The sequence below is a fragment of the Bos grunniens genome, chromosome X (genome assembly GCF_055505025.1).
Source record: "Bos grunniens cultivar Pamir isolate PY7600 chromosome X, Bosgru_T2T1.0, whole genome shotgun sequence".
In the NCBI taxonomy this organism is placed as follows: domain Eukaryota; kingdom Metazoa; phylum Chordata; class Mammalia; order Artiodactyla; family Bovidae; genus Bos; species Bos grunniens.
Genome location: NC_141194.1, coordinates 120,290,983 through 120,363,071, shown reverse-complemented (window position 1 = coordinate 120,363,071; position 72,089 = coordinate 120,290,983).

Genomic DNA, 72,089 nt, shown 5'->3' with positions numbered 1-72,089 from the left:
AAACTCATTCCCACCTGAGAATGGACAGAGGAGCCTGTTGGGCTACAGTCCATGGGGTTGCAAAGAATCAGGCATGACTGAGCAACTAAGCACAGCACAGCACAACCTGAGTTTATAAAAATAAACTGTTGAAGATGGCATCACAAGTAGTAACAAATTTTGGTACAATGAGAATCAAGATTAGAATCCAGTGTTGAAAAGTCTCCTCTATATGCCTGATGTGTTGCAGTACTTGATGGGAAACCATGTGTGAAAAGATACAATTAAAGAAGAGACATTCTACATACAGTTTCCCAGGATGTAGAAAAATTACTATTTGTCATATGCAAAATTATTTCAGAATTATTTACACAATCCTTCTCTGCCCAAACAGGTCAGGCAGCACAATCCAGGAGTAGTTGGTACTTGACCAGTGCCAGGGTAGCTGGCAGGGCTTAAACATGGAGCATCCATAGCCCTTGGGTTTGGTGTAGGAAAGAAGGAAGAAAGAAATGGGTAAGTGGAGAGAGTAGTAAGTGCAAATGAGTAAATTGTTGATTGGGTACATACCTCTTCCAATGTAAATGCACCTCTTCCTGATGCCCATCACTGAGTTTTGAGGAGCCCCAGTTTTCAGCCTACTTAAATGTAATTATGGATAAAGTTGGCTTGGGGAAACATTAAGAAAAGCTCTTTTATCTACGCTTGCTATGTTTCCTTTAAAATAAATTTCAATTGGGGAAGAATATAAAGAAAATTACTAAATAAATACAATATTTATGAATAATGGATAATTAGAAGATAGCAAATATAACTGAAAGTGAAAGTCGCTCAGTTGTGTCTGACTCTTTGTGACCCCATGGACTATACAGTCCATGGAATTCTCCAGGCCAGAATATTGGAGTGGGTAGCCTTTCCCTTCTCCAGGGGATCTTCCCAACCCAGGGATTGAACCCAGGTTTCCCGCATTGCAGGTGGATTCTTTACCAGCTTAGCCACAAAGGAAGCCCAAATATAACTGAAGGGATTGTTAAAAGTATTGTTGTCAATTTTTTCCCATTTGGCATCTGAGCACAAAAGTCAGACTTGCATTATGCTCTTACAATTTTCCCTCACAGGTGTTTCACCTAACACATTTTTTGCATGTCTAATCCTGCTTTGAATTTTGATTCTCAGAGGACATAAACTAATCTTCAGACATCAAATACAAATATATAAATATGTAAAAACTGAAAGGATAGAAATATATGTATATATATATATATCATATAAACTTAATTATAAGAAAACTCAAGTGCCTATAGTAATAACGGAGAAATAGACTTCAGGATGATAAAAGCTATTATAGATTAAAAGGGATAGTTCTTGGTGATAAAAGTATTGATTCTTTAAATGGCATAACATTCAAATTCTTATGGACATCAAAATCGTTTAAGTTAAAACAGACAGAACTTAGAAACTGACCAATCCATATTAGTAGTTGCAGATGTCACAACTTCTACTTCACTAATTGATAGAAAGACACAAAATCTGTAAATATATAGAAGACTAAAAGTGCACCATCAACAAACTTAGCCTAATTAACATATACAGAACTCTCCACCACCAACAAAGGGCTTACCTAATGGCTCAGATAATAAAGAATTTTCCTGCAATGCAGGAGACCACAGTTCAATCCCTGGGTCCTGAGAAACCTGTATGCAGGTCAAGAAGCAACAGTTAGAACTGAACATGGAACAATGGAGTGGTTAAAAATTGGGAAACAACTATGTTAGGGCTGTATATTGCCACCTGCTTATTTAGCTTCTATGCAAAGTACATCATGTGAAATGCTGGGCTGGATGAATCACAGGCTGGAATCAAGATTATGGGGAGAAATATCAATGACCTCAGATATGCAGATGACAACACCCTACTGGCAGAAAGCAAAGAGGAACTAAAGAGCCTCTTGATGAAGGTGAGAGGAGAGTGAAAAAGCTGGCTTAAAACTCAACATGCAAAACACTAAGATCATGGCATCCAGTCCCATCACTTCTTGGCACACAGATAGGAAAACAATGGAAACAGTGACAAAGTTTATTTTCTTGGGTTCCAACATCACTGCACAGTGACTATGCAGTGACTGCAGCTATGAAATTGAAAGACACTTGCTCCTTGGAAGAAAAGCTATGACAAACTTGGTGAATTAAAAAGCAGAAACAACACTTTGCCAACAAAGGTCTGTATAGTCAAAGCTGTGGTTTTTCCAGTAGTCAAGTATGGATGTGAGAGTTGTACCATAAAGAAGGGTGAGCACTGAGAACTGATGCTTTTGAACTGTGGTGCTGAAGAAGACTCTTGAGAGTCTCTTGGACAACAAGGAGATCAAACCAGTCAGTCCTAAAGGAAATCAACCCTGAATTATTATTGGAAGGACTGATGCTGAAGCTGAAGCTCCAATATTTTGGCCACCTGATGTGAAGGGCTGACTCATTGGGAAAGACCCTGATGCTGGGAAAGATTGAGGGCAGGAGGAGAATCAGATGGTTGGATGGCATCATGGACTCAATGGACATGAGTTTGAGCAAACTCTAGGTGATAGTGAAAGACAGGGAAGCCTGGTGTGCTGCAGTCCATGGTGTCATACAGAGTCGGACATGACTGAATAACTGAACAACCACTACCACCATCAACAACAAGGCTTCCTAGATGGCTCAGTGGTAAAGAATCCGCCTGCCAAAACAGGAGATGCAGGAGACGTGGATTCAATCCCTGGGTTGGGAAGATCCCTTGTAGTAGGAAATGGCAACCCACTGAAATATTCTTGCTTGGAAAACTTCATGGACAAAAGAGCCTGGCAGTCTGCAGTCCATGGGATTGCAAAGAGTTGGACATGACTGAGCAACCGACCATGTATGCACTACCAAAAAATAAGAATATACATTTGTTTAAAAAGCACACTGCAACTTTAAATTAGATAAGCCATAAATAAGACTCAGTACATTTTAAAGGAATAATGTCATAGACCATGTGTTGTATGAAAAGAGTAAGATTGCATTAAAAAATGAGTAAGAAAAAGATATCTGGAAAACCCTCAAATATTTGGAAATTAAATCTGACCACAAAGAAAACTCTGGCTACCCTGGTCGATTTTACCAAATATTTAAGAAATAAACAGTGCCAATCCAACACAAGCTCTTACGGTAAGTGAAAAAGGAGGGATCACTTCTTAACTAATTTCTGTGGCCAGCATTACCTGAATACCAAATCTCTACAAAAACATTGCCAAAGAAAACTAGACAAGTATCCCCCATGAACATAGATGCAAAAACCTTCACAAAATTTTAGCAAATGTAGTTCTGTGATAATAAAAAACAGATTAATTGATGACTAAGTAGGATTTGTCCCAAGAGTTTAAGATTGTTTTTGTATTTGAAAATTATTTGGTATAATTCACCATGTGAATAAGCAAAAATGATCATCTCAACAGATGCACCCCCCTACATCTGACAAAATTTAACATCCATCCATGTTTAAAATTCACAATAAATAAGGAATGGAAATATAATATGACTAAGAAAATCTATAAAAATTTTACAGATAATAGCATACTCAATGGTAGAAGGGTGAATGCTTTCCCTTTAAAATAGATAGCGTATTAAGGCAAGAAAAAAATGGCATATGTATTGGTAAAAACATGTAAAATTGTCTTTATTTGCAGGTAATATGATCATTGTGTAGAAAAATGAAAATATTAGTTAACAGTAGCATCAAAAATATGAACTACTTGGAGATATATTTAACAATATGTCTATAACTGTACACTAAAAAACCCACAAAACATGGCTAAGACAAAGTAAAGAATATCTAAATACAAGAAGCTGTGTAACAGGTTCATGGTTTGAAAGTTGAAAAGTCCACTATTTCCTAATTGATCTATAGAGTCAATGCAATCTCTGTTGAAATTCCAGAAGACACTTTGAAGAAATTGACAGACTGTTTATTAAATTTGTATGACAATTGAAAGAACCTGGAGTAGCCATAATTTTGAAAAATGAGAACAAAATTGGAACATTTACATAGCTTGATTATAACACTGATCATCAGTACAGAGAAATATTTGTACAAATATAGATCTGTATTGTTACATAGATCAGTGGAACAGAATGAAGTACATAAGGCGACCCAATCTTTTTTTTTTTGAGAAAGATGGCAAGATAGTCTTTTCAAGAAGCAGTGCTAGAAAAATTGACTATATGCAAAAAGAGAAAAAGAGAATTTAAAGCCATTATTAATCATTTCCACTAGTGGAATGTATCATGTATTTTGAGTTAATTTTTACATATCATCATCTATGGAAAATCAACACCCAGCATCATTAATGATGAAAGACTGAATACTTTCTCTTTAAGATTGGAGACAAATTAAGTATATCATCTCTTACCATATTCAATCACATTTTATTGGCTATTCTTGCCAATGAATAAGGTAAGAAATGTCATTCAAATAGGCAAAGAAGAGGTACAATTCCCTTTATTTGAAGATTACATGTTCATGTACAAAGAAAATTCCAACAAATCCAGAAAAACATTAGAAATAATAATCAAATTTAGCAAGGCTGCAGTATCCAAAGTCAATATAAAAATTCACTTGCTTTTGTATATGCTAGCAATGAAAAATTAGAAAAGGAAATGAAAAATTATTACCTATGATAGCATTAAATATATGAAGCATTTAGAAATGAATTTACAAAAATGTATGTAAGAATTGTGTGCTTACAAATATAACACATACCTGAAAGAAATAAAAGTAGACCTAAAAAAAGGAGAGATAGGCTATGCTCATAGATTAAAAGACTGAATATTATTGAGATGTTCATTCTCCCAAATTGATTAAACGCAATTACAACCAAAATGACAAAAGGCTTATTTTGTAGAAATGACAAGCTGATACTAAAAGTTTTATTGAAAATGAAAAAGACTTGGTATAGTAAAAATTTTTTTGAAAAAGAGGAGCTAAGTGTGAAGACAGATAATACTGAAATGTTGCTGCTATGAGCCATGAACGACGCCGGGATTCTTGGCGTCTGGAGAAGAGGAATTCGATCTGGGGCCAGTGATGAGGTTTGATTGCTCAGAGCTTTTGTGTAATAAAGTGTTATTAAAGTGTAAAAGACACAGAGAAAGCTTCTGACATAGACATCAGAGGGGGCACTCTGCCCCCTTGCTAGCTTTTAGCAAGGAGTTATATACCTATTATATAACTATGGTTCCCTTGTGGCTCAGCTGGTTAAGGAGTCTGCCTGCAATGTAGGAAACCCAAGTTTGATCCCTGGGTTGGGAAGATCCCCTGGAGAAGGAAATGGCAACACACTCCAGTATTCTTACCTGGAAAATCCCATGGACAGAGGAGCCTGGCAGGCTATAGTTCATGGGATCACAAAGAGTCAGAAACGACTAAGTGACTTCACTTCTTCTGTATACCTATTAGTAAGCTGCTTATTAGAGAAAGGAAATATCTCAAAACAGAGAGTGGCACCAGGCCCCTCACCCAAAACATGCTTTTTGAGATAGCTTTGGCACAAAGTGAGTCATCCTGGGCCATAAAACAATTGACATGAATCTTGAAGAAAGGCAGATTCTAAGGTAAATACATAGTTCATTAACATAGCTTAAGAAAAACATTTCCATAAAAAAAACCGCATTGGTTAGCTCAAAGTTTGAGAAAAACTAAGTTCAGGTGGAAAAAGGTGTTGTCATGGCAACACAGAGTTTTAAAAGGAACCTCCTTTTAATTTTATACAGAATAGGAAAAAAAATTCTGACACTTGCAGCTTATTTCCTCCGCTTGGGGATCCCTAGCCTTCCTGCCTGTTACCCTCTCAATACTTGAGTTCAAGAGACATTGTGATATTTATGCTAGGAGAGATATATAGATAAATCGAAATGAAACAAGAGTCAAGATATGATCATTAATTTTTGACAAAAATACCAAAGTGACTCAATGGGAGGAAAGGATCGCTCTTTTCTCAAATGTCACTGAAACAACATGATATGAATATGGAAAAAAATAGACCTCACCTCTTCACTCACTGTATAGAATTTAACTCAATATATCATACACTTGAATGTAGAACTTAGACTCTGAAACTTCTAGAGTATCTTGGGATATTAAATATTTTTATGTTACACAATGAAGAACTTAAAAAAAATTCATAAATTGTGCTTCACCTAATTTAAAAAATTGCTGTTAAACATATTAACAATAAAAATATTGTTAAGAAAATTAAAATATGAGATTCAGAGAGAAAATTTCTTACTAATAATCTCTGCTAAAGAATTTGTGTCTAGAATATACACAGAAAAATTACAATAATGAGACAAACAACCCAATCAGTCAGTCAATCAGTTCCTCAGTCCTGTCTTTGTGAACCCATGGACTTTGTGACCCCATACAACCCAATAAAATTGTGCTGGACACTTCACAAAAGTTGATAGGTGAATGGCCTTCAAGTACTTGAAAATACGGTAAAACAATTAGTTACCAGAGAAGTACAAAATGAAGCCATAATGAGATAACACTATATACTTGCATAAAGACTAACAGTATCAACTATTGGCAAATATGGTCAGCAGTGGAAACTCTCATACATTGCTTGTGGGAATTTAAAATGTAACAACTACTTTGGAAGACAGTATAATAATTTCTTTAAAGCTAAACTTTAACTTATACTCTGAGCCAGTAAGTTCACTCTTAGATATTTACCCAATGAGAAATGAAAATACATGCCTTCACAAAGGACTGGCATACAAACATTCATAGCAGCTGTGAATAGGAGCCCCAAACTGGAAACAGGGCAAATATTCAACAGCAGATAACAGATGAACAAATTCAAATATATTTTACAATGAAAGAATACTCAGCAATAAAAATGAATAAACAACTGATACATGCACAAACATGGATGAATCTTCAAAACATTACTCTGAGCAAAAGAAGCCAGAAACAGAACACTTACTGCAAGATCCCATTTTATATGAAATTCTTGAACAAACAAAAAGGGATCATTTTGATACAAAGTAGATCAGTGCTTGCCTGGAACTAGGTCCGGTGTGCCTGTAAAAGTGAGGGTCATGTGAAAGCTCAAGCTTCAGTGGTTTCACAGTATATCTGCCACTGATAGTGGATAATAAATAAAATTTTAAAAGACAAAAAAACAGCAGCAAAGTGTTGGCTAAGTAGGCACAGTTATACCAGGGCCTGAGTTTCCCTTTTTCAGAAAGTTAGTAGTTCTCCTTGAATTCATTATTCTTTTTAAAAATAATTTATTTAATTGGAGGATAATTGCTTTACAATATTGTGATGGTTTTTGCCATACATCAACATGAATCGGCCATGGATATACATGTGTCCCCGCTATCCTGAACCACCCCCCACAACCTCCCTCCCCACCCCATTATTTTATTCTTGAGCAGCTGTCTGCCCTGCTAGTGACCTCATTCCCCATCTTGTGTAATACATGATAAGAATGCAAGAAATAATTGTTGAATGAATGACTTTGCTGATCATTTCTGATACAACACTTATTTATTCTCCTCAATCAAATAAGTAGGAAAGTATAAAGAAATCACCACTCTGCAAAAGCAAATCAAAGCCAGAAACATTTGTGGAAAACTGTGTTGGACAAAAAAAAAAAATTATTAAAGCCAATTAATTTCATTGGATATATGGCCATAAAATCCATTCCAACTCCAACCAAAATGTAAGAAAAAAAGATGAAAATATAAGAAAAAAAGATGGTTAGTGCTAACCCATATCCACAGAGAAATAACCTCAGAAATTATATCTCCTTCTAATGAGAGATGGTGCTTCTTGTTCCACTTAAGCTGGCATCTAGAAGATGCTAATTGATAACATGTGAGTGTCACAGACTGGTAAGTTTCACCGACCAAGGAAAATATTCATGATGGCTCACTGTCACAAGAGACCATCCTGTGGGCAGAACTCTTTTGTGTGAATAGATAGAAAAGCTGCTGTATGACTTAAATGACTTATTTTCAGTTGGTTTAGGCAGCAGTATTTTGATATTTGAGTGATACTCCCTTATCCATCCTCAAGGAAATACCCAGTGCAGGATATGTGTGTAAAGGACAGAGATATAGCTATAAGTTCAGTGATCCAGATAAATGAAAGTTAAAATGCTCTTGGAAAATGGAAAGGACTTCCAATACTGACCAAAATAGAGTAAGACCATTGTAGCCTACTCTCCCATTGATTATAGCTAAAAATTGTGGAAAGAATACATGAAGGAACTGCCTGAGGACTCTTAAAAGTAAATAACAACAGGAAGATTAGAAAGAGAAGTCAAAACTTGAAGAATGACTAAAATGGTGCTGAATTTCTTGATTTTATTTTTCTCCTTTGTAATGGGTTTTGACCCAAGGCTGGAACATGTCACAGAAGTACACAGTAAAAATGAATACTAAAAAATTTTAAAGAATTTTTCTCTGCCTTAAGGGAAGCCCTAACTGCAAGAGAGCCTGAAGGGGACTAAAACTCAAAGAGAAGCCTAACATTCTGGCCAGAAGAAACAGAAATAAGGGCCCCTGAGAGCCACCAAGTATGGGTGCAATCCTGGAGAGGAGAATGCTAGAGAAAAGGACCTCCTAAATCAGTGTATGAACCAATACATATCTTGGGCTTGCTCCTGAGCAGCACACAGATGAAATAGAAACAACCTCATTTGAGAACTGAACTGTAACATAAATCTCCACCTAAGTTTAACCCCTGAGTGGCACATAACCTGGGGCAGACACAAATGCCATAGCAAAGATTTTGAAACCTGAACTGATACTGTAACCAGTGCTCACAAAAGCTGAGGCACAATTTGTGATTTGAACCTAATCATGTCGATTGGCTCCTAAATCAAATAAACAAAAAATCTACACACTACAGAGGATTTTAACAGGTCACAGAGTCTTACAACATAATATTCACAATGTTCAGGATATGGTCTAAAATTACTCAAAATGCAAATAGCTGGGAAAGTCATACCAATTCTCAAAGAAAAATACAATCACTATGTGACAACATTGAGAAGACACAGGTGTTGGAATGAACAAATATTTTAAAGCAGTTGTTAAAGACATGTTATCTGAGGTAAAGTGAACTCTTTTAGAATTAATGGAAAGATAGAAGTTCTTAGAAGAGAAAGAAACTGAAAAAGAACCCAATGGAAATTTTAGAACCAAAATATAAAGTGCCTGAAGTAAAAACAAAGAAACAAAAAACCTCATTAGTGTACTTAGAAGCAGAGTGAAGATAACAGAGGGAGGATTCAGTTAACTTGGAGAGTGATCAATAGGAATCATTCAATCTGAAGAACAGAATGGGAAAAAAGAGAAATGTGGGACAACCTCATTAGAGGTCGTAGTCATGTGATTAGAGTCTCATAAATATAAGAAAAAGATATTGACACCCAAAATTTTGAAGAAATAATTGCTAATAATTTACCAAATTCTTCAGAGACATAAATTTACACATTCAAGAAACTCAGCAAAGTAAAAGTTAGATGAACTTAAAGAAAACCAAAATTAGATTCATCATAAACAAGGCATTGGAAACCAAAGATCAATCTAAAAAATTCTTGAAAGCAGCTAAATAAAAATGACACATCACCTAAATAGAAACAACAGTTCAAATGACTGAATATTTTCCCTCAGAAACCCTGGTGATCAGAAGACATGAAACATCTTTAAAGTGCTCTAAGAAAAAAAAGAAAATGAAAACTGCCAGGCTAGAATTCCATATCCAGTGAAAATAGTCTTTAGGAATGAGAGCAAATTAAAGACATTCCTAGTTGAAGAAAAATGAAGAGAATTCATTGCTACCAGACCTTCTCTAAAAATATGTTAAATTAAGTTGTTTGGATTAAAGTGGAATGATACAAGGCAAAAATTTGGAACTTCAGGGACGAAGGAAGAACAAAATAAATGGCCACTATCTGCATAAATATAGAAGACTATTTTTGTCCTCTTAAAGTTCTTTAACATGTATATCTCTGTTGAAAGCCAAAAGTATAATATTATCTGGTGAAGTTTTCAGTATATTGTAGGTGCCATATACACGACAACTATAACATGAAGGTAGTACGATAATAAATTCTTGTAGCTCCCTATCACTTAAAAAAACCCTAATATATTCAAAAGGCTGATTAGAATTTAGCTTCAACACTTGGCAACATCAAATAAAAATATTAAAAATATAAGTAATAAGACTAGGATAGATATGGTAATTGGAAATAGGACTGACATTGATAAATTAGTTATTTGTCAGTTTTATAAAAGTATTTACAGCAAGGTATGATTTGGTGGGATAAAAACCTCTGTGTTGATAAGAAGACCTGTACAAAATGCCAGACAGTAATACATATACCATATGAGTATTTCACTGTTCAGGACAAATATGTGAGGGAGGGAAATGATCGTTTATTGACTGTCTCTACAAATCAGGTGCTTCCTACACACTTTCTCACTCAGCTCATCATTCCTATCAGGTGGAACTTATGGTCCCTTTCTTTTGGTGAAAAGAAAAGAAAATTCAAAGAAGTTAGGTAAGTTACCCAATTTTATAAAGATAGGATTTGAACCTGGATTTGGTTTCAATTTCACACTGTCACTTAAAGTATGTACTGTAAATAACTTAGACCTATAGCTGTCCACACAAGTGAAGATAAAACGAAGGGGAAACTAGCCAGGTATTGTTATTTTAGCATTATTTTTATATGTAAGGGATAGATTTTGACAGAGGGGGAACAAGAAGGAAGAAAGAGCAAATAGTTAAAAGTTTAAAAATTTTAATCAGGTATAATTGTTGTTTGGTGCTCCTAGTTTCATGCGTGATTTATAAAAATAAATTCATTTCAGACTTTTTTTTTGCCCACTGATCACATAACTTGGAGAAAATTTTAATTAAAACCAAGATTCAGTTTTTAAAATACTGTTTAAGGCAACTGCACTTACAAGAATATGTTCTTTGTTTCCATAACATTTTTTGCATTTGATACACTATGGTATGGTTGTAGTTTTTCTTTAAACTCACACTCTATTTGACTTATTTTCATTCTATTCTGGCTCTCTCAAGACTCACTCACTTTATTAATTCTTGTTACAAGAGTTGTTAGGTTAAAAATATGCACGTATTTTCCTGAGAGTTTTGTGTTCCTTCCATTTCAACCTCAACTTCACAATGTAAAGTTCAGCATTTTTTTTGGTAGCAGGGACTGAAACCCAGCTATTAGCAAAATTGAAACCTACCAAGCCTACACCTTGATGATAATCAGTAGAAAAAGGCCTGTTTTTCAGGATATTCACATCAACCTCAAAAAGCTAGAAACAAATTTCTAAAAGTTTATCTCACTGTGCACATTTGTCTTCATATACATAAAATATATGTTTTAAAAAGTTAGTCTTATTATAATAGTTTCATCATGGCAAAACTAGAGGGGTAACAGATGGTTTACCTTAGTGTATGAACTGCATTTGTAAAGGACAAGAGGTATATAAATGTTCTGGGAAATTTCCTTTCTTCCCACAAAAGAAAATTATATTTAGAATATTTGAATAAACTAATTTTACAACTGTTGATTTTTTCTAAATAAAAATCAATAATGTATGACCCATATGATTATGAATCAACTTTTATTTCAGATCCTAAATATAGTCCCCCAAAGTCTCCTGGATAAATCTAATTTTAAGATATTTGACTTATTACTGCATTATCATACTGGAGAACCTAATGTCAACTGATATTTTAGCTTTCTTAAAGGATACTTTAAAAACAATTGATCTTGAGATTTTAAGTTCTTGCTATAAATTCTGTTGAACCAATCGTTCCAAGTAAAAGAATTAAGAAAGGTCACTGAATGTATTGATTGCAATGGTCTCAATTTAGTCACACAGAAGGGCTCATTCCTTGCTTAATAGTGTCATCTCAAATGAACGGGCTCAATTCAATTGATTCTGATAGGAAAGAAAAGAAAAAAATTGGTTACTCTTGGTAAATAGATTTTTGTGAAGCAAGTAAATCAGTTTTCATGACTATCAATTCTAACCCAGGAATAGTGAACAAAAAGTTTTATAAAACAAAGTATTCCCCAAATTATGGAAAAATAACTTCCTTATTGCTTTTCCTTTCTTATCTGATATCTTTTTTCACTTTATTTAAGAGTCAAATAAAACATTAGTTATATCAGTTCTGTTGAATGAAAGTCAGCATAAGTATCACAATGGCAAGGAAACTATATTTTACAAACATTATAACTTTTACCATGCTATAGTATAGTTCTTCCCTAAAATAACAGTATGATAGAAAACTAAGAGTAACATATAATTCAAGAAGCTTCTCTTCAACAAAAGACTACTAGGGGAGTATTGGATTATTTGAGTGAATTTGCAGTTTAATGTATCCGATTTTCTTTCCAGGTCTCACTATGTGCATCTTTTGTACTGCAACTGCAATGTCTATATTTTGATCTCATTGAATATCACATGTAAGTTATAGCTTTACCCCCACATGTACTGGGGCTAAGACTGATAAAAATAGATGTCAAATATAGAAATAAACAGCCAATGCAAATGTCCTAGGATGGCAACAAGTTTGGTATATTTGAGAAAAAAAAAAAAATATGCTGTGGCCAAACAACAGCAGGCATGGGGTGGAAGATGAGATAAAAGAGGTTGCCAGAGGCCAGGTCTTACAGTCTTGTAGGGAAGAAGTCTAGATTTTATCTTAAGGTTAATGAAAAGCCATGGGAGCATTTTGCACAGCAGAACGACATAGTCTGACCAACTTCTGAAAGGATTATTTTGTCTCCTGGGTGGCAAATAAGCTGAAAAGGAGAAAGGAGAGGAGCAGGGAGATCAATTCAGAGTACAGGGGACAACCATTGAGGGTGGTTTGAACTAGGTTTGTATTAATAGTGTACCACAGAAAGAAGTGGTTGAATTCTGAACATATTTTACAGTCTATTGGGCTTGTTGATGGATTGGCTATGGGGAATGAGGAAGACAGAAAAGAGGAAGGGTGACTTCTGGTTGTTTGATCCGGGGAGCTGAATGGATGGTACTGTAAAGGAAAAGGCTATGGAAGATCAGGTTGACTGTGGAGCAGCCATAGATCAAATGTTCTGTTTGCAGCATTTTATGTTTGAGGTTTCTATTAAATATCTAAGTAGAGAGGACGATTAGGTAGTCATATGTTAGTACAAAACTGAAAGCAAGGGTCAGTACTTGGGGTACTATGTAGAGTCATAGACCGATTTGAAATTGCTCAGGGAAGAATGTAGGTGGGTAGAAGAATAGTGGAAATATTGCAAATACTCCAGTATTTTTAGCTCATGCAGAGAAGAAGCAAGTAAGATAATCAAAGGTGACTGAGACTGAGTGCCTCGTATTATAGGAAATAAACAGGAGAATGTGTCATCTTGGAAGCAAAGAGAAAGAAAAATGTTTTTAAAAATGAAATAAAACTTCTAAAAGGGGGTTGAAAGATTTAAGGATGAAAAGATACATCTTCTAACAAGTACTGCTTTTTAAGAAAAGGAACAGAGAAATGGGGCTGTAGCTAGAAGATGATGTGCTGTGCTTAGTCGCTCAGTCGTGTCCAACTCTTTGTGACCCCATGGACTGTAGCCCACCATGTTCCTCTGTCCATGGGGATTCTCCAGGCAAGAATAAGGAAGTGGGTTGCCATGTCATCCTCCAGGGGATCTTCCCAACCCAGGGATTGAACACAGGTCTCCCACATTGCAGGCAGATTCTTTACTGTGTGAGCCACCCAGGAAGCCCAGAAGGTGATGCAGGGTAAGAGAAATATTTATTTTTGTTTTTAATGTAAGAGACACTAGATATTTTAAATAATTTTTTTCAATGTTTGATATAGGAGAAAGAAGGGAACAGTCATTGCTGGAGTGATGACCTCAAGAAGGTGAGAAGGGTACAGATGAGGTGGATAAAGATGCCGTGTGGGTGGGGGTTTAGGTTTGGAAAGAGGTCAAAATTTGTGATTTAGCTGCACCAAGAAAATGGATTTAGGGGTATGGAAGATAACTGTAATCATTTCTACAAATTCAAGCATTCCCTGTACTTGACCTTCATGGTTATAACTCCACACTAATCATCCCATTGCTGCCTATACTCCTACACAGTTTATTCTTCATAACCTTCCAAATATGGGTTAATCAAGGAAGGTACTAGGGGAATCAAGTCAGAAAGATGGCTTGTCCTAATTTCACAAAAACGATTCCAAATTATCTGAATTTTATTTTTAGTGTAGAGGCTAAAAAATTGTTTGCTTCAGAGGCATAACTCCCTTAATTCTTGGTGAAGTTGAAGGTAGAATCAATGTTGTTTGATCCTGACCAGTCAAGGGTTTAGTGGACTGTAGAGCTCCAAGACTATTTAGCGAAGCAACCTGGAAGCTTTGTTCACTTCATCACTTTTCTTCTGCAAGAACTCTCTCTCAGGGCTTCCTCCAGTGTTGCTTTACCCTCTTTTGTTACATCCTGAGCAATCTGTCAGTGCCATCTTTTGGAAATAAAGAGGTTTTTTTTTTTTCAAAATTTGGCACCCCACAATATATTCAGTTATTTTCCGTAAGCATACACTACATGCAGAGTACAGTGGAAAGTTTTATTGAGGAGGCAGGGTCTCCAGTCTGTACTTTGGGCATTCATTAGACACCCTGAGGATCGTGACATGACGTATACCAGAAAGCAAGAGCTGTTATTCCAACAGTTCAATCACCAGCTCTGGTCCTACTATCCTCTATTGCCAAAACCAAACAGTTCTTTTTGTGTTTCACATTAACATAGCATTTTCGGAATCCAGAACTCCTAGCGAATACTTAGTTCAGCAACTTTACTATTTATATTAGGTAAACTGAGACCTACATTAACCTAAAGATTTGCCAAAGTTAACCCAGCATGTTAGTGGAACAATCTAGACTCACTGATCCCTTACGCCTCACTCTCTGCACCATGCTACCATGCTGCTTCCCTCTCTCCGGGAATCACTGCAGTGTAGCAACAGTCTTCTCAGACAGACAAAGTGGCTAGATTGACTCCAAACATCACATGTACCGCAAACTGTAAAGCAACTTCCCCAGGGACCATAGCAAAACCTTTTCAAGGTAAAGGAGCAAGAACTATAAGATAATAAGGCAGAGAAAGCAGAAAAGTAATAACAAGAGGAGAAACATAAAGATATAATGTCCTGAGAAAACAGAAGAAAAGAATCTAGCATAAAGAAAAATGAAGAAAAACATCTGGCATGAGGAAAAATAAAGATGCATCTATAAATTGTTTGAAATAGAGGGGCAGAAAGGAAGCTGAGTTATGCAGCACTCTCTGTTAGACTGATGGGGACGAGTCAACCCAGCTGCCCTGACTCTTCCAAAGGCCACTCTATTTTTTGCTGGTGATTCATCTTACCCTGACAGAGATAGGCTTCCTGCCTAGCTGTTCTTTTCCTGGTTGCCTGCTTTGCCTAGATTTGGTATTGCAAAATGACTTTACTGTTGGTATCATCTTTTTGTTTGAGATCTCATGGCCTTAGAACTAAAGATTTCATTCCAAGTATAAAACACTTAAAAGTTTATGGGATGCTTACTCATACTTACCTCTTTGACCCTCACAATAAACTCATGAGACATATACTTAGACCTTCCATGAAGGCTGTGGATAGGTACAGAGGGGCAGGAGACCACGAAGGTTCATAAAGCCAAATATCCTCTGGAAGCACACCAAGTCAAGGAAGACATTCCAGAGGGGACCAGGAGAAAGTCAAGGCCACAAGCCAGGAGAGGCTAAATCACACATCCAAGTACTGAAGTGACAGAGGAGGATCGGGAGGATACAGATGAAGGAAAAAGACACTGGATTAATGAGTAAGGATGAAAAGTGGATGGGGCTATATGATTCAGAAGTTTTGGCATCTATAAATATTAACCATGCTTCAGAATGCTCCAGTCAGACCCACTGACCTTTTGCTATACCTACATACTCTATTAAGCACCCATTTTCTTTAAGTCTTTGACCTTTCTATTCTGCCTGGAATGCTCTCCCAGCCCACTCCCTTTATACAAGCCTTGTCTTACTCCCTCACCTTATGAGATCTCTACTAATATATCACCTTACTAGTGAGGTTCCCCCAAACCTTTCCTATATCACCCAACACACCTTCTCCTTCTCTACTAATTTGTAGTTCTCCACAGCATATACCACCATCTGAGTACAGACATATGTGTAGATATACACATATAGGTCTATCTCTATATCTATCTCTATCTATGAAGGATATGTCTACACACACATACACACACACATAGATTTGTCATCAGCCTATCCCAATTTTAGTATGCTCAAGAGGACAGAAATTTCTGTCTCTCTTTTTTATTCTGTCTCCCCAGCTCTAGGAAAATTGTCTAGCCTGAAGAAAGCACTCAATAAATATTTGTTTGACAAATGAATAATTTCCCCATCTCTGCAGCTAGATTGCAAATGTCTCAAAAGGCAAAAACCATGTCCGTTTTCATCATTATATCTCCAGTGTTTTGCAAGGGACTTGGGACACTGTGAATGCTTACAACGGATTGGTGGAGTAAGAAATGGACAATCTCACATTCCTATGAATCAAGCTGCAGTATAACCTTGAATTCTTTGGCCCACCACAACTGCTTTGTTATTCTGAGGGCGTCCATTCTCCTTGTATGATCATTTTCTGAAAACGAATGTAAAATGAACATGGCTATTCTCTGAGGACTCAGTTTGTTCTGGTTCGTCCGTATCTGCTGAGGTTTTTGCTCTTGATGAGATATTTGTTAATTAGCTTACAAATGGGGAGGAATAATTTCATACATGTGAGCGATATCACATTAAAGTATCTTAAAATATTATTTGAAGCAACACAATTTTTAAATAGAAAGATATTAAATACCTGCTAGGTATAAGACTAGCTAAATGAGTTACCTAATCAAGATTTCACAGATGATTACATAAATGAATACATTCTGTAGTTGAGTTAATTGATTTCCTTTTTTAGAGTATAAAATCTTTAATATACAGATCATGCTTTCAGTGTGTTCTTTATGCAGCCTAACACATTTTGACTGCTCTATAAATAACAATCAAATTAAAACCATGACAGCTCTAGCATTAATACATCCAATACAATTGTGCTTGGGGCTTCCCTCGTGGCACAGTGGTAAAGAATCCACCTGCCAATGCAGGAGACACAGGTTCAAAACCTAGGTCAGGACGATCCCCTGGAGAAATAAATGGCAACCAAGTATTCTTGCCTGGGAAATCCCATAGACAGAGGAGCCTGGTGGGCTACAGTCCATGGAGTCTCAGAGTCAGACAAGACTCGGCAACTGAACAAGAACTACAGTTGTGCTTGCAGGTACCTTTCTCTTTCACTAGTAAGTGCTTGCCAAAGGGTTTGCATAACAAATGCAGTACAAACTTAGTCATTGACATTTTGTCCTTTATCTTACAAAAATATTTAGAAATATTTATAATCTATAAGGGCTTCCCTGTGGCTCAGAGGTTAAAGCTCCTGCCTCGAATGTGGGAGAACAGTGGAAGTAAGATATAGATAAAAACAGTAGCAAAAGTTACTAGAGTTCAGCTCAAAATGAAAAAGTAATAGATTAGAATTATAAGAAGCCACTGACTTTTAAATATTCTTGAGAACAAATTATAGGGAACATCTTGATTTAGGAATAGACAAGCAAGACCATCAAATGGCTCCTTTCACAGATGATTTTCTCTTCTGCCATCAGGCTGTCTGCCACAGTCACTGTCAGTATGATCTAACAATGAGATTCGGATAGGGACAAGTGGACACTCTCTCCATACACTCTCTTCTTTAATAAGTAGGTATTGTTGACTAACAACAAAAGGGCACTGTGATTATGCTTTTGTATTCTCGAGATTTTCCACAGATTAGTTTATAATAGCACATACACTCTAACATATATGCATAAACTCATTAGTGTTTCATAATCTATTTTAGTATGTGGGTTTCACTCTTCTCTGTTTAACTTCCTGTGATCTTTGTAAAGCTGAGAGGAAGATTCACTTTAGTAAATTTATATTCCATTGTATATTGGGCAGTTCAGTTCAGTTCAGTTGCTCAGTTGTGTCTGACTCTTTGCCATCCCATGGACTGCGGCATGCCAGGCTTCCCTGTCCATCACCAACTCCTGAAGCTTGCTCAAACTCATGTCCATCGAGTCGGTGATGCCATCCAACCATCTCATCCTCTGTTGTCGCCTTCTCCTCCTGCCTTCAATCTTTCCCAGCATCAGGGTCTTTTCTAATGAGTCAGTTCTTCACATCAGGTGGCCAAAGTATTGGAGTTTCAGCTTCAGCATCAGTCCTTCCAATGAATATTCAAGATTGATTTCCTTTAGGATGGACTGGTTGGATATCCTTTCAGTCCAAGGGACTCTCAAGAGTCTTCTCCAACACCACAGTTCAAAAGCATCCATTCCTTGACACTCAGCTTTCTTTATGGTCCAATTCTCACAACCGTATATGACTACTGGAAAAACCATAGCTTTGACTAGACAGACCTTTGTCAGCAAAGTAATGTCTGTTTCTCCTTTTTAATATGCTGTCTAGGCACCTGGTGTTAAATTATACTTAAATAATTAAATAAATAATTAAATAATTAAGCTAAATAATAATATTTTAATTATTTTAATTAAATATTATTTTAATATTTATTATTAAATTTTAATAAATTTTTTATTATTTTAATATTATTTTAATCTTCACAATAACTCTCTGAGGTAAGTGGTTAATAATATGCCCATTGAAAATAATGAAAATAAGAATCAGAAAGGTTAATTCACTTGCACAATGTTTTACAATCATGAATTGCGAAGCCATGATTTAAAACCTAGTAGACCTGACTCCAAAGCCCATATTCTTTCCAGAGTAGCAGGGCTCCTTCAAGTACTATAAAAGGGTCTCTGACCTGGAGGTCCCTGCATTGGGTACAGTCACTGCCCTGGTGCTCAATCGACTGTATCTGTTTTGGATGTGAGACCCTGTACACTTTCATATACAGTATTCAGTAGAAACTTCACAATATCTCTGTGTATTATTGCTTCTGTTTTTAAGATGAAACATCTAAAACCTGACAGTTTCAGGCAACTTTCTCAGAGTCACATAGCAAGAGGTAGATTCAAATATCAAATTTAACTCCTCCCACTGAAAATTCTGTTTTGCCACTCATTATCATGCTTTGTTTTGCTATTTAACTCCATGTATGTGTGTTAATACATGTGTGTGCACATGCACACATACCTGTTTTATTTCCTTTAGACTGTAACCTATTTTAAGGATTATATTTTATATTAATTTATATGTTGCATTCTTCTTTGTACCTGATTCTTAAGAAATGGAACTATGTCTTTATTGGCAGTATAAAAATGATTTAATAGAAATGTCAAATAAAAATGTGTTTGTAATAATATCTGGAGAAAAGATATAAGCTATTCACAGTGCATCAAGTGTTTTCAGTATACTCTTTTATTTCAATATAGGAATCAAGAAAGAAACGTCACCAAAAATATATTTTCTCCAATGTCAGAGAGCTTCGCTGAAAGCTGCAGTGCAGTGTAAACTTAATGTTTTATTAAATTCTAATTGACATTTAAGAATATGAGAGTAATTTAAAGAAGAAAGTTGTGACAGGATGAGATGTTTTCAACTTTTGTGGTAAGTATAAGGTTAGCTACTTTGTTGTTGTTGTTTAGTTGCTAACTCATGTCGGATTCTTTGCAATCCCATGGACTGCAGCACACCAGTCTCCTCTGTCCTCCACTATGTCCCAGAGTTTGCTGAAATTCATGACCATTGAGTCCCTGTTGCTATTTAACTATCTCATCCTCTGCTGCTCCCTTCTCCTCCTGCCCTCAATCTTTTGCACTCAACATTCTTTATGGTTGGCAAGTAGTCTCTAATTAAAAGTAAAATGAAAAAGTAAAGTAGATTTTTTAAACTCATTGGTGGAATATGGTTGACAGAACTGGTTTGTGTCCCCAGAACCAAAAGGTAGCTGGTCCATGTTTTATGAATACAGAGTATCAAAGGAATATGTGCAACCTGAACTTTTTTTGTTGTTGCTATTTCACTCAAGTGTTCCTTATTACTGCAAGGCATGAGAACTTCACATGGCTTGTCAATAATTCTGCTTAATACAGTTATATCATGAATTTATTTTTCAAAGATCCATGCAAACTTCTGTGAAAAGAAAAAAGTTGGCCCTAGGCAAATGATAATAAAGTTAACTACAAATGAATTGTTAAAAAAGATAAGCAATAGATGTGTGGAAAGTTCAAGAAGAGGACACATGGATTGATTCTGTTAATTCTGGGATGGTAGAGGCAGAAGGCAATGGCACCCCACTCCAGTACTCTTGTCTGGCAAACCCCATGGACGGAGGAGCCTGGTAGGCTGCAGTCCATGGGGTCGCTGAGGGTCGGACATGACTGAGCAACTTCACTTTCACTTTTCACTTTCATGCATTGGAGAAGGAAATGGCAACCCACCCCAGTGTTCTTGCCTGGAGAATCCCAGGGACTGCGGAGCCTGATGGGCTGCTGTCTATGGGGTCGCACAGAGTTGGACACAACTGAAGTGACTTAGCAGCAGTAGCAGCAGAGGCAGAAGAACTTATTCATTTCCTTAGGTAGATCATTCATGAATCAAGAGAATGAATTAAAATTAAAATCCTGGTAACTGAATTCTGTTAGAAAAATTTTAGTCTTTTCCTAGATTCAGTCATCACTATTTTGATATTCAAATTGTCCCTGTTACAGATATCACCTTTCAGTTACATGAGAAAATCAGCACATGAGATGAGAGCACTCATTCATTATTGTCAGGCATTAGATTTTCCAGAGACAGTTTTAAAGTCAATGTTCTTAATTTCAGGGTTATTGAAAAACCGTTGAAGTCCCAGCACTTTTTTCTCTCTGGCTATCTACATCCCTGTGCTCTAAGCCTCTGCCAATCAATACTAAAAGCAGTTACTACAGTTAAGCAGATGTGCAATAACTCTGGGGCTTCCCAGGCGGCACTAGTGGTAAAGAACCCACTTGACAATGAAGGAAACATGAGATGCAGGTTCAGTCCCTGGGTGGAGAAGATCTCCTGGAGGAGAGCATGGCAGCCCACTCTAGTATTCTTGCCTGGAGAATCCCCATGGACAGAGGAGCCTGGAGGGATACAATCCATAGGGTCGCAAAGAGTCAGACACAACTGAAGCAACCTATCACGCATGCATGCACAATACAATGCTCCCTTACCTCCAGACCTTTGTGTACCTAATCTGTATGAAGAAATTTCTTCTTTAGATTTTTTAATAAAAATTAAGGTAAAATTTGTTGTATTTGCTGTATAGCTCTATGAATTTCAACTCATGTATAGATTCATGTAACAACCACCGTAATCAGAACAGTTTCATCACTCCCAAGCTCCTAGTGCTGTCTCTTTAGAATCACATCCTCTGCAAAACTCATAACTCCTGGAAAATCACTGATCTGTTCTCTGTCACATAGTCTTGTCTTTTCCAGAGTACAGTGTAACTGGAATCATACAGTAGTGTACATTTTGAAACTGAGCTTCTTTTATTTGACACAATGCTTTGAGATTAATCCAAATTGTGTGTATCAATAGTTTCTTTTATTGCTGAAAAGAATTCCATTGTGTAGATATACTACAGTTATTCAGTCATCCATTGAAGGATATTTGGATTGTTTCCACTTTGGGATTACTATGAAAAAAGTTGCTAAGAACTTTCATACACAAGCCTCTGTGTGAACACATTTGTGGTAGGCTGAGTAAAGTTCTCCAAAGATGTCCACTTTTTAATCCTTGAAAATTGTGAATATATTACCTTGTGGCAAAATATGCTTTGCAAATGTGATTAATTATCTTGAGATGGGAATATTATCTTGGATTGTCCTGGCAGGTCCTAAATACAATCACAAGTGTCCTTGTAAGAGAGAAGCAAAGGGAGATTTGCCCCAGAGAGAAGAGAAGGCAATGTGATCACAGAGGCTGATGTTGGAATGATGTGGCTATAAGCCAAAGAACACAAGTAACCACCAGGACATAGAAGAAACAGGAGACAGATTCTCCTGTTGAGCTTCCCGAGGGATTTCTCTCCTGCTAACATCTTGATTTAAATCCAGTGAAACTGATTTCAGATTCCTGGTCTCCACATCTGTAAGGGAATATATTTCTATTGAGTCACTAAGCTTGAGGTAAGTTTTTACAGTAGCCAAAGGAAACTAATACAATAAGTTTTCTTATTCTAGGTTAAATTTTCAGGAGTTCAGTTCCTAGGTTTTATGGTAAATATGTGTTTAACTTTAAAAGAAAGTACAATACTATTTTTCAGAATGATTGTAAAATTTGCATTTCTGTCAGCAGTATATGAAAGGTACATTTGTTCTTCATGCTTATAAGCACGTGATACTATTTTCATTATATCCCTTTAATAGGTATGTGCTGATTGTGATTTTAATTTGCCTTTCACTAATAAAAAATAATGTTTAACGTCTTTTCATGTGCTTATTTGCCATCCATTTACCCTCTTGAGTAAAGTGTATATTCTAGTCTTTTTCCCATTTTCGAATTGGGTTGTTTAATTTTTAACAATTTCATTTTGAGAATTTTTTTATATAGTCTAGATATAGGTCCTTTGTTGGATATGTATGCTTATCTTTTCCTTCTTTTAATAGAGTCTTTTACAAAGCAAACATTTTTAATTTTGAAGAGGTTACATTATAATTTTTTCCTATGGATCTTGCTTTGGATGTAAAATCTAAACTTTTCATCACACCCTCAGAAACAAAGAATTTCTTCTGTTTTTCTTTTAAATCTTTTATAGTTTTACAACTAGGCCCATGATCCATTTTGGGTTAATTTTTGTATAAGATATGAGGTTTAAGTTGAGATTCATTTTTTTCATTTGATTGTCCAATTATTGCAGTACCACTTGTTGAAAAAGTATCTTTTCTCCTTCAAATAATATTTGCATCTTTATCGTCTCTCAGTCAGTCATACTTTGAAAGTCTACTCTGTCCTTTTGACTTACATTGCTGCCATGATTCCACACAGTATTAATATGGATAACTGTAGCTATATAGAAAGTCTTAAAGTTCCTCTAACTTTATCCTTATTTTTCACAATTATTTTGGCTAGTATAGTTTCTTTGCCTTTCCTTATACATTTTAAATAAAATTATCTGAACAAACAATCCTGCTGAAATTTTGATAAGAATTGCACTAAGGTTGTAAGATAAATTTTGAAAAAATTGACAATTTTACTATGATAAGTCTTCTGATCCAAAACCACATGATTAATTAAGATCTTGTTTGATTTTCTTCATCTCTTTTTAGTGGTTTTTAGCATCAGGATCTTGTTTACTCCTTAATATCAGAATGTGACAAAGACATTGCAAGAAAGGAAAAATACAAATGAGTATCTTTCATAACATATATCACCTTGTTTTTCAACAAAGTTTTCAACAAAAGATTCACAAATAAATGCAAAAATGTATAATAGAATTATATACTACAACCAAATGAGATTTATTCCATGTGTACAAGGCTCATTCATCATTTAAAAATCAATTAATGTACATTGTGAAATAATTAGCATGATCATGCAAATGCATTCATCACCTCACATAGTTAAGTCTTTTTTTGTGTGTGGTAAGAATCTATTTCTGCTTTATTGACTATGCCAAAGCCTTTGACTGTGTGGATCAAAATATACTGTGGAAAATTCTTCAAGAGATGGGAATACCAGACCACCAGACCTGCCTCTTGAGAAATCTGTATGCAGGTCAGGAAGCAACAGTTAGAAATGGACATGGAACAACAGACTGGTTCCAAATAGGAAAAGAAGTACGTCAAGGCTGTATATTGTCACCCTGCTTATTTAACTTCTATGCAGAGTACATCATGAGAAACGCTGGGCCAGAAGAAGCACAAGCTGGAATCAAGATTGCTGGGAGAAATATCAATAACCTCAGATATGCAGATGACACCACCCTTATGGCAGAAAGTGAAGAGGAACTCAAAAGCCTCGTGATGAAAGTGAAAGAGGAGAGTGAAAAAGTTGGCTTAAAGCTCAACATTCAGAAAATGAAGATCATGGCACCTGGTCCCATTACTTCAATGGGAACAGATGGGGAAACAGTGGAAAGTGTCAGACTTTATTTTTCTGGGCTCCAAAATCACTGCAGATGGTGATTGCAGCCATGAAATTAAAAGACGTTTACTCCTTGGAAGGAAAGTTATGACCAACCTAGATAGCATATTGAAAAGCAGAGACATTACTTTGCCAACAAAGGTCCATCTAGTCAAGGCTATGGTTTTTTCCCGTGGTCATGTATAGATGTGAGAGTTGGACTGTGAAGAAGGCTGAGCACCGAAGAATTGATGCTTTTGGACTGTGGTGTTGGAGAAGACTCTTGAGAGTCCCTTGGACTGCAAGGGGATCCAATCAGTCCATTCTAAAGGAGATCAGCCCTGGGATTTCTTTGGAAGGAATGATGCTAAAGCTGAAACTCCAGTACTTTGGCCACCTCATGCGAAGAGTTGACTCATTGGAAAAGACTCTGATGCTGGGAGGGATTGGGGGCAGGAGGAGAAGGGGACGACAGAGGATGAGATGGCTGGATGCCATCACTGACTCGATGGACATGAGTCTGAGTGAACTCCAGGTGTTGGTGATGGACAAGGAGGACTGGAGTGCTGCCATTCTTGGGGTCGCAAAGAGTCGGACACAACTGAGCGACTGAACTGACTGACTGGCTGAAGAATGCTTAAGATCTCTCAGCAAATTTCAAACATATAATATTTTTTATTAATTATAATAGCCATGCTAAATATTAGGTGCTCAAAACTTAGTCACCTTACACTGAAAGTTTGTACCTATTGAGCTTGTTCAGTCATGTCTGATTCTTTGCAATCCCATGGACTGCAGCACGCCAGGCTTCCCTGTACTTATCATCTCCCACAGCTTGCTTAAAGTCGTGTTCACTGAGTCAGTGATGCCATCCAACCATCTTGTTCTCTGTCGTCCCCTTCTCCTCCTGCCTTCAGTCTTTCCCAGCATCAGGGTCTTTTCTAATGATCAGGTGACCAAAGTATTGGAGTTTCAGCTTCAGCACGAATCCTTCTAATGAATATTCTGGATTGATTTCCTTTAGGATTGACAGATCTCCTTACAGTCCAAGGGACTCACAAGAGTCTACTCCAACACCACAGTTCAAAAGCATCAATTCTTCGATGTTCAGCCTTCTTTATGGTCCAACTGTCAAATCCATACATGACTATTGGAAAAACCATAACTGTGACTATATGGACCTTTGTCGGCAAAGTAATGTCTCTGCTTTTTAATAAGCTGTCTAGGTAGGTCATAACTTTTCTTCCAAGGAGCAAGAGTCTTTTAATTTCATGGCTGCAGTTACCATCTGCAGTGATTTTGGAGCCCAAGAAAATAAAGTCTGTCACTGTTTCCACTGTTTTTCCATCTATTTTCATGAATTGATGGGACCAGATGCCATGATCTTAGTTTTCTGAATGTTGAGCTTTAAGCCAGATTTTTCACTCTCCTCTTTCACCTTCATCAAGAGACTCTTCAGTTTCTCTTTGCCTTCTGCCATAAGGGTGGTGTCATCTGCATATCTGAGATTATTGAAATTTCTCCTGGCAATCTTGATTCCAGCTTGTGCTTCATCCAGCCCAGCATTTTGCATGATGTACCCTGTGTATTGTAGCTCAGCTGGTAAAGAATCCACCTGCAATGTGGGAGACCTGGGTTCAATCCCTGGGTTGGGAAGATCCCCTTGAGAAGAGAAAGGTTACCCACTCTGGTATTCTGGCCTAGAGAATTTCATGGACTGTATAGTCCATGGGGTTGCAAAGAGACAGGACTGAGTGACTTTCACTCACCCTGCATATAAGTTAAAGAGCCTTGATGTACTCCTTTCCCAAATTTGAACTAGTTCATTGTTCCATGTCTGGTTCTAACTGTTGTTTCCTGGCATACAGGTTTCTCAAGTGGTCTGGTATTCCTATCTCTTTAAGAATTTTCGACAGTTTGTTGTTATTCACACAGTCAAAGTCTTTGGCATTGTCAATAAGGCAGAAGTAGATGTTTTTTTTAATTTTTTTAAATTCAATTTTTATTTTATATTGGGAGTATAACTGATTTACAATGTTGTGTTAGTCTCAGGTGTACAACAAAGTGATTCTGTTATACATATACATGTATCTACTCTTTTTTGGATTATATTCCCATATAAGCTATTACAGAAGTAGATGTTTTTTGGAACTCTCTTGCTTTTTTGAGGATCCAACAGATGTTGGCAGTTTGATTTCTGGTTCCTCTGCCTTTTCTAAATCCAGCTTGAACATCTGGAACTTCTCTGTTCACATACTGTTGAAGCCCAGCTTAGAGAATTTTGAGCATTACTTTGCTAGCATGTGAGATGAGTGCAATTGTGTGGTAGCTGGAAAATTGGCACTGCCTTTCTTTGGGATTGGAATAAAAACTGACCTTTTCCATGAAGGCCACTGTGGCCTGTGGCCACTATTAAGTTTTCCAAATTTGTTGGCATATTGAGTGCTGCACTTTCACAGCATCATCTTTTGGGATTTAATTCCACCACCTCCACTAGCTTTGTTCATAGTGATGCTTCCTAAGGCCCCCTTGACTTCACATTCCAGGATGTCTGGCTCTAGGTGAGTGATCACACCATCATGGTTATCTGGGTCATGAAGATCTTTTCTGTATAGTTCTTCTGTGTATTCTTGCCTCCTCTTCTTAATATCTTTTGCCTCTGTTAGGTCCATTCCATTTCTGTCCTTTACTGTCATCATCTTTGTGTGAAATGTTCCCTTGGTATCTCTAATTTTCTTGAAGAGATCTCTAGTTTTTCCCATTCTATTGTTTTCCTTTCTTTCTTTGCATTGTTCACTTAGGAAGCCTTTATTTTTTTTCCTTGCTATTTTTTGGAACTCTACATTCAGATGGGTATATCTTTCTCTTACTCTTTTGCCTTTTGCTTCTCTTCTTTTCTCAGCTATTTGTAAGCCCTGCCCAGACAATCATTTTGCCTTTTTGACACTGTTCCTCTGCCTCATTTTACTTTTTATTATTATGATATTGTTTTCTTTTTAAAAATTTTTATTTTTGTTTGGAGAATAATTGATCTAGAATATTGTGGTGGTTTCTGCCATACATCAATATGAATCAGTCAAATCAGTCATATGTATACATATGTCTCTCCCATCCTAAATTGCCCCCATCTCCCTCTCCATCCCATTCCTCTAGGACATTACAGTATATTCCTACTGCCTATTCACTTTCAGTTCAGTTCAGTCGCTCAGTCGTGTCCGACTCTTTGCGACCCCATGAATTGCAGCATGCCAGGCTCCCTGTCCATCACCAACTCCCGGAGTTCACTCAAACTCACGTCCACTGAGTCAGTGATGCCATCCAGCCATCTCATCCTCTGTCATCCCCTTCTCCTCCTGCCCCCAATCCCTCCCAGCATCAGATTCTTGTCCAATAAGTCAACTCTTCACATGAGGTGGTGAAAGTACTGGAGTTTCAGCTTTAGCATCACTCCTTGCAAAGAACACACTAGGACTGATCTCCTTTAGAATGGACTGGTTGGATCCCCTTGCAGTCCAAGGGACTCTCAAGAGTCTTCTCCAACACCACAGTTCAAAAGCATCAATTCTTCGGTGCTCAGCCTTCTTCACAGTCCAACTCTCACATCTATACACGACCACGGGAAAAAACCATAGCCTTGACTAGACGGACCTTTGTTGGCAAAGTAATGTCTCTGCTTTTCAATATGCTATCTAGGTTGGTCATAACTTTCCTTCCAAGGAGTAAGCGTCTTTTAATTTCATGGCTGCAATCACCATCTGCAGTGATTTTGGAGCCCAGAAAAATAAAGTCTGACACTGTTTCCACTGTTTCCCCATCTATTTCCCATCAAGTGATGGGACCAGATGCCATGATCTCCATTTTCTGAATGTTGAGCTTTAAGCCAACTTTTTCACTCTCCACTTTCACCTTCATCAAGAGGCTTTTGAGTTCCTCTTCACTTTCTGCCATAAGGGTGGTGTCATCTGCATATCTGAGGTGATTGATATTTCTCCCAGCAATCTTGATTCCAGCTTGTGTTTCTTCCAGTCCAGCTTTTCTCATGATGTACTCTGCATAGAAGTTAAATAAACAGGGTGACAATATACAGCCTTGACATACTCCTTTTCCTATTTAGAATCAGTCTGTTGTTCCATGTCCATTTCTAACTGTTGCTTCCTGACCTGCATACAGATTTCTCAAGAGGCAGGTCTGGTGGTCTGGTATTCCCATCTCTTTCAGAATTTTCCACAGTTTATTTTGATCCACACAGTCAAAGGCTTTGGCATAGTCAATAAAGCAGAAATAGATGTTTTTCTGGAACTCTCTTGCTTTTTCCATGATCCAGTGGATGTTGGCAATTTGATCTCTGGTTCCTCTGCCTTTTCTAAAACCAGCTTGAACATCAGGAAGTTCACGGTTCACATATTGCTGAAGCCTGCCATGGAGAATTTTGAGCATTACTTTACTAGCGTGTGAGATGAGTGCAATTGTGTGGTAGTTTGAGCATTCTTTGGCATTGCCTTATTTATGTATACATAATATATAATTTACAATACACAATATATGTATATACAATACATATGTGTATATATGTTATACATAGAATCCAACCAATCTGTCTTAAAGGAAATTAGTATTGAATATTCATTGAAAGGACTGTTGCTGAAGCTGAAACTCTAATAGTTTGGCCACCTGACTTGAAGAATTGTCTCATTTGAAAAGACCCGTATGCTGGGAAAGATTGAAGGTGGGAGAAGTGGGCAAAAGACCTTTTGACTGGGAGAAATTGAAGGCATGAGGAGAAGGGGACAACAGAGTATGAGATAGTTGGATAGCCTCACTGACTCAATGGATATGAGTTTTAGTTAACTCCAGAATTTGGTTATGGACAGGGAAGTCTGGCATGCTGCAGTCCGTGGAGTCGCAAAGAGCTGGACATGACTGAGCGACTGGACTGAACTGAACTATATAGCCATATGTGTACATATATATTATACAATATATATTATTAGCATACATTATATACATATTATATATATAATCATATTATGCCATATATCTTATAATACATGTGTGTAAATATGTATCTGTATTTATATACATATATGTATATGTATAGACATAGATATTTACAGTATTTAATACACTACATATTATATATGTAATATATACAATATTATATACTATATGTTATATATGTAATATATACAATGCTATATACTATATATTATATGTCACATATATAAAATACATATGTATATTATAAAATATATATAATAAATTATATATACAACATATGTAATAAATTATAGTGTGTGATTATATGTACAATATACACATATATTTTATATACTATATATAATATATATACAATATATATAACACATTGTGTATATATATACACACAATATATACAGAATAAATATATAATGTAATTATATATATATATAATTATATATATAAAAATATATTATTAAACAATATAATGTAATATTATAATATATCTATTATATAATTTATTTTTTATATATATACATGGAAAACCTTATATAATAAATATAACATTTATTATGTGATGATCATATATAATATATAAAATGGTATATATATATATATATATATATACACACACACACACATAATAGAATATTACTCTGGTATTAAAGAATGAAAATTTGCCATTTGCAACAGCATGATTGAACCTCTAGGGTATTATGCTGAATGAAACAAGTCAGGCAGAGAAAGAGAAATATTCTATGTTATCATTTATATGTGCAATCTAAAAAATAAGATTAATGAATGTAATAAAAGAGAAGCAGACACACAAATATAGAGAAAAACTAGTAGTTACCACTTGGGACAGGAAAGAGGAGGTGCATGATAGGGCTAAGTGGTTAAGAGGTACAAACTTGTATGTAGAAAATAAACTATAAGTATGTTATGGTATAACACAAGAGTCAGACACAACTAAAACAACTAAGCACCCACACAAGTATCTTATATATGGGATATTAAACAGAAGCCAATATCACTCTCGCAGGAAACATATATATTACCACCCTATTCACTTTACATATGGCAATATATGTAATATAGTATACATCATATGCATATAATATACAATATGTGAAATATGATATATATGTATATATATACAATATTATGTATTGTACACAGAGCACATATATAGTATGTATAGTTAGTGTTATATATTATTATATTTTATATACAATATATATATATTAGACAATAGATAATGCAATAAATATACATGGTTATCTAATATATATTTTAAAATAAAATATTTTGTATATATGTAATATACCTATATATTATGTTCATTATATATGGTCTATAGGCATATTATGTATATATCTATATGCATACATATACAGATACATATGTATGCATAAAGTATGTATATTTGTCCATATACATATTTATGTATATGTATGCATGTGTTATTTTGTATACACATACAATATATAACATACAATATACAATATTCAACATGAATTATGTATGTATAAAATTGTATGTTTGCATATGCTTGTATGTTATACATATATAGCCACATATATACATATATGTCATGCAATATATATTATTAATATATATTATGTACTTTGTATTATAAATTAAATATGTAATGATTTTTTTGTCATATATCTTTTAGTATATATATGTATATAAATAGATATATACAACACATAATACACTATGCATTACATATTTAATATATACAGCATTATATACTATACATTATATATCACATATGTAGCATATACATATTTTATAAGTACATATGTAGACAATATTATATATTGTATATATATAGCATATATTATAAGTTTTATTACACATTACATGATTTTATTATATAAACATAATTTTTAAATTTATTCATTATACATATTTTAAATATGTTTATTTAAAAGTGTTTATGCATTATATATAAATGTTTATACACATATGCATATATATATGTTAAATATAGGCTCATGTTTATATATATATATATACACCCATAATGCCTATATTATATGTGTATCTTAATATATACATGTGTGATATTATATACCTGACATTATATATATCATAGATATCAAATGTATAATATATGTGATAAATACTTATGGCGTATAATTTTTAAGACATACATATGCATATATAGATACATATATTATACATATTGTATACATATTTATGTATTACAAGAATATGTATGTACATATTGTATTTGTAAGGAGTTCACTCAGACTCACGTCCATCAAGTCAGTGATGCCATCCAGCCATCTCATCCTCTGTCATCCCCTTGTCCTCCTGCCCCCAATCCCTCCCAGCATCAGAGTCTTTTCCAATGAGTCAACACTTCACATGAGGTGGCCAAAGGACTGGAGTTTCAGCTTTAGCATCATTCCTTCCAAAGAAATCCCAGGGCTGATCTCCTTCAGAATGGACTGGTTGGATCTCCTTGCAGTCCAAGGGACTCTCAAGAGTCTTCTCCAACACCACAGTTCCAAAGCATCAATTCTTCGGTGCTCAGCTTTCTTCACAGTCCAACTCTCACATCCATACATGACCACAGGAAAAACCATAGCCTTGACTAGATGGACCTTTGTTGGCAAAGTAATGTCTCTGCTTTTGAATATGTTATCTAGGTTGGACATAACTTTTCTTCCAAGGAGTAAACGTCTTTTAATTTCATGGCTGCAGTCACCATCTGCAGTGATTTAAAAAAATATATATATATATACAATAGTCAATATTATATATTAATATACAGAATATATTATATATTGTATGTATTATAGTACATATTATTTGATTTTTATATACACAATATAGACTAAAATCTTTATTATGTATATCTAATATTTGTTATAAATATATTTATATGTATATACTTTTATTATATATAATTTAGAATAGATTTTTTTACTGTATATATACTATATACAATATTATATTTAATATACATATACTATTTATTGTATGGTATATTTATTATGCTATATATTTTATACAATATATATTATATTATGTTTAGTGTATTTTGTTAGTTATAGTTTGTCATATATATCATATATATTACTCATTATACACGTATTCTTGCTCTGCTAATTCACTTCAGTTATGTCCAACTCTGTGCGACCCCGCAGATGACCACCCACCAGACTCCCCCATCCCTGGGATTCTCCAGGCAAGAACACTGGTGTGGGTTGCCATTTCCTTCTCCAGTGCATGAAAGTGAAAAGTGAGAGTGAAGTTGCTCAGTCATGTCCGACTCTTAGCGACCCCATGGACTGCAGCCCACCAGGAATCTCCATCCATGGGATTTTCTAGGCAAGAATACTGGAGTGGGGTGCCATTGCCTTCTCTGATTTTTTTTTTTTGCTTTAGATATTATATAATACATAATATATATTGCCTATTATGCAATGTATATATATATTGTATTATTCTATTAAATAGAATTTATTAATTATAATATATATGAGATTATATAATTAAAATTATATTTAACATATTTATATAATCATATAATATAATATAACATATAATATTATAATATATAATCACATAATACATATAATATTATATATATTTTGTATATATAAAAGAAGGAAATGGGCCACAGGACTGGGAAAGGTCAGTTTTCATTTCAATCCTAATTATATTTTCATATAATTACATATATTTATAATTATAAGTGTGTAATTATTATAGACTGTAATTATAATAATACACATAATATTATATACAATATATATATTCACATATATGCTTCACAGGTGACAGTAGTGGTAAAGAACCAACCTGCCAGTGTAGGAGACTTAAGAGATATGAGCTCAGTCCCTGGATTGGGAAGATCCCCTGGAGAAGGTTATGGCAACCCAGTCCAATATTCTTGCCTGGAGAATCCCATAGATAGACGAGTGTGGAGGGCTACATTCCATAGGGTCACACAGAGTCTGACACTACTGAAGTGACTTAGCATGCATGATTTATAAATAAATATATATAAAGGCAATGGCAATCCACTCCAGTACTCTTGCCTGGAAAATCCCATGGACGGAGGGGCCTGGTGGGCTGAGTCCATGGGGTCGCTGAGTCACACATGACTGAGTGACTTCACTTTATTTTTTCACTTTCACACATTGGCATTGGAGAAGGAAATGGCAACCTGCTCCAGTGTTCTTGCCTGGAGAATCTCAGGGACGGGGGATCCTGGTGGGCTGCCGTCTATGGGGTCGCACAGAGTCGGACACGACTGAAGCGACCTAGCAGCAGCAGCATACACAAACACATACATAGCACATCTTCTTTATCAATTCATCTATTGTTGAATACTTGGGTCAATTCTGTATCTTGGTTATTGTAAATAGTGATGCTATGAAGATTGGGGCCATGTATCTTTTTGAATTACTATTTTTGTTTTTTCCTGATATATACCTGGGAGTGGAATTGCTGGAGAGCCAACTGTAATAGTGAACACTGTATGGGTAGGGAGGGACGTCTTTCCTTTCTACTCATTTTTCCTTTAAATCTAAAATTACTTCTAATGCATTGGATGAAACTGGAGCCTATTATACAGAGTGAAGTAAGCCAGAAAGAAAAACACCAATACAGTATACTAATGCATATATATGGAATTTAGAAAGATGGTAACGATAACCCTGTATGCGAGACAGCAAAAGAGACACAGATGTATAGAACAGTATTTTGGACTCTGTGGGAGAGGGAGAGGGTGGGATGATTCGGGAGAATGGCATTGAAACATGTATAACATCATATAAGAAACGAATCACCAGTCCAGGTTCGATGCAGGATACAGGATGCTTGGGGCTGGTGCACTGGGATGACCCAGAGGGATGGTACAGGGAAGGATGTGGGAGGGGGGTTCAGGATGGGGAACATGTATATACCCGTGGTGGATTCATGTTGATGTATGGCAAAACCAATACAATATTGTAAAGTAAAACCAAAAAAAAAAAAAAAAGAAAAAAATCTCAGTCACGATTAAAAAAAAATAAATAAAATTACTTTTAAAATAAACATCACTTTAAAATATTTATGTATTGTTAGATTTATCCATATATATTTCATTTTGTTTGGGTGATCATAAATTGAATTTTGTTTTAAATTTCAGTTTCTAGTTGTTCATTGACAGTATATAGAAATATGACTGATTTTTGTATGTTGATCTTATGTCATGCAATTGTGCTAAACTTATTTGTTGTACAAGTTATTTTCTTGTGTTTTCTTGGAATTTTTTTACATAGATAATCAGTTTGATTATGAACAGGGGCCATTTTATTTCTCTCTTTCCAATTTGTATGCACAGGCACACATGCACACAGATACACAATCAGTTCTTAGTGGACTTTGCAGGAATGTATATCTTTCATTAAATGATGAATATTCGAATGTTTGGATGTTATCTGCATAATGTACTTTTGTCACTATGAATTCCCTTTGTATTTTTTAATGGCAGTTTATGGATACATCAAGAAAATAATGTCATCTTTGGTGAATGTCTGCAATACTCCAAAATACTTAAGACACATCTATAAAACCTTTGTAACTATCTAATAAAAATAATTGTTTTTGCTCATGTTCTGCAGACTTCCTGCAAAAGTGTTCAAATAGTGTAAACACAGTTCCTGATAAATGCACCTCAGAAAGAAGGTTACTAAGTCACTTTGAATGTAATTAAAACAGTATAGTGATTTAACTGAATTGGAAACAAAAAAACAAGATACATTCTTACCTTGTTTTCTTCATTTACACCAAAGGAAGCAATAGCCCATCGTTTAACAACTGTCAAGATACCAATTACAATAACAATTCTGCATCTGATTAGAGTTCCCAATAGACTTCTAAACAGAGAACAATCATGAGGAAGAAAATATTCAAGTAACCAGTATTCTTAAGAGTAAAACCTACACTACCCAGTAACCTGTGAGAAATAATACATAGAATTCTTTGTGTTCTTGTTTTGAAATTATTTTATGAAAAAAAAAAAGAAATTATTTTATGGAGTCATATTTTGCATATCAAATAATTTTCCCTTATCATGTATACAATTCAATGATTTTGGGGGGAAATTTACCAAGTTTGCTAAAATTACCTAAGCCATCACCATTTATCAATTTTATAACACTTTTGTCACCATAATATGAAACTTTCTGCACATTCATAGTTCCTGGGACTAGTCCTATTTTTTTTCACCACCACACCAGGTAAATACTAACCTCCTTTCTATTTTTACCTTTACCTTTTTGAGGGTATTTTATACAAAGGGAATAATAAAATATATGGTCTTTTTTGTCTGGCTTCTTTCACTAAGTTTCTGAGGTGTGGTAGCATGTCTTCATTTTTTAATGGCTAAATAATATTCCATTGGATAGATATACCATATTTTGTTTAGTCATTCATAAGTTGATGGACATTTGGGTTATTTACACCTTTTGGTTACTATGAATAATTTTGCTGTGAATATTTGTGTAAGAGTTTTTGTGTGCAATATATTTTCATTTTATTGGGTATATACATAGGATTGGAATTTCTGGGTATATGGTAACATTATGTTTAACTTTTTGAGGAACTGCCAATTTTTTTTCCAAATTGTGCAGTTTTATAGTCCCACCAGAAATGTATGTCAGTTGCAATTTCTGGAGCACTTTTTATTTTTGATCTATGGTTTTGATTATAGCTATTCTAGTGGGTGTGAAAGAGTGTCTTATTGTGTGATTTTTATCTTCATTCCTCTAAAGATTTAGTGATGTTTGAGTATTCTTTTCACATGCTTATCAGTCATTCATATATCTTCTTTGGTAAAATGTCTATTCAAATCATTTGCCCATTTGTTGATAGGATTGTTTATTCATTACTAATGAGCAAGATTCTTTTATGTATTCTAGATACAAGTCCTTTACCAGGTATGTGTTTTGCAAATATTTTCTCCCTTTCTGTTTCTTGTCTTTTTTCATTTTCAGACACTTATAGATTTATAGGCAACTGTAACATTAATACAGAGATCTCACTTACTTCTTACCTGTTACGTCAATGGTAAAATCTTGCAGAACTATACTACATTATCACAAACCAAAATACTGACATTAATAAAGTCACATAGCAAAACATTTCTGTTACCACAAAGAGAGGCTTCCCTGGTGGGTCAGACAGTAAAGAATCTGCCTGCAATGCAGAAGCTCTGGGTTCAATCCCTGGGTCGGGAAGATCCCCTGGAGAAGGAAATGGTAACCCACTCCAGTACTCTTGCCTGGAAAATCCCATGGATGGAGGAGCCTGATAGGCTACAGTCCATGGGGTCGAAAAGTGTTGAGCAGGACTAAGTGACTTCACTTTCACTTTTCTTTCTTTTCACCAGACCCACCCCCAACAACATATGTTTTAATAAAACAAGAGTAGTCAGAAGGTTCTTGTTGAGAAGGAGAAACATGTCCTGGGGCAAGATACATTGTTGTTATATAATCATTAATACATTGATACATTGTACTAGTATAAGATACATTGTCGTTATATAATCATTATCATCATGGGCTTGCCTGGTAGCTCAGGTGATAAAGAATCTGCCTTCAATGCCAGAGACCTGAGCTTGATCCTTGGGTTGGGAAGATCCCCTGGAGAAGAGAATGGCAACCCACTCTAGTATTCTTGCCTGGAGAACTCTATGGACAGAGGAGCCTGGCAGGCTAGGATGTGGGTTCATGAGGTTGCAAGGAGTCAGACACGACTGAGCAACTAATACTTTCAATCATTAGTATAAGCTTAAGGAAAAACATACCCTTGAGCAAGATGAGTTGTTTTGTTGTGTAATCATTAGCTCTGGGCTTAAAAAAAGTCTTAAAGACTCTTGTTATAACAACTTGGCGTTTAAGAAAAAACATTTTATGTGACTAAGACAAAGCAATGTAGGAAAAAACATTTGTCCCTTTTCTCCTCCTTGAGGGCCCCAGACCCCTTTCTCCTCAAGGGCCCTGGACTCCTTATCAACCTACCTAAGAATTGACTCTCACCAGAAAGATAGAGCCACACCCATTTCCCTCATACCCTACTCTTTCCTTAACCCCACTAACCCATTAATCTGTTAATGTGTTGAATATTTTCTTTCTTTTGTGGTATATGCTTTAAAAAAACACTTTCAAATTAAAATTATTTCCAAGAAATTTGGAATACTGCTTTCAGTATTGCTATTGTAGTCAGTTTTTGGAAACCCCTCAAACTTATTTTTAAACACTTTTAATGAAATTATTATTTTTTTTTGTTTTGTTTTTCATAGACCAGATGCTGCCATATGGCATCAGTATGTTCAACTACAGTATCAGAGACAAAATGGAATGCCTGCCAGATTTCCCTAGAGTCCTCATATGATAAAAGAAATGGTTTGTGAATTCAGGATACTTAGCATTATGACAGGTCCTCCAAGATGGTTTCGATCAGTAGTTCCATGTAGCCAACTGAAACAGAAAGGACACTAGGTGGTTTCTGCCTTACAGGATAGCCACCCCACCCAAATGCCTTAAAGGATTGCAGGTTGATGGTGTTAAAAGCTATTTTTCTTCACTGGTCTACTTTAGTATCAACTTAGCTGTAGAGTGTCCCTTTTCCTGGAGTAGCTACAGGTACAGCCTTCCATTAGCCAAAGAAGTTTCACTTATGAATCTGACACCATGTATTTATATGAGAATTAATGCTAAACTCAGTGCAGTTACATCTCTATAATTAACATGTATAAAGACAATTATTCATGTAATTGCAGCCTTAAATTTATTATTCTTCACTTTTGCTCCCTTTTTTTCTATGCTCTTAGGAAAATGGAAGTGACAATATTTATTAATATATGCTAGATAATATACAGCTTAAAAATCTTGATGGCTTAAAGCAAGAAAGGCTCACTCCTCACACAAAGTCTTGGGCTAAACATAACATTGAATGAAAAAAGGTGAAGTCAAACAAGTATATACCAAAACTCCAGATCAAGGAAAATTTGATGGTATAAATTTATCAAATCATGCACATAGGGTGAGGAGATGGATACATTAATTAGCTTGACTGAAGAAACCATTTCACTATATCAAAACATCATGCTATATGCTTTAATATATACAATTTTTATTAAAATATAATTCAAGATAGTTGTTATCTTTAAGATGGATAGTGACTACATAAGAGGTCATTATATTCCTTGTATCTTACATATACACATTGTATACATTTTTATGTTTGTGAAATATTTCATAGTGCCCAAAATGGACATTATCAATGATAAATTTGAATTTTAAAAACATTTTTAGAAATCTTGGTTAAGAGTAAAAAGTAATGATATCTACAGGTGGCTAATAATACTTAACTGAGATACTAGTCTAACTGTAAATCTCCCTATTTGTAAATCTTTTCATAAACTCTAAGGACAATATTTATACTTTTGAATGACAAAATAGAGACAGTATATGGTTTTAGCTAATTGCATAGACAAGAGGCAAAATGACCTGGATTTGATTCAGGTTACATCAAGCATTGTTGTTGTTTAGTTGCTAAGTCATGTCCAACTCTTTTGCAACCATGTAGCCCACCAGGCTCTTCTGTCTATGGGATTTCCTAGGCAAGAATACTGGAGTGGGTTGCCATTTTCTTCTCCAGAGGCTTATCCTAGGGCATGCAATGAATGAACATAGCTTGGTCTAGGACCCTGGACTCTAAGTCCAGTGTTCCTCCTTTTATAAGATTTAAGTTTCTTTGGAGTCTGTGAAATAGGATTGGAAAAGTCTGCTCGCAAAATGTTAAAGAAGGAAAAACTCGGCAGTGACCTCTCTGCTCATTCTCTCGATACATTCCTAAAGGTGCTCAGCATTCTCATTTTGTTCACAAACGTAGTACTGCTGCAGTTCATGCGGTCCGATCCCTCATATTCCAGAACTTTGTCATCTCACTCTCCAAGGTTGCCACAGTTTCAATGTAAAAAAAAAAAAAAAAGGAATTCCTAACAGTAGAATATCAGGCCATAGGGAAAGGCTTGAAAAGGAGAGGACATATGTATATCCTCAAGTCACAAGTAGTTTCATACACAAATCTACTCTGCTGCTGCTAAGTCGCTTCAGTTGTGTCTGACTCCTAGCAACCCCATGGACTGTAGCCCACCAGGCTCCTCTGTCCCTGGGATTCTCCAGGCAAGAGTACTAGAGTAGGTTGCCGTTTCCTTCTCCATCTTTTACTCTGGTGGCATACATATATCTGACTACACTTTTTTTGCAATTACAAAGGGAAAATTCAACTTAGTATTTTTTCCACAGATACTAATAAGCAAGCCCTGAGTGCAGTCTCAGATTGGATCACCAATGAACATTTGCAACAAGGTTATTTCAGGCAACCTAATGACCTAACGGCTCAGCAATCAAATCAATTGTTTGGCACCCATCCTTTAACTAGACAGAAATCTATATCCCTGACAAATCAGGCCTCCCTACAATCTTCCATACGAAAATGAGAAAAAAAGGCTAGAGCATGAGTCAGAATGAGATATCAGAACAAACTACCATATAATTTAATAAAATATATAATTACTTTTTCTTTATCACAAACACATCAATATGCCTATAGGTTAAGTTCCAAACATAACAATCGAGCACCTACAACTGCATGAGGATGGAAGCCTTAGACTTTTTTCTCTCTTTACTAAATATAGCTTAGTGAGGAAGTGTTGCAGAATATAGATTAATCACACTCTTTGTTCCAGTAATAGTGCATATCGATATTACTACTTTTCAGAACAGCAATTCTCTCCACCTCAGAAATCTAAAGAGACGAATATGCTGGTGTCACTAAAACATATTGTCATGAAATAATTTTATATCACATAGGTTAAGTGGAGAAGTCTTTCTGGTCATTAACAGTGCTGCCTTTAATATATATTTTTAAATAATCCATAGCCAAGCTGATATTCAAGGATAAGTGTATTTTTCAGAATATGCATGATAATGACCTTATTTTAAAATTCTCTGATAGGATTAGTTGGTACAGGCCCTGAAACCTGTAAGAAATGGCTCACAGACAGTATCCTAATTAGCACCAGGGTCCATATGGCCCTCCAAGTATCCATGTTTCTCTTGGCATGGCCTAAAAATTCACTCATGCATTTTTTTTTAACAGTAATAGCCAAATACCTTTCTCTTTTAAAAGCTTCTTCCTCTCTCTTTCTCTGAAAGTAAACCTATGCTTTGAGAATTGTTTTTCTCTCTCTTCAAACTTAAAGCACAATTAGTTTACCAAAGGGAGAACTCTGCTTTGGTTTCTATTTGAGTTATGTATTTGGAGAAAGAAAAAAGAGACAATTCATTGTGTATCAATTTTGAATGAGGCCTGAGTCCTTTATTTATTAATTATCATTTAAGATGTCAACAGATGTGCTCTATATTTGAAGGAATAGATGGTTTTTATAGAGCTCATCTTCTGATGTTCTCCAATTGCCAAGCACAGCAGTCTCTGGAATATTGAACAAGCTAATGGAGGTGCCATAGTGATGCACTGTTGCAGTTAGGAGCAGAATATTAAACATAGAGTTCTTTAAGTATTTGGTTGTAAGCACATACCCTCAATCCTAATAAAGAACAAAACTTCTTAATATCTCATTGCAACAGCTAAGAGCATTAAATGTCTCAAAAATAACATTGTTAAGTTGAGGGAACAATACATCACATAAAAAGTAAGGGGATGTGGTGATATTTCATTGTTTACAGCCCAACAAATATGTATTTATACAGTAATTAAATTTTCTGGATTCAGTATGATTTTGAGTTTCTAAATTGTATATGCATATTAAAATATGAGAATTCAATTATTATCATGTAATGCATTTAGTACTCAGTTGATTGGATTATCTTCTGGTCTAAACTCCTAATTAAAATATCTATCAGAGAGAAAGAGAGAGCATGTGAGCCTGAGTGAGTGCTGCTGTTCAGGACTGTAATTGAAAGTTAACAGGATGTTGCATTACTACCCAGATATGATCCAATTCCACCTATAGTTTCACTAGGATAAAAAATAGTGCTTTATATTCTATTAATTCTGAATAATTTTTATTGTTTATATTTTATAATACACTCTGTAAAGGTAATAAATTACGTCATTTTTCCATTTGATTTCAACTATCTAATCAGCTTGTGAGTAACGAGGAGCATTATAAACTGGCAATGCAATCTTGAACACACATGGAAACAGCACCACAAATCTGCTTGCCTATTACTTTCAGTGAAGCTAATAATCAAAAGTGCTTCTTATAAAAAGTACTGCATATTATAGCTTCAGAGAATTCAGAGAATATCTCAGAGAACTGCTATGCATAACTGTTCGTGAAGGTCAAAATAACTAACATAGCAGGGGATGTGTTGCCGAGGGGAAGGGAGATTTTTCCAATCTTGTGGAGGCCCACAAGTCCATAAGCCAACAGTATTATAGAGTTATAGGACAAACTCAAGGGGAGTTAGCTCAAGAAAGGGAGAAAGTGACTTAGGGAATTATAAGGCATCACTAACATTGATCAGCTGTTTCACATATATTATTTCAGTGGTTTCCAACTGCATTAGAATATAATTCAGCTGTTAGAAAAATGTAACAGTGGTTTAAAAATCAATGTCTTTCACATAAAGGTCCAGCTTGGTGGATCAGCCTAGTATGGGTGGTCCTTAACGATCAGTGGTCCAGGTTCATAAGATGACTGCTCTACTTTCTCAACATAGTTTTCCAATTCATGACCAAAATGGCTGATCCAGATTCAGATGTAATTTATGCATTCCACCCAGCAGAAAAGGGATGATAAATAAAGAAGGCAGGCTTTCCCTTTATCAGCATTCCCATATGTTGCCTATTTTACTTATGCTTACATCCCATTTGTCATAACTTTATTGGATGGTCAGTCATAGTTGCATGAGACTCCATGGAATATAATCATTGTTCAGGCAGTTATGTGGCCAATTAAAAATTATTTGATAAGAAAGTGAGAATGGATATTAGAAGCCAATTAAAAGTCCTTGTTACAGAAACAAGTGGTCTGTGGAACTCAAGTGATCATAAAGTTATGGCAAAGGAACCAAAAATTAATGTGTATACCAAGTATTAACTACAAATGGAACAAATAATATATCTTATAGATATATGCACTGTTATATAATAAAATTTAAATATATTTAAAAGTGTTCTTTATTTCTGCACAGCATTTCTATCATTGCATATTGTCCAAGTCAGTAGATACTAATGCATACTTTCTTCATGTTGGGAAGAGAAAAACTGAAGCTTACAGAGGTCAAATGACCTGTCCCCAAATTAGGCAACTAACCAGTGGAGGATCTGTGACTCCTGCCTATGTTTGTGTGAACCCACAGCTGATATTTCAGTTTTCATTTCAATCCCAAAGAAATGCTATGCCAAAGAATGCTCCAACTACTGTACAACTGTGCCCATTTCACATGCTAGCAAAGTAATGTTCAAATCCTATAGGCTAGGCTTCAACAGTACATGAATTGAGAAATTCCAGATGTACAAGCTGTGTTTAGATGAGATCAGGCACATTCAGGGTATATGGCCATAGACCAAGCTGGATTTAGAAAAGGCAGAGGAACCAAAGATCAAATTACCAACATTTTTTAGATCATAAAGAAAGCAAAGGAATTCCAGAAAAATATCTACTTCTGTTTCATTGACTATGTTAAAGCCTTTGACTGTGTGGATCACAACAAATTGTGGAAAATTCTTAAAGAGACAGGAATACCAGACCACGTTATCTGTCTCCTGAGAAACCTGTATGCAGGTCAAGCAGCAACAGTTAGAACTGGACATGGGACAATGGACTGGTTCAAAATTGGGAAAGGAGTACATCAAGGCTGTAAATTGTCACCTTGCTTATTTAACCTATATGCAGAATATATCATGCAAAATGCTGGGCTGGATGCCTGACAAGCTGGAATAAAGATTGCAGGGTGAAATATCAAAAACCTCAGATAGGCAGATGGTACCACTCTAATGGGACTTCCCAGGTGGTGCTAGTGTTAAAGAATCCGCCTGACAATGCAGGTTAGACATAAGAGACATGAGTTACATCATTCTTGCCTGGAGAATCCCATGGACAGAGGAGCCTGGCAGGTTGAAGTCTGTAGCGTCACATCGAGTCAGACACAACTGAAGCAACTTAGCGCATGCGCACATACACACACGCACACACACACACACCACTCTAATGGCAGAAAATGAAGAGGAACTAAAGAGCCTCTTGATGAAGGTGAAAGAGGAGAGAGAAAAAGCTGGCTTAAAACTCAACATTCAAAAGACTAAGATCATGGTATCCAGTCCCATCACTTCATGGAAAATAGAAGGGAAAAAGTGGAAGCAGTGGCAGATTTTATTTTCCTGGGCTCCCAAATCACTGTGCATGGTAACTGCAGTCATGATATTTAAAGACACTTCCTCCTCGAAAGGAAAGGTGTGACAAACCTGGACAGTGTATTAAAAAAGCAGAGACGTCACTTTGTTGACAAAGATCTGTATAGTCAAAGCTATAGTTTTTCCAATAGACATGTACAGATGTGAGAGTTGGACCATAAAGAAGGCTGAGTGCCAAAGAATTGATGCTTTTGAACTATGGTGTTGGAGAAGACTCTTTGAGAATTCCTTGGACTGCAAGCAGATCAAACCAGTCCATCCTAAAGGAAATCAACCCTGAGTATTCACTGGAAGGGCTGATGTTGGAGCTGAAGCTCCAATACTTTGGCCACCTGATGCAAAGAGCTGACTCACTGGAAAAAACCCTGATGTTGGGAAAGATTGAAGGCAGAAAGAGAAGGGGGAAACAGAGGACAGGATGATTAGATGGCATCACCAATTCAATGGATATGAGTTTGAGCAAGCTCCAGGAGATAGTGTAGGAGAGGGAAGTCTGGAGTGCTGCAGTTCATGGGTTAGAAAAAGTCAGACATGACTTAGTGATTGAACAAAGACTACAACATGGTATACAAATATGAATAAATGACATGCTTTAGGGATGTCTAATAGGCATATGGATACTGGAAATCAGTTGCTAAAGGACAAAATCAGCTCAAATGATAAAAATTCTGAGTTGTTAACATAGAGGGACTATGAGTGATGGAACACATTTTATTTTATAACTGCCTTATTGGAATAACTTGAAAATGAATCAAATTAGGGCCCAGAAATATGAATTGAACTATCACTGGATTGCAAAACTGATTTTGCTCTTAACCTTCAAAATGCAGCACATGTTCTAAAGTCACACAGAATATAAAGCATTCCATTTTCTGTGTCTATTAGGAAGAAATTTATCTTTTGTTTCTCACTGCCCAGTGCCTCACAGCACAGGAGTTACCCCATTATGGTGCTCTTTCTTTTGAAACCCTGGGTAATGAGAATGAACTAGATATATTCCATAAAATAGCTTTTGTAGATTTAAAAATAAGTATGGCATTTAGCTCATTAAAAAAACCTTTGTGGAAGAATTTCCATTGAAAGAAGCATATTTACAAAACTTATGTGAGAAAAGTAATATGTGAAAATTTTGTTATTCCATAAGTACACATAATATGGTTCAGGAATGTTACAGAGAAAATTATTACACGGACGGAAAGAGTTAATATGCAATTGAATGTACATCATCTAGCAACATAATGAAACAGTGGAAAGTAATCATTATTTAAAAGTTCATGGCATAGACAAAATGAATAGGGTCATTTCCTTAATGTCTTGGTGGGTTATGAGCCAAATCTTCCCTAAGAATATGAAAAAATGGAAATGAAAAGTCATTGAGTCTCCTGAAGGTTCTCTCATATGTAACTGCACAATTAGCCAGGGATAAAATCCAATTGTTTCTAAACTACCTGTATCTTTGCACACTAAAATGAAGTATTTCACTGAAACATCTGCTGCCAGCATTGCAAAGGCACTTCCTTTAGTGACTGCCTACTCCAAACCTTCCTTTGTAGATGAGTAAACTGAAGCTCAGAGGGAGTAGACAATTCACCCAAGGCCAAGACTTCAAGCAGAGGAGTGTTTTTGTGTTTGTTCAGTCGCTCAGTTGTGTCCAATTCTTTGTGGCCCTATGGACTGTAGCCCATCAGGTTCCTCTGCGTGGGATTTCCCAGTCAAGAATACTGGAGTGGGTTGCCATTTTCTCCTCCAGAGGATCTTCCCTACCCAAGGATTGAACTCCCATCTCCTACAGTGGTAGGCAAATTCTTTATCACTAAGCCACTAAGTCCCTAGTGGCTCAGAGGGTAATGAGTCCACCTGCAATGTGGGAGACCTGGTTTCGATCCCTGGGTTGGGAAGATCTCCTGGAGGAGGGCATGGCAACCCACTCTAGTATTCTTGCCTGGAAAATCTCCATGTACAGAGGAGCCTGGTGGGATACAGTCCATGAGTCACGAAGAGTTGGACACTACTGAGTGACTAAGCACGCAAGCTACCTGGGAAGCCTGAGTAGAGTAGACCTAGGACTAAAAGCCCAATGCTATTTTCAATCCACCACACAAGTGTAATATCTATATTTTTAGTGTTACATATTGAATTTTTTCTACCAAATCCTCTGAACTCTGAAATGTTTGTTCCTTAAATGTATTCCTCAACAAAAGCAGATATAACTCAAATTAGTATGTTTGTTTAGTAGGCCCTCTACTTATCTAGCAAGAAGAATGGGCAAAATTGAATTGAATTGAAATACTCAAAAGTTATAAACTATAAGTATGCCAGCTGAGACAGCTGTGACAGCTGTCATCATTTTGTCCTTTGTTCTTGCTACAATGGAACGTGAGAAGCAGAATGTCATTGCAAGTAATCCCATGAATTTGCAAATGGAAAAAGCCACTGAATTGATTTCATATACTTATAGGAAGCAAATCAGAATGAGATGATCTCATTTGACACTTCTTTTTTGTATTTCTTAATCTTTTTTACAAATTTATCAACAGCACACATTTTAAATTATCCACTTTTTCCTCAGAATTCTTTGGAGAAGGGGAAAGTGAAGTCCTATATTTTAATCTATAAAGTGTGGGAGAATTTGGAGAGAACCATTTAACAGTTCCAGTTCACACTTTTTGTTCAAAATGTTATATTATTATAAAACTCTTGAAAGTATCTCTGCCAGTGCAGTTTAGTTCAGTTCAGTTGCTCAGTAGTGTCTGACTCTTTTGCGACTCCATGAACTGCAGCACGCCAGGCCTCCCTATCGATCACCAACTCCTGGAGTTTACCCAAACTCATGTGCATTGAGTCGGGGATGCCATCTAACCATCACATCCTCTGTCGTCCCCTTCTCCTCCTGCCTTCAATCTTTCCCAACATCAGGGTCTTTTCAAATGAGTCAGCTCTTTGGATCAGGTGGCCAAAATATTGGAGTTTCAGCTTCAACATCAGTTCTTCCAATGAACACCCAGGACTGATTTCCTTTAGGATGGACTGGTTGGATCTCCTTGCAGTCCAAGCTGCTCTCAAGAGTCTTCTCCAACACCACGGTTCAAAAGCATCAATTCTTCGGCACTCAGCTTTCTTTATAGTCCAACTCACACATCCATACATGACTACCGGAAAAACCATAGCCTTGACTATATGGATCTTTGTTGGCAAAGTAACATCTCTGCTTTTTAATATGCTGTCTAGGTTGGTTATAACTTTTCTCCCAAGGAGTAAGCGTTTTTTGATTTCATGGCTGCAATCACCATCTGCAGTGATTTTGGAGCCCCCCAAAATAAAGTCAGCCATTGTTTCCACTGTTTCCCCATCTATTTGCCATGAAGGGATGGGACCGGATGCCATGATCTTAGTTTTCTGAATGTTAAGCTACCCCAGGTCCAAGGTCAGGGGCAGCGGCTGAGAGGAGTTACCCCACATTCAAGTTAAGGAACAGCAGCTGCGCTTTGCTGGAGTAGCTGTGAAGAGATACCCCACGTCCAAGATAAGAGAAACCCAAGTAAGACGGTAGGTGCTGAGAGAGGGCATCAGAGGGCAGACAGACTGAAAACACAATCATAGACAACTAGCCAATCTGATCACACGGACCACAGCTTGTCTAACTCAGTGAAGCTAAGCCACCCAAGGTGGACGGGTCATGGTGGAGAGGTCTGACAGAATGTGGTCCACTGGAAAGGGAATGGCAAACCACTTCTGTATTCTTGCCTTGAGAACCCCATGAACAGTATGAAAAGGCAAAAAGATAGGACACTGAAAGATCTCTGCCAAATTCTTACTAAAATACTAAGGAATTAAAAAAAAAAAAAAGGAAAAGGAAAAATAAACAATTCTTAAAAAGTGCAATTCATAATTATTACAAGGTCACTGAATCTAAATGAAGAAACCCAACTAGTGACTTATACATGCTTCTTTCCTGAAATAGAGCAGTTCAAATTGCTTGCCAGGCAGTACTAGTGGTAAAGAACCTGCCTGCCAATGCAGGAGATGTAGGAGTCATGGGTTCAGTCCTTGGGGCTAGAAGATCCCCTGGAGAAGGGCATGGCAACCAGTATTCTTGCCCAGAGAATCTCATGGATAGAGGAGTCTGGTGGGCTATGGTCCATAGGGTTGGAAAGAATTGCACATGACTTAAGTGACTTAGCACAGACATGCACAAACAGGAAGTAGCTTCTGATCTTTGTTTTGGGAAACATTAATTCTAGAGGGAATCACTTCTTATTTGGAGACGAATGAAGAAAAAAATAGGAGGCCCATGTAAAGCCATTAAAGAACAAAAAACAGAAAACTTAATAATAAAGACTTGGAAAAATATCATGCTACTGAAAATTATCTACTACAGGATTCTAATAAGTTTTTAGAAAATAATTTGGAAACTTACAGACAATAAGAAAACATGGCATGCTCTCTCTTTCTCTGTCTCTGTCTGTCTGCTCTCTCTGTCTCTCTCTCACTCTCTGTCTCTCTCTCTATATTCTTGCCAGTACAAATGAGTTTGAAAATTAACGAAAAATGTATTTGATTCACAACCATAACGAAACTATAAAATACCTACAAATAAACAAGACAAGAATGTGCAGGATATATGTGATCAGATCAGATCAGTCGCTCAGTCGTGTCTGACTCTTTGCGACCCCATGAATCGCAGCACGCCAGGCCTCCCTGTCCATCTCCAACTCCCGGAGTTCACTGAGACTCATGTCCATTGAGTCAGTGATGCCATCCAGCCATCTCATCCTCTGTTGTCCCCTTCTCCTCCTGCCCGCAATCCCTCCCAGCATCAGGGTCTTTTCCAATGAATCAACTCTTCGCATGAGGTGGCCAAAGTACTGGAGTTTCAGCTTTAGCATCATTCCTTCCAAGAACTGCAAACATTGTCTAGGGAAAATAAAAGACATTGTGAAAAATTAGAGATGTGTAAATGGTCCTGGATGGCAAGAGTCAGTATTGTAAGTTTGCCTTTCAAATTAGTTTGTAAGTTTAAGAAAGTAGACATTTTAAAATGTGATTTGGCAGAATAAATGGCCAAGACTTATATATAAAATTTTTAAAGCAAAGTAACAAGAGTTTGAGAATTCAACTAGATACTAAAATTCACTTTTAATAGACAATATTTAAACAGTGTTCTACTAGGGCAAATGGAAGAGACATATCAACACCAGTGACCATGACATATCTTTTTGCCTTTCAAATTGATAAAGATTTTGTAAAGGATGATTTATATTGCTGGCACATGTTGAGTAAGATAGACATCTCATGGACTGCATGCACAAAAAATGATATAGTCTTTCCGGAGTTTAGCTTGACAGAGTATACTGAAAGCCTTACAAATACACATGTGATCAGATTCAGGATTTCCAGTTCTATAACATGTCCTAAGGAAACTACCAGAGAGAAAACCAAAGATTTTTGTGTAAAGTTATTTGTGTGAACTTTATACATAACAGCTAAATAATGCTGTAATTGAAATGCCTAATGATAATGTATTATTAAATAAAATATAGTTCCTTCATAGAATGCATTATGTGGACTCCATAATAAATATTAATTGAATAAATGAATTAATATCAGCTCAATAAAAGTCATGTTGGAGGAAAATATTTAATGGAATGGGAAAATGCTGATTAAATAATACAAAATGAAAAGATAATTATATTAGCTATCATTTAATTAATTATTTACTTGTACTACATAAATTATCTCTTAATTATTTACTTGTGCTACATAGATTATCTTTTAATTGATTATTAACTTGTACTACATAAATAATATATATATTCACAAGAAAAATACACAAAAGTTGTGTCTAGTGCATTATTTTGGTAGTCAAGTATTTTATATTTTCTATATTTAAAAAGTTTATATATTAATATGCATTATTTTCATATAAGTTAAAAAATAAATATTTTAAAATTATTCATTCTCTCACATCAACAGATTCTTTTCCTGGATTCTGGTTAATTATGCTGGAACTAATATATATTAGTTTGGGTTTCCTGTCTTTTACTTTGGTTTATAAATAAGATGACTGCATCTTGTGATTAGTCCCAATTTATGGCTACATACCTGGTGTAATTATTAATAGCTCCTACTCATTTCCTAAAGTGTCCCAGCTTGTACAACAAGGTATACGGTTGGTCACTTTATTTATAATGGCACTCTTTTTATCAACATCAACATCCATACCTCCCTTAGGTTCAACATCAGTTCAGGTTTTTAAGGGTGGTGTTTCTCCAACATGGTGTACTGTTGGATACAATTAGCACATAAAAACATTGCTTTAGCATTCAAACTGAGATTTGTTTGCTATAAAATATATGCTGTGCGTCTTCTGAAAGCAATTGTAAAGCTATTCTTGAGAGGCAGACAGGGGTACAAATCCAATAGAAGACTGTGATCGCGTTCAAGAAGAGAACAAGGACAAGGGAAACATTCCAGATTTCCCCAGCTGTAGTAAAGAATAACTGAATCCAGGGTAAAGTCTACCTTATATAAAAGTAAATGCAATCTCATGACTGTAAATGCTTTCCTGAGGCCCCGTGGACCATGATATCCTGCCTTTATTGTCCCCTAAGGTGAACAGAGTGATAAGGTAAAAATCTCTTTGCAAGGTAGTAATTGTTCCCATTCCAGGGTAGTATCCACAAAGAAATCTATTTTTCAGTTGTATTCTATGTTTTTTTCTTTTTCACCTTCACACTAACCTCAATGCACTGCTGCCTCTGTTGCATCTTAAATGCAGCAAACTACTATTTTAGCTGATTTTAGCTTTCACTGCCACTTTCTTTCAGCTTTCACTGTGCCATTGCTATCCTTGGGAGTTTTGCTAATAGAGGAGATGATTAGGAAGAATAAAAGCCTAATCATAAAAATACTCTTTTTCCCAAATCTCTTTATTCAGTGTCCCTTTGCTACACAACATTGGTTACCCTGCTGCTAATTAATAAACAACGAAAAGAAGGTTCTTTGATAAAACCAAATTACAGGACATCTTTCAAAAACAGTACCTGTGAGGACTCAAACATCAGGTTAATAAAACTAATTTTTCCTAAGGGTTTCATACAATTTAGGGTAATTATTTTCTTCCATTATTTTCATTTACCTGGCAAGAAACAACTCAGAATGTTCAATGTTGATAGCTAGTGGAGTACACTGAATGAGGGACTATGATGTAATTATGGGAGCACCCCAGAGTATTCTATTATTTAACAAACAAAAATAGAACATGCAGCACCTCACATAATTACTGGTCCATCTTCACTAAACGGCCTTAGTTTCAGTCCCAGTGCTTCCTGTCAGTTCAGAATTATGATTTGCAAGATTGAAAAAGGTCAGTTACTGAATTTCAAAGTGCTGGTGACCTGTTATTCAGGCCTCAGAGTTGGTTGTCCTAAGAAGAAGGAAGGTGTCTTCTGTAATCCTTCTGTGTTTCTTTTTGGAATCTCTTCAGAGACTTTAGAGAAGAATGTATAGCAGTATAGAAAAACTTCCTAAAAAACAAAAAGGCTTTTTTTGTACACTAAGTTAAACATACAGGTATTGTTATTGACTAAATGGCTAAAATATAAAAATAATAAGGAGACATTTACCGTCCTAAAATATACCAGCATGGAGTCTATGTAGTCAAAGACATTAACATTTGAATATTATTCCTCACAACCCTTCACTTTGATGGTTTATCTTCAGTTAATGACAGTTCAGACATAGTAAATCTGAAATTATTATTCCAGTCATTTGAAACAAAGGGAAGAATCTATGGGTGCATTTGCTCCAGGACTATATCCAGAATCATTTTCATGTAGATTTCTTTCTTAGTCAAAGAAAGAGTGGTATTTCTACCTCTGCCAACAAGAAGGGACTGAGGATCGAACAAGGAAAAGAGGCTTTCATGAAAACTTGATGGGGGTGGGAAAAAAGACATAATGGTGGCACAAATTGATTTTTAAGTATGTCATGATAGAAAAGATCTTTTCTTTTGATTTCTAAGAAACAATACAAGCAGCCTGTTAGTCATAATTTCAGTATGTTTTATAAATCAGTCTGGCTTCCCAATTATTCTTTCATTTAAGGAAACAAAATGAAGATGATAATGCTATTCACTGCTATTTCAAGTTTAAATCAATAACCCAAATTAGCAACATATCTCTTATGAATTTCATCCACTAGTCATTATTTTTTCTCCATGTAACCTAATTTTCCCAACATCCTCTCTGTTCAAGGTCATTGAGTTTCATGATTATATATTCAGAATTGATGCTGCTGTACTAAACACTATTCTATTATTTTACAAATTAATTCAAATATAGTCTAGGTTCACAATTAAGTTCGCCTTCACATTCCAATTTGTTTTGAGAACTATTTAGCCAACAAGATAGTTTATTGTAATCCACCAATAGTGATATGAGTATTAATTGACCAATTAAAATAACAATTTAGGAGAAAACTGAACTTTCTCTGAACCTGATGGCAGAAAGTACTTGAGCTACCATTGCGATCTACCTTACATCTCCAAACAGAAAAGAAAAGTATTAAGCAATCACTGTTTATAGCAATAACCTGTAATAAGGTACAGAGCCAGCAAGAGGATGGGAGTAGGCCATGGAGATACTATGCTTTCAGGGTACCTCCTCAACACCATCCAGAAATACCTCCCTTAGCCAGTTACTGAGTCCTAAAGTTCTGTCATTAGAGAATTTCTCCTTTAGTATAAGATTTTGGAGCCTTTTAAAATACTAATCCTTCTGAATTAAGTCCTGCTTTATGTTTTCTAAAAAGTTATAATTTGGTATTTCAATGTATTTCTTTTTCTTGAGGATATTCCCTGACAACTAAAACAAACAGTTCACTCCTCTGCTATGCATAGCACTGATGTTTTCCAGCTTTACTGAGATATAATTGATGTAACCTTGTGTAAGTTTAAGGTGTACAGGGTGATTATTTGATATATGTTTGTATTGCAGAACAATTACCAAAATATTAGTTAACACATCCATCATATCACATACTTACCATTTTTTGTGTGTGGTGAAAACATTTAAGGTCTATTCTCTTTAAGCTTTATCATCCTGGTAGTGTTAATTACATATTATCCTGAGGAAAGGACTAGGTAGAAAAAGAGAAGTGGAAAAATGTAAGTACATTGAGATCCAAATAAAGTAGACAAAGTCTAAAAAGTAAATGGGAGATCAGACATGCCAGAAACAAGCCTAATATTTACTTACCAAAAAAAAAAAAGTGCCTTTTCTCAAAAGAAGAATCAACAAGTCATTAAGTCATGGGGTGAATTCCATTTTGGGCCAAGTCTAGGCCTATGGATTTGCCTTGAGAATAAGGAAGAGGAACAGATCTAACTCAGATTAAGTACCTAATGCATATTGTGTATTGTGGTTGGAGCTTCATGGTAAAAAGTCTACCCCTCGAGGCAAGATGGAGAGAGACCAATTAGGAAGCTACTGAAATAGTCCCTGACAAAAACAATCAGTCAACAAAGAACAACAACAAAAATACACACAAAATTACAGTCTTCTAAATTATGATAATGGTAGTAAACAACTGATTCCAATTTGATCTAACTTGGTGACTGGTTTCATGTAGAGAGATTGAAAAGGAGGAAACAATGGTGGGTGAAAGATTTGGTTTGGAAGACTGAGTGAGAAGAGCTGGCAACCTTAACCCTATGTGAATTTTAAGAGTCAGTGTGTGTTATCTAGGAAGCAGTGAATTCAGAACTGAACAGATTCAGTTTCAGTTGCCTGTGTGATAACCATTTGGAGATACCTGGAGTCTAGAAGAAAGATCTTAAATTAAAATATAGTTAAAACTTGGTAAATAGGGAATTAATGAAAAAGAATAAAATGAAGACTGTGGTCCAACATCTAGGAAACATTAAAAAAAAAAAAAAAGGCAAAGGAAAGGATCAGTTAAAGAGATTGAGAAAGAGCATGTGGTGATATAAGAGGAGTAGAGAAGACAGTAATAAATATTATGTAAGCCAAAGGAAGAGCATTTTGGGAAAGAAATGATCTATAGTGACATTTGAGAGAACATTACAAGTAGAGTTAGGGGAGTAGAAGCTAGACTTCAATACGATGAGGAGTACATGAGAAAAATGGAATAAAACTTACTGAAAGCTTATCTGAGAAAGGAATGAGAAAGGTAGGGAAGTTGCTAGATGGAAGCTGTCAGGTCAAAAGAATTTTAAAACTTGTTTTTAGCTTTTTTTTTTTTTTTTTTAGTGGAAAACTGGCATTTTAAAAGGAGAAAAGAAAAAGTCTAAGTTGAGTATGTGGGAGAGGAAGAGATAATCAGTGGTTTCCAGAGGAATGAGAAGGAAATGGAATTCAAAACACAGGTTGAATGATGTATCTTAGTCTGAGACTGGAAGAAAAGAGAAAATGGTTGGTAAATGTGGATACTAACAGCTTGTAGGTAGAAAGTCAGGAAACTGAAAGATTTTTCCTAATGAAGTAGAATAGTAATGCTGAGAAGGATGAAGAACATTTCAAATAGTTTCAAAAAGGGTGACAGACTGACTTGTCAACTTAAATCTTCACCTTCCCCTGCATCCATACATTTGCAATGTCACTGATGAACATAAAAGGTACATTGCCACACCTTGACTTTTGACTTGACCAGGTTTGGCCTTGTAACTTGCTTTAACCAAAAGAATGGGACGTACATAATTAACAGTACACCTGTTCTGACCCTATAATTTAAGAGGACTCACATGCTTGTGCTTGCCCTCCTCTCTGTCTGCAATGACCATGAGAATGTCCCAGGATAGCTGTTGACCCTTTAACGTAGGCACTGGAAGGAAACACGTGGGGCAGAACACCTCCAACAGCTATAGTGTTGAAGTAGAGACACCCAGCCAACCCAGAAGTTTGTGGGAATAACCTTAAGGTACCAAGTTTAGACAATGATTGTTATACATAATTATGGTGGCAGTATTTGACACATCCAAGGGATTGACAAAAGGTAAGATAACAGATACCTCTTATCTACTCCAAATGAGTTTAGGAAGAAGGGAAGTAGAAAAGAAAATTAAAGGAGGGCATTGAGGCTCAGGAGAACCTAAAATACTTGCCAATGTTATACACAAATTCTGAAACTGATATTAGAACTCAGGACTGTTTTTGCTATAAGTCTGTATGCCAGAGAAGGACAGTCTAGGAATCAACTTCACATACTTGAAGAATTCTGGATGGAGGTGACCTTGTATTAGAATGAAAATTTCCAGGCACCAGGAACCAAAACTTCTATTCTAAGGCTGGAAACATATGAAAAAGTCATTTTATATAATATATTGGCTTTCTAGGGGAACTCTAAATTCCCCTTTGAGTGTGATTTTTTTTCTAAAAAAAAATTGAAGGTAGTATGAGAGCATCTGAAAGAATTTACCACTAGACAGGTCTGGATTTGAATCCAGATTCGTAACTGACTTGCTATGTGAATTCACTTAAACCTCTCTGCACTTAACATTTCGAAAGGACAAAACCTACATTGCTGGTTTTCTTAGGGGATTTCTAAATTTAGACAACGTTCCCATAGTAGTTACTCAAAAAAGGTTAGCTCCCCCTTGCTTCTAATAACAAGAGCACTACCATTTATATGTATACATACTAATCAACAAGGACAACAACAACCACAGGAAAACAAGCTTCTTTCAAACTAATTCTTCAGAAGATGTTATGTAACAAATATTTCTTTCAAGAACAACAAAAGGATATTGCCTTACTGTAAATATGTGAATTTTCCCCCACTCTTCCCTTCATTTTGTTGCTCTAAATGTATCTTTCAGTGCAGTTCACTTCAGTCACTCAGTTATGTCTGATTCTTTGGCACTGAATGGAACTGAAGCATGCCAGGCTTCCCTGTCCATTACCACCTCCAGAGCTTACTCAAACTCATGTCCATCGAGTCGGTAATGCCATCCTCTACCATTGCCTTCTCCTCCCACCTTCAATCTTTCCCAGCATCAGGGTCTTTCCCAGTGAGTCAGTTCTTCGCATCACATGGCCAAAGTATTGGAGTTTCAGCTTCAGCAACAGTCCTTCCAATGAATATTCAAGACTGATTTCAGTTACGATAGACTGGTTGGATCTCCTTGCTGTCCAAGAGACTGTCAAGAGTCTTCTCCAACACCACAGTTCAAAAGCATCAATTTTTTGGTGCTCAGCTTGCTTTACAGTCCAACTCTCATATCTGTAAATGACTATGAGAAAAATCATAGCTTTGACTAGATGGACCTTTGTTGGAAAAGTAATGTCTCTGCTTTTTAATATGCTATCTAGATTGGTCATAGCTTTTCTTCCAAGGAGCAAGTATCATTTAATTTCAAGGCTGCAGTCATAATCTGCAGTGATTTTGGGACGCAAGAAAATAAAGTCTGTCACTTTTTCCATTATTTCCCCATCTATTTGACATGAAATGATGGGACCGGACTTAAGATTATACAGTGGAAGTAAGAAATAGATTCAAGGGATTAGATCTGATACACAGAGTGCCTGAAGAATGATGGACAGAGGTTTGCAACATTGTACAGGAAGCAGTGATTAAGACCATCCCCAAGAAAAAGAAATGCAAAAAGGCAAAATGGTTGTCTGAGGAGGTCTTACAAATAGCTGTGCAAAAAAGAAAAGTGAAAGGCAAAGGAGAAAAGGAAAGATATACCCATTTGAATACAGAGTTCCAAAGAATAGCAAGGAGAGATAAGAAAGCCTTCCTAAGTGATCAATGAAAAGAAATAGAGGAAAACAATAGAATGGGAAAAACTAGAGATCTCTTCAAGAAAATTAGAGATACCAAGCAAACATTTCATGCAAAGATGGGCTCAATAAACGACAGAAATGGTATGGACTTAACAGAAGGAGAAGATATTAAGAACAGGTGGAAAGAATACACAGAAGAACTAAACAAAACAGATCTTCATGACTCAGATAATCACAATGGTGTGATCACTCACCTAGAGCCAGACATCCTGGAATGTGAAGTCAAGTGGGCCTTAGAAAGCATCACTATGAACAAAACTAGTGGAGGTGATGGAATTCCAGTTGAGCTATTTCAAATCCTAAAAGATGATGCTGTGAAAGTGCTGCACTCAATATGCCAACAAGTTTGGAAAACTCAGCAGTGGCTACAGGACTGGAAAAGGTCTACAAAATAGCACGCATCTCACACGCTAGTAAAGAAATGCTCAAAAGTCTTGAAGACAGGCTTCAATAGTACATGAACTGTGAACTTCCAGATGTTCAAGCTGGATTTAGAAAAGGCAGAGGAACCAGAGATCAAATTGCCAATATCCGTTGGATCATCGAAAAAGTAAGAGAGTTCCAGAAAAACATCTACTTCTGCTTTATTGACTACATCAAAGCCTTTGACTGTGTGGATCACAACAAACTGTGGAACATTCTTCACGAGATGGCAATACGAGACCACCTGACCTGCCTCTTGAGAAATCTGTATGCAGGTCAGGAAGCAACAGGTAGAACTGGGCATGGAACAACAGACTGGTTCCAAATCTGGAAAAGAGTATGCCAAGGCTGTATATTGTCACCTTGCTTATTTAACTTACATGCAGAGTATATCATGAGAAACACTGATATGGATGAAGCACAAGCTGGAATCAAGATTGCTGGGAGAAATATCAATAACCTCTGATATGCAGATGGCACCACTCTTATGGCAAAGAAGAACTAGAGAGCCTCTTGATGAAAATGAAAGAGGAGAGTGAAAAAGTTAGCTTACAGCTCAACATTCAGAAAACTAAGATCGTGGCCTCCGGTCCCATCACTTTCTGGGAAATACATGGGGAAACAGTGGAAACAGTGTCAGACTTTATATTTTGGGACTCCAAAATCACTGCAGATGGTGATTGCAGCCATGCAATTAAAAGACACTTACTCCTTGGAAGGAAAGTTATGACCAACCTAGATAGCATACTGAAAAGCAGAGACATTACTTTGCCAACAAAGGTCCGTCTAGTCAAGGCTATGGTTTTTCCAGTGGTCATGTATGGATGTGAGAGTTGGACTGTGAAGAAAGCTGAGTGCTGAAGAATTGATGCTTTTGAGCTGAAACTCCAATACTTTGGCCACCTCATGGGAAGAGCTGACTCATTGGAAAAGACCCTGATGCTGGGAGAGATTGGGGCAGGAGGGGAAGGGGACGACAGAGGATGAGATGGCTGGGTGGCATCACGGACTCAATGGACATGAGTTTGGGTAAACTCCGAGAGTTAGTGATGGACAGGGAGACTTGGCGTGCTGCAATTCATGGGGTCGCAAAGAGTCAGACACGACTGAACGACTAAACTGAACTTACCCTTACCTTGTGTCATTGTTGCCATTCATCTCACTTATTTATAAGGGCACATAATTAAATAAACTCAAACACATTGCTGCTATCATAACTGTTGAACAAACTGTTATCTGAGATCAGTTAACAAAAAGAAAAGTTGTGATTTGCCTTCACTTATTCATTGTCTCCTTCTCTTCCTTTCCTTATAAATCCAACTCTCTTTCTTAAACAACTTTGCTCTCTGAAGAACTACTTTCAGCATTTCTTGCAAGGCCAGTCTACTGGCAACAAATTCCTCAATTTTCATTTTTCTGAGAAAGTCTTTATTTCTCCTTCACTTTTGAAGGACAATTTCACAAGGTACAGAACTGTAGGTTTTTTTTTTTTTAATCTCATAATTTGTTTCATACTCTTCTTGCTTGCGTTGTTTCTAAGGAGAAGTCATGTGTAAGTATTATCATTACTCTTCCATAAGTAATGTTTCTTTTTCCTCTAGATACTTACAAAGGCTTTATCTTTGTTTTTCTGAAGTTTGAATATGATATGCCTAGATTTAGCGTTTTTTGTTATTTATCATATTGCTTGGTGATCTCTGAGCCTGCAGGATCTGTTGTTTGGTGTTTGACATTAACTTGGAGGAAATTCTCAGTCATTATTGTTTCAAATTTCCTACTTCATTCCTTTCTTCTCCTTGTGGCCTTTCTTTTATGCATATATTACACCTGTTATAGTTTTCCCACAGTACTTGGATATTTTGCTGTTTTTTCCCCTCTTTGTTTTGTTTGCTCTTTAGTTTTGGAGATTTTTATATCCCCAAGCTCAAAGATTCTTTCCTCAGCTGTATTCAGTCTTCTAATAATCCTATCTAAGGCTTTAAAAATTTCTGTTAGTGTTTTTTGATCCCTAGCATTTCTTTTTGTTTTTTCTTAGAATTTCCATATCTCTGCTTATATTGCTCATGTTTTTGTATGCTGTCTACTTTATGTATTACTTAACATATCAAACATAGTTGTTTTAAATTCCTAGTCTGATATTTCCTATTTATCTGTCATATCTGATTCTGATTCTGATTCTGATACTTTCTCTGTCTCTTTTCTTTCTGGTTTTTAGTATGTCTTGTAGCTTTTCTTGATAGCCAGACATAATGTCTGAGGTAAACTGCTGCTGCTGCTAAGTTGCTTCTGTCGTGTCCGATTCTGTGTGACCCCATAGACCGCAGCCCACCAGGCACCCCTCGTCCCTGGGATTCTCCAGGCAAGAACACTGGAGTGGGTTGCCATTTCCTTCTCTAGTCCATGAAAGTGAAAAGTGAAAGTGAAATGCTCAGTAGTGTCCGACTCTTCGTGATCCCATGGACTGTAGCCTACCAGGCTACTCCATCCATGGGATTTCCCAGGCAAGAGTGGGATGCCATTGCCTTCTCTGCCAAGGTAAACTGGACTTCTATAAATAGGCCTTTAGTAATGTGGTGGTAAGGTGTAGAGGAAAGGAAGTATTCTATATTTCTATGACTATGTCTTAGTCTTTTGGTGAACCTTTATATTTGGATCATGGACTTCATGTTTGGATCATGGAAGTGCTGCTTTTTGGGTGTTTCCCTTCTCCTAGGAAGATTAGTTTCTGAAAAATCCTAGCAGGTTAAGTTCTAGTAAAATGGTTTCTCAAAAAGGCAGACTTTGTTAAGAAAAACGGAACAGAATGCTCTGGTGCATTTTTAAAATGATTCCTTTCCCCCTTTCCCTGCAGGAAGCACAAGAAGATTTTTCTCTGATATTCACTGTGAGGACCTGATAGAGTTCCTAGATGTAAAACATACAAAAATGTGGGAGTCTCATTATGGAACCCCTTGGAATTTTTAACTCTCAGAATTGTCTACTTAGAGCCTCTAGTAATTTATTAACCACAGTATAGGTTTTTCTGCTCTTGCTCTGATTCCCATAGAGGTTTCTGGCTATGAGTTTCTTATGAGTTATGATTTTCTGTATCTGCCTTTCTGTATTCTTGTGGAATTGTTTGCCCTATTATTTATTTAAAAGTGGCAGCTCCTTTTACTACAAATATATGTATTTTAAATGGCCTACCAGCACATTTCATAAAAGTTTGTAAGAACATAACCCTTGTGTTTTCATTTTGAAGGTTCAGCATTAATCATAGAACTTCACTTACTTTTACCTTCTAACATAACTCAGGTACGATTTAAGTGGAGAAATTACTACATTTTTTATTATGGCAAATAGTTCTAAGTTTTTCACTACTAGTAGCAGTTATAATTACCTGACTCTTCTATAATACCCTAAAACTTTATAACATGACTATATGTTTCCTGAAGTTTATAACTAGTAGTCTATTCTACAAAAGCTATATTAAAGATGGCATTAGCTTTCTAGACTACTTGTAGAAATAATTTACTTTAGAAAATCTAGTTTTAATTATAAAAATTTTTCCAAATGATACTTCCATAAGAAGTGCTTCTAGCTACCTTAAATTTTTGAGTATGAGATGACTATGTGTGTGTATACATGTACTTGTGTGGTTGTGCAATTGTGTACATGCTCCTGTATGCCCACATGTATAGTCACACATTAAGTCTGATTTTAGGAGAAGCATCCATTTGCAAATAAACAAGCATGCATGTAAAGCATAACATTTTATGTAGATGTGCTTACACAGAGCTAAAAAATGTGACAGCTTTCTGATCATGCCTTCCTCCCCTTCAGTTCTTTTTTAAAATTTTCTAATTAAAAAAATTTTTTTAACTTAATTATTTTAGTTATTGTTGTTCAGTCACTCATTCGATTCAGACTCTTTACAACCCCACAGACTGCAGCATGCCAGGTGTCCTTCACTATCTCCCAGAGTCTGCTCAAACTCATGTCCATTGAGTCAATGATGCCATCCAACCATTTCGTCCTCTGTCACTCCCTTCTCCTTGCCCTCCATCTTTCCCAGCATCAGAGTCTTTTCCAGTGACTTTGCTCTTCGCATCAGGTGGCCAAAGTATTTATTTTTAATTGGAGGAGAGTTGCTTTGCAATATTGTGTTAGTTTCTGCCATACATCAATATGAATCAGCTATAGGTATACATGTGTCCTCTCCCTTCCACCTCCCACCCCATCTCTAGGTTGTCACAGAGCAGCAGGTTTGAGCTCCCTGAGTCATACAGCAAATTCCCACTATTTTATATATGGTAGTGTATATGTTTCCATGTTACTCTCTCAATTCATCCCACTCTCTACTTCCACTACGTCCACAAGTCTGTTCTCTGTGTCTCCATTTCTGCCCTGCAAATAGGTTCATCAGTACCATCTTTCTAGATTCCATATATATGTGTTAATATATGATATATTTTTTCTCTTTCTGACTTACTTCACTCTGTATAATAGGCTCTAGGTTCATTCACCTCATCAGAACAGACTCAAATGCATTCCCTTTTTTTTTTAACTGCTGAGTAGTATTCCATTGTATATGTATCACAGCTTCTTTATCCATTCATCTGTCAATGGACATCTAGATTGCTTCCATGTCCTAGCTATTGTAAATAGTACTGCAATGAATACTGGGGTACACATGTCTTTTTCAATTATGGTTTTCTCACAGTATATGTCCATTGGTGGGATTGTTGGGTGATATGTTAGTGTTATTCCTAGTTTTTTAAGGAACCTTGATACTGGTCTTAATAGTGACAGTATCAATTTATATTCCCACCAACCGTGTAAGAGGGTTCCCTTTTTCCATATCCTCTTCAGCATTTATTGTTTGCAGATTTTTTTAAGAGGGCCATTCTGACAGGTGTGAGGTGATGTCTCATTGTAGTTTTGATTTGCATTTCTCTAATAATCAGCTCTCTTTTTAGATCAAATGGTACCTCCTTTCAGAAATCACCAGTCACTACATCTAGAGTACCTCCCACACCTACCACATTGCTTGAACAATGTTTTTCCTGGAATCAGTTTCTGCTAAATGGTACATAATAGGTACTCAATAAATATTCATTGCATGAATTAGTATCTGCTACTCACAGATGAAATTTAGCAGACAGAGCTCTCATCCAGTATTTCTTAAACTTAGCTGTGGATCAAAATTACCCAGGAAACTTTAAAAAGAATCTTAGTTATCAGGAACTCAGTTCTGGAGATTCCACTCAATAGGCCTGTTATGCTTATTGCTATTTCCCTAGCACAGCAAGTGGCATATAGCTAGAGTTCATGTAAGTATTGGTCTAATCAATATTATTATGAGTGTTTTACTTATAGTGGCTTTAAGTCTGGTTCTCTGCCTCCTGTTGCTAATCTGTCTCCATGTTCTCATAGCCTTCCATTTCATTTTCCATCTCACTAATGGAATGCTTTTCTGAAATAGCAAAACTGAAGATGACACCACCCTGTGTGAAGACTCATCATTCCCTATTTTCTTCACGGTAAAACCCAAGATCCTTATGCAGTCAGCAGGACATTCTACAAACTGACTCCAGCCTATGCCTACATTTCTATCCTTTCCACACTGAACTTCTCCCAATATACCATGCCTTCACATATGCTATTTCATAGGTCTAGAGTGTTTTCCAATTTTCTACGTCAAATTTTTTTGTTTACTTTAACACAAAAATCTAATATGACTTCCTCCAGGAAGCCCTTCCTGAATTTCCTAGGCTTAGTTAACACTTAGCACAAAATGTGGCGTATATTTAGAACATAAAGGCAAGTATTATTATTATTTAGTTATAGTATCTGGAGAAGGCAATGGCAACTTACTCCGGTACTCTTGCTTGGAAAATCCCATGGACAGAGGACCCTGGTAGGCTGCAGTCCATGGGGTCACTAAGAGTCAGACACGACTGAGCGACTTCACTTTCACTTTTCAGTTTCATGCATTGGAGAAGGAAATGGCAACCCACCCCAGTGTTCTTGCCTGGAGAATCCCAGGGATGGGGGAGCTTGGTGGGCTGCCATCTATGGGGTCGCACAGAGTCAGACACGACTGAAGCGACTTAGCAGCAGCAGCAGTTATAATATCAATTGCGGTTATTTTGAAGATTTTTTTTGGTCAACTACAAATTGGCACTTACCAAGGGCATTGCCAAGGACTGAACAACAAAGCCATTAGCCATCTGTCTCTACAGAGATTGAACCTTGTGCTGCTATAGCTGTTGACCTTCAACAATCCCTGAGGGAGTTCAGGGTGGAATGAAGTACTCTGTACTCCAGGGAATCTGGTGGGACAAGTCTTTAGATAGTTGGATGTTTTTAGGAACAGATTTTATGTTCTCAATCCTTGCATCTCCTCATATCTAGAGAAGCACTAAATCCCTTCATAGTGACATCAGATCCTCATGACTAACAAAAAATCTTTTGTAAAATGAGTGCTTAATGATATTGAACTCCCCCTTATATATATATAAAACCTTATATATTGACTTTCCCCCACTGCTGCTTGGGCTTCCCTGATAGCTCAGTTGGTATAGAATCCACCTGCAATGCAGGAGACCCCAGTTTGATTCCTGAGTGGGGAAGATCTGCTTGAGAAGGGGTAGGCTACCAATCCCAGTATTCTTGGGCTTCCCTTGTGGCTCATCTGGTAAAGAATCTGCTTGCAGTGCAGGAGAGATGGGTTTGATCCCTGGTTTGGGAAGATCCCTTGGAGAAGGGAAAGGTTGCCCACTCCAGTATTCTGGCCTAGAGAATGCCATGGACTGTATACCCCATGGGGTCACAAAGAGTCGGACACGACTGAGCGACTTTCAATTCACTGCCAATTTGGAGCAGTCTCTCAGAGCTATCTGAGATGCTCTCTCCCAGGCTGCTGTCCTCATTTTGCCCCAAATAAAACTTAACTTGCAACTCTCAAGTTGTGTATCTTTTTAGTCAACAGTTTATTTTTTTAAATGAAAAACAAGAGGCAAAAGCTTTGAGTGAAACTAAGGTAAAACTGTAGCTACTAAGCAAAGGAATTTTCTTTGCCATTTTATCTTTGTACTGATTCTCCAAAGATAAGATAAAACTTTGAGGAGATACTTCTCTCAGAGACAATCTCTGTGTCCTTCAGTTCAGTCAGTTGTCAGAAATCAACATGATGTATCATTTCATTTGAGGATTAAAATAGAGTTTTTGAAAGGATTCCTGAATAGCTGTGGCCTTGATATGAAGCAGCACATTCCCCGTGGAGCAGAATGCTATGGGCACAACTTTCCCTGAAACAATGTAGGTTTGAGTCACAATTCTTTTGCTTGGTAGCTGGGCAAGTTATCTTATATCTCTAAGCCTCTGTTTTCTCATCTGTAAAATTAGAATAATGAGTAAATAACTCTCCTACCTGCTTGAGGAGGATTTTGTTTTCACCCTCCAATTTCTCCAGTTTGAATCCTATTTTGGAGAAGGTTTTTTTTTCCCAAAGGTAGTCTGATAAAGGTTGATCATAAAAAATGTTTTATGACTTAAAGATATAAGAGAACCCCCAGGGATTGGGGAATTATAATCATTGCAGTGATTTGAAAAATTTTGCAAGCAAAGGAAGCAGAATGTATACCTTGGTTGGACTTACATATGGCCTGATGCATCAGGTATAAGCCCGAAGCATTTTGAAAACTTTTCACTATTACTATATATATATATATACACACACACACATACATACATACATACATATATGATTTTGAAATCTATCTCAAAATATTCTTATTTTTGTGTTAATATAGAAATGTTGGGGGTACACGTGTCTCTTTCAATTCTGGTTTCCTCTGTGTGTATGCCCAGCAGTGGGATTGCTGGGTCATATGGCAGTTCTATTTCCAGGTTTTAAGGAATCTCCACATTGTACTCCATAGTGGCTGTACTAGTTTGCATTCCCACCAACAGTGTAAGAAGGTTCCCTTTTCTCCACACCCTCTCCAGAATTTATTGCTTGTAGACTTTTGGATAGCAGCCATTCTGACTGGCGTGAAATGGTACCTCATTGTGGTTTTGATTTGCATTTCTCTAATAATGACTGATGTTGAACATCTTTTCATGTGTTTGTTAGCCATCTGTATGTCTTCTTTGGAGAAATGTCTGTTTAGTTCTTTGGCCCACTTTTTGATTGGGTCGTTTATTTTCCTGGAATTGAGCTGCAGGAGTTGCTTGTGTATTTTTGAGATTAATTCTTTGTCCGTTGCTTCATTTGCTCTTATTTTCTCCCATTCTAAAGGCTGTCTTTTCACCTTGCTTATAGTTTCCTTTGTTGTGAAGAAGCTTTTAATTTTAATTAGGTCCCATTTGTTTATTTTTGGTTTTATTTCCAATATTCTGGGAGGTGGGTCATAGAGGATCCTGTTGTGGTTTATGTCAGAGAGAGTTTTGCCTATGTTTTCCTCTAGAAGTTTTATAGTTTCTGGTCTTACATTTAGATCTGTAATCCATTTTGAGTTTATTTTTGTGTATGGTGTTAGAAAGTGTTCCAGTTTCATTCTTTTACAAGTAGGTGACCAGTTTTCCCAGTACCACTTGTTAAAGAGATTGTCTTTTCTCCATTGTATATTCTTGCCTCCTTTGTCAAAGATAAGGTGTCCATAGGTGCGTGGATTTATCTCTGAGCTTTCTATTTTGTTCCATTGATCAATATTTCTGTCTTAGTGTCAGTACCATACTGTCTTGATGAGTGTGGCTTTGTAGTAGAGCCTGAAGTCAAGCAGGTTGATTCCTCCAGGTCCATTCTTCTTCCTCAAGATTGCTTTGGCTATTCGAGGTTTTTTGTATTTCCATACAAATTGTGAAATTATTTGTTCTAGTTCTCTGAAAAATACCATTGGTAGCTTGATAGAGATTGCATTGAATCTATAGATTGCTTTGGGTAGTTTACACATTTTCACTATATTGATTCTTCTGATCCATGAACATGGTATAGTTCTCCATTTATTTGTGTCCTCTTTGATTTCTTTCACCAGTGTTTTATAGTTTTCTATATCTAGGGCTTTTGTTTCTTTAGGTAGATATATTCTTAAGTATTTTATTCTTTTCATTGCAATGGTGAATGGAATTATTTCCTTAATTTCTCTTTCTGTTTTCTCATTGTTAGTGTATAGGAATGCAAAGGATTTTTGTGTGTCAATTTTATATTCTGCAACTTTACTACATTCATTGATTAGCTCTAGTTATTTTCTGGTGGAGTCATTAGGGCTTTCTATGTAGAGGATCATGTCATCTGCAAACAGTGATAGTTTTACTTCTTCTTTTCCAATCTGAATTCCTTTTATTTCTTTTTCTGCTCTGATTGTTGTGACCAAAACTTCCAAAACTATGTTCAATAGTGGTGGAGAGAGTGGGAACCCTTGTCTTGTTCCTGACTTTAGGGGGAATGCTTTCAGTTTTTCACCATTGAGGATAATGTTTGCTGTGGGTTTGTCATATATAGCTTTTATTATGTTGAGGTATATTCCTTCTATGCCTGCTTTCTGGTGGGTTTTTATCATAAATGGATGTTGAATTTTTTTCAAAGGCTTTCTCTGCATCTATTGAGATAATTATATGGTTTTTATTTTTCAGTTTGTTAATGTGGTATATTACATTGATTGATTTGTGGATATTGAAGAATCCTTGCATCCCTGGGATTTTAAAGCCCACTTGGTCATGGTGTATGATCTTTTTAATATTTTGTTGGATTTTGTTTGCTAGAATTTTGTTAAGGATTTTTGCATCTATGTTCATCAGTGATATTGGCCTGTAGTTTTATTTTTTTGTGGCACCTTTGTCAGGTTTTGGTATTAGGGTGATGATGGCCTCATAGAATGAGTTTGGAAGTTTACCTTCCTGTGCAATTTTCTGGAAGAGTTTGAGTAGGATAGGTGTTAGCTCTTCTCTAAATTTTTGCTAGAATTCAGCTGTGAAGCCATCTTGTTCTGGGCTTTTGCTTGTTGGGAGATTTCTGATTACAGTTTCAATTTCCATGCTTGTGATGGGTCTGTTGAGATTTTCTATTTCTTCCTCGTTCAGTTTTGTCAAGTTGTACTTTTCTAAGAATTTGTCCATTTCTTCCAAGTTGTCCATTTTATTTGCATATAGTTGCTGATAATAGTCTCTTATGATCCTTTGCATTTCTGTGTTTTCTGTTGTGATCTCTCCATTTTCATTTCTAATTTTGTTTATTTGATTCTTCTCCCTTTGTTTGTTGATGAGTCTGGCTAAAGGTTTGTCAGTTTTATTTATCTTCTCAAAGAACCAGCTTTTGGGTTTGTTGATTTTTACTATGGTCTTTTTTGTTTCTTTTGCATTTATTTCTGCCCTAATTTTTTTAAGATTTCTTTCCTTCTACTAACCCTGGGTTTCTTCGCTTCTTCCTTTTCTAGTTGCTTTAGGTGTAGAGTTAGGTTATTTATTTGACTTTTTTCTTCTTTCTTGAGGTAAGCCTGTATTGCTATGAACCTTCCCCTTAGCAGCACTGTTTATAATAGCCAGGACATGGAAGCAACCTAGATGTCCATCAGCAGATAAATGGATAAGAAAGCTATGGTACATATACACAATGGAATATTACTCAGCCATTAAAAATAATACATTTGAATCAGTTCTAATAAGGTGGATGAAACTGGAGCCTATTATACAGAGTGAAGTAAGCCAGAAAGAAAAACACCAATACAGTATACTAACACATATAATGGAATTTAGAAAGATGGTAACGATGACAGCGAGACAGGAAAAGAGACACAGATGTATAGAACAGTCTTTTGGACTCTGTGGGAGAGGGCGAGGGTGGGATGATATGGGAGAATGGCATTGAAACATGTAAATTATTATATGTGAAACAAATCGCCAGTCCAGGTTTGATGCATGATACAGGATGCTCGGGGCTGGTGCACTGGGATGACCCAGAGGGATGGGATGGGGAGGGAGGTGGGAGGGGGATTCAGGATAGTGGACACATGTACACCAATTGTGGATTCAGGCAAATGTATGGCAAAATCAATACAATATTGTAAAAAAAAAAAATATATATATATATATATATAAATTTTTTCCACTCCAAATTTCAAGTTAATTTAATATTCCAGGAGGTTGCTCCATGTGTATCTTTGAAGGTCATGTCCAGGCATACAAGTATGAGAGGCCTGGCTTTAATCTGTTATTCTTAATCAGTGATATAGAGAAGAAAAGGGATTTGCGTAGTTATTTTGGGTTGGATTTTGGAAATTGTGTGTGTTTAGACAGTGTGGTATGTTTTTTCTTGCTCATTCACTTGTATCCATTCCTTTTAGAGCATCTAAATAGGTCTTCCCTTTGCCCTTAATAGGAGAAAGAAGAAGCACCATGCTAAGTTTTTTGCGTTCTTAGGTGCAGAATGCTGCATGTTTTGTCAAATTAGGTTTTATAGCTGGTTTTTTGATCTGAAAAACATGAATCTTTATCTCTTTGGAGGCTGAGATTTAAACTCCTGACCTTCACAGTGAAGGCATCTGTTGGCTAAGACTGGGGACTACTGGGATAATTTTCCCAATTTCCCATGACCCCTTCACACTGCTTACCCTTGCCACTGCCTTGAGTGACAGGACAGAGAAGTTTGATAAAGCTATTTTTCAGTCTCAAGATTCCAAAATATAAATGCTGATATTCACCACACAAAGACTTGCCACTTATCTACCATTAAAGCAAAGACCAACTGCCACCCATGAAAGAACTTGGTTAAAGTGTATAAAATCTTCTTAAATTAAAAAACAAGTCACCCATTTCACCTTCTCAGGGTCAGGGCAAAGCAGTTCTCATGGAGGCATTTGGTCTTCAAATAGTGTTCTAAGTGGACCTATCTCTACTAGTGGTGCCAAAGTCTCCACCTCAGTGAGGGCATGGGATACAAAATTAATGAAGAGAAGCATCAGGGAGAATCTTCATCAGCACTAATGAAACGAAGGGTTTCTTTCTTGGAATCGCCCTTTCAAATTTGCATGCAGCAAGCAACTGCTGGGCCTTGGAGCTGACTGGGTCTGAAATGTTCTGCATATTCAGTAGCACATGTTCCTATGTGCAGCTCAGGGAGGCAGGTATGCCCATCTCAGCTCGGGGAGGCAGGTGTGCCCATCTCTATATGGTAACCAGCCATCTGTTAGGTACATTTTTGGACATAGTGTGAGGAGGAAGCTACAGGATGGCTGATCGTCTTGCTGATTGGAGTGCTGTGCTTCTGCTATTTGACTGTGTCTGAGGGACTTTTGGTCATGCTGGATTAAGTTAGCTGCTGAGGTGTGACTCTTTGTCCTGTTGCTTCCTCATGGCCTGTCAAGATGTTCACTTGAGGACTGTGAAAAGACTCTACAGATTCCCAGATGAGCTTTTCAAATGTGGATTATTTGCAAAGGTGACAGTTCTCAACCCATAAACAGAGCATTAGGTGGAATGGTTGAAAAATGAATAAAACTTGTCCATGCAGACTTAAGAGTCTTTGTTCCCTTCCCTAAATGCTGTTCAAGGATCTTTCCTCTAAGGAACTTCCATTTTCTTGTTCTTTTGTCCTTGTTCTCTTGTTTCTTTGTTCCCCATGACAAAACCAGGGGTCCAGACAATATAGAAATGTTAGGTTAAGCGTGCATCCTGATTTCTCTCAGCATAGATGTAAGATACGGAACCAGGCCCAACTATTTGCTAGTCTAAGTAAACTTCACATGGTGACCTTCTACAGAGCTTTAAGAAGCAGTTTGGGTAGAAAAAACATACAAGGTTTTCTTTCTTTCTTTTTTTATTTATTTTAATTTTATTTTATTTTTAAACTTTACATAATTGTATTAGTTTTGCCAAATATCAAAATGAATCCACCACAGGTATACATGTGTTCCCCATCCTGAACCCTCCTCCCTCCTCCCTCCCCATACCAACCCTCTGGGTCGTCCCAGTGCACAAGCCCCAAGCATCCAGTATCGTGCATCGAACCTGGACTGGCATCTCGTTTCATACATGATATTTTACATGTTTCAATGCCATTCTCCCAAATCTTCCCACCCTCTCCCTCTCCCACAGAGTCCATAAGACTGTTCTATACATCAGTGTCTCTTTTGCTGTGTCGTACACAGGGTTATTGTTACCCTCTTTCTAAATTCCATATATATGCGTTAGTATACTGTATTGGTGTTTTTCCTTCTGGCTTACTTCACTCTGTGTAATAGGCTCCAGTTTCATCCACCTCATTAGAACTGATTCAAATGTATTCTTTTTAATGGCTGAGTAATACTCCATTGTGTATATGTACCATAGCTTTCTTATCCATTCATCTGCTGATGGACATCTAGGTTGCTTCCATGTCCTGGCTATTATAAACAGTGCTGCGATGAACATTGGGGTACACGTGTCTCTTTCCCTTCTGGTTTCCTCAGTGTGTATGCCCAAGGGTTTTATTTCTAATTAAAACTAAAATAATTCTACCTTACATTCAAGGTTCTGGTTTGTTTGTTTGTATATTTTAAAAGATTGCCAAACCACTTCAGGCCTGGGCTAATGCAAGAGCCTCCCATATGTACCAAGTTTTACTGACTTTCCCAAACCCCTGGCAAGTAAATTCACTTTCATCAACAGCACTACTGGTATGATTGACTCTTGAACATGCAAGATTAGGAGTGCCAAGTTTCCAGGCAATGAAAAATCCAAGTATAATTTAGAACACAAAATGTACACATATTTTAAAATTAATCTTTATATAAGACTGTTTCAGAAGACTGGTGCTATTCAGATACCAATAGAAATGCATGTATTCAATCCAATGGAGAGAAAAAGAAAAAAATAAACCCCCCAAAATTGATGTATAACAGAGTATAGATGAAGTGCTAACACATAAAAATTCAAAATGTAATTCATTGTAGTTCTACCCCATGATGTTACAGCAACACTGCCATTATAGGTACAGATTCCTATATGTAGGAATGTATTCATTCCTTACAACTATATCTTATGACAACAAATGATTAGTAGAACATTCCTTCTCTTTATTCAGCATTCTTTTTAGCTAGGGAAGAATACCACATCTATACACAGTAATTATTATCAATTTGGAGGAAAAAACCCAGTTTAATCCATCAGTAGTAAATAATAATTGCAAATATGCATATACCCAACATTGGAACACCTAAATAATAAAGAAAATGAAATAGTAACAGATCTGAAGGTAGAAAAAGACTAACACAGTAATAGTATACCCCACTTTTAACAATGAATAGATGATCCAGAAAGAAAGTCAACAAAGAAACATTGGATATAAACCATACTTAAGACCAAATGGAACAGATATGTAAAGAACATTGTGTTCAACAGCAGCAAAATACACATTCTTTTTAGTGCCCATGGAACATTCTCCAGCAGAGATCAATGAAAAGTCATAAACAAGACTTAGCAAGTTTAAGAAGATTGAAATCACACCAAATATGTTTTCTAACCACAATGGTATTAAACTAGAAATCAACAATAGGTGGAAAGCTGGAAAATACACAAATATGTGGAAATTAAACAACACACAGCTGAACAACCAAAGGGCCAAAGACAAAATCACATGAGAAATGAAGAAATATCTTAAAAACAAATTATAGAATTTAGAAAGATGATAACGATAACCCTGTATGTGAGACAGTAAAAGAGACACAGATGTATAGAACAGTCTTTTGGACTCTGTGGGAGAGGGAGAGGGTGGGATGATTTGGCAGAATGGCATTGAAACATGTATAATATCATATAAGAAACGAATCACCAGTCCAGGTTCGATGCAGGATACAGGATGCTTGGGGCTGGTGCACTGGGATGACCCAGAGGGATGGTACGGGGAGGGAGGTGGGAGGGGGGTTCAGGATTGGGAACATGTGTACATCCGTGGCAGATTCATGTTGATGTATGGCAAAACCAACACAATATTGTAAAGTAATTAGCCTTCAATTAAAATAAATAAATTTAAATTAAAAAAAACAAATTAAAATAGAAGCACAACATATCAAAACCTATGGAATGCTGCATAAGCAATTCTAAGAGGGGATTTTATAACAATAAATGCCTATGTTAAGAAAGATCTCAAATAAACAACCAACTTTACACCTCAACAAAACTAAAAAACAAACAAAAAAAACCTAAATCCAAAGTTAGCAGAAGGAAAGAAA